Raw genomic sequence first — 69,039 nt, 5'->3', positions numbered from 1 at the left:
AAAAGAAGAGTGCCCCAGCACGCAGGGGAGAAAGAGAGCTAGTTTTGGCTCCTCTTTTTATATTTTTTTCTCTCCCTGGGCCTGTCCTACGTAAATTGGGCCAGCCAGGAGTGCGGTTTGTTTCACGTGAGGTTCTCACTCCGGTCCTTGGACCTTCCTTTGTTCTATTTTCGTGGGCTTTTCCCTTCCAGGTCTTGTAGCCACCGCCATTCTGGACTCCTTTTCCCTGTTCTAACTACCTATCAGAAGGATGTGCCTGACCTTGGAAACAGCTTGATCAAAGGCATGACATTTCCAGAGAAATGCTAGCAACATAATGGACCTGGGAAAAGGTGCAGATGAGTGATCCAGGGGAGATTATGGGTGGAGTAGGGAATGAGATCAGTCTTCAGGGCCTCAAAGCCTGGACTTTCTGTGGTTCTGGAGCGCCCTCTTTTGCCCCAGGCCAGAAGGTGGAAGACCTGAAAAAGACGGAAGACTTTCCAGTTCCTGATAGACCTGCTCTGAGCCAGAGCATCTAGGCACTTCCCCACAATGGTGACCTTGGGCAAGTTATTAACTTCCTTGGCCTCAGTTTTGGGCTCTATAAAATGGGGTTAAAGAGAGGACGTGCATCAGAGGGCTGTTGGTGAATGGAATTAATTTAGCAAAGCACTCAGGTGGCGCCAGTGGTATACAGAACCCACCTGCAAATGCAGGAGACTTGAACCTTGGGTTGAGAAGATCCCTTGGAGGAGGAAATGGCACCTCACTCCAGTATTCTTGCACGGAGGATCCCATGGACAGAGGAGCCTGGCGGGCTACAATCCATGAGGTCACAAAGAGTCAGACATGACAGCATCACACACAGCACAGCAGCTGGTACTGTGTGTGCTGTGTGCTAAGACGCTTCAATTGTGTCTGACTCTGTGACCCCATGGACTGTAGCCCACCAGGCTCCTCTGTCCATGGGATTTTCCCTGCAAGAATACTGGAGTGAGCTGCCATTTCCTTCTCTAGGGGATCTTCCTGACCCAGGGATCAAACCCACATCTCTTATGTCTGTTTCGTTGGCTGGTGGGTTCTTTACCACTAGCACCACCTAGGAAGCCCATATGACCTGGCACTAGTGAATCTTTTTAAAAAATTTATTTATTTATTTGGCTACTTCGGGTCTTAATTGCAGCATGCGGGCTCAGTAGTTGCCGAGTGCGGGCTGAGTTGCTCTGCAGCACGTGGGATCTTAGTTCCTCAACCAGGGATTGAACCCAGTCCCCTTCATTGGAAGGTGAATTCTTTACCACTGAGCCACCAGGGAAGTCCCTCATGAGTCTTTTTGACCAGCTAAATATTATTACTAATTGGAAAAAAGAGAAAGTCGGTTTTCCCCCAAGGACGTGACGACAGGTGGGTGGCAGGTGTTTTACCAGAAGAATCTACAGAAAAAGACATGGTACTCAGCCCCTGGGATTCCCAGGCTTGCGTGATCCAAGCAGGCCCCAGGGGCTCTTATTAAAAACATCTGCTTCCCACGCCTAGTCTCTGACCTGCCAGGTCTGGGGTGAGACAAGCTGTGGGGTTTGTAAGGAGGCCCCAGGCCTGGACCTTCTATCAGGCAGGTATGGGGAACATTCCTCTCTGATGACAAGAATTCACTCCAAATGTTTCCTCCTCGGGGAGACAATTCCTTCAAAACATGCTTTTTAAAAATTGTGCTGTTTATTGAGTATGCCTCACCTATTCTACAGAGAAGGAAATGCAACCCACTCCAGTATTCTTGCCTAAAGAATCCGGTGGACAGAGGAGCCTGGTGGGCTGCTGACTATGGGGTCATGCAGGGTCAGACACGACTGACGCGACTTAGCAGCAGCAGCAGCAGGAGCACCCATTCTAATCCCTTTCTGCGTTAACTCAGACAATCCTCACAGCAATCCTGTGATGTGTAGGTACTCAGGATTGCTCCCATGTTACTGATGGGGAAACTTGAGGCCCAAGAAAGCTAGGAAACTTGTCCAAGGTTGCAGGAACTCTGTGATTTGTTAGGAGTCAGACTGGGACTTGAACCTGAACATAAGCCCTTAACCATTGGGTTGTAGTTTCCCCACCTGCTTCCAGTTCCTGGGCTGTTTGATAAGATTCCCCCAGGTGTCTCGGGTCAGAGCTGAGGGGTTCATATTTTTTGCTCCTTTGTCCTTTAAGATAGCAGTCCCTAACTTTTTTGGCACTAGGGACTGGTTTTGTGGAAGATAGTTTTTCCACAGATGGGGTAAGAATGGGGATGGTTTGGGGATGATTCAAGCACATTACATTTATTGTACACTTTATTTCTATGATTATTACATCAGTTTCACCTCAGATCATCAGGCATTAGATCCCTGAAGTTGGAAACCCCTGCTCTAAGGGTGTGACCTTTGAATCAAAATATGGCCAGTCCTGCTTCAAACCACCTTGGGAAACAGAAAAATGGGATTCAACTTACTGTGCCGTGCTTACTTCCTCTCGGTAGTTCTCCCTCCCAGAACTGATTTCCCTACCTCTAAATGGGGGTGCAGCACCTCCCTAGGTATCATCAGCAAGTTAGAAGATCAAGGATGGAGAGGGGAGTTGTGAACTGTTAGGCTGTGGGCTCTTTTGGACCTGGGACTGGCTAAGGTGGGGTGTGGGAGGATTGGGGACAGTCTAGGAGTTGTTCAAGTCACCTACCTCCAAGGCTAGTCCTTTTCTTTCTTCTTTTTTTATCTTTTGGCAGCATCACATGGCATGTGGGATCTTAGTTCCCTGACCAGGGATTGAACCCACGCCCCCTGCATTGGCAGAGCAGAGTCTTAACCACTGGGTCACCAGGGAAGTCCCCAGGGGTAGTCCTTTTCCAGCTAGTGTCGCCAGGACTCCAGAGGCTGGGGGAGGCCACACAGTGGTGGGAAGAGGTTGGTGGGGAGCCTGGCTTCCCCCTTCCCCCTTGGCACTCCAGCATGCCCTGGCTGGCAGTGGCTCATGATTCACCAGCTTTAAGCCCTGGTTTCATCAGTAATCAGGAAACACACGACTAGAGAGCCTGGGGCATTTTCTGAAGGGCCCAGTGCCCTCCCAGAAACCGGGAGCGGGGCAGGAGGAGGGAGCAGGGGAGAGGAGAAGGAAGAGGTCTGGCCTCAGAAAATTTGCATCAAGTATTCTTTTCTTTGAGGAAGCTGAGAAAGCTTCAGGACCTGACATCCCTGGAAACCATTCACTCATTCATTCTAGTTTACTGAACCCCTTACACTGCGCCAGTTACCACAGACCCAGAGAAATAAAGTGAAGTTATCTAGAAGCTTCCTGATACAGAGATTACTGTACGCTGTATGATCGACTGATTCCTGCACGGTGCAGTGAGGTGCGGGTTTACCAAATTCAGAATCCACAGAGGAGAGAGCCATTAATCTGGGGGTGGGTGGCTGTGGCGTCAATAGGGGAGCAGGGTGAGATATTGGCAGTTCTGAGGCCCACACCAGGGAAATGACAGTGTGGGCTGCAATCAGATCCTTCTGCCACTTCTGAATGGTTCTTCTCCCATCTGGGCCTCAGTTTTCCCAGCTATGAACTGGACACAATGATGAAGTCTTTCTCCTTGGGCTGTTATTAGAGTTAAAGGATTTCACTCATGTAAAGCACTTAGAACAGCCCCTGGTGTGTGGTCAGCACATGGGTCACAACGTGCCTGGCAGACAGGGAGCGGGCTTTCCGGTGAAGGACCCTGTCTATGCAAAGGCCCAGGAGCGTGCTGCACATGGGCGTGCTGGACATCGGTTGGGTGGAGTGAGAGGTAGGAAGGATCATTGGAAGTACTGTCCTTTCCTGGGGACACCTTCCTTAGGGCAGTGGGGAGCTCCAGACGGTTTTTGAGCAGAGGAGTGACGTGGCAGACCTGAGCACCAAGGCTACAGAGCAGTGATGGGCTGGAAGGCCAGACTGGGGCAGGGAGACCAGTGAGGACGTGGTACCAGGGTCTTGGTGAGACATGTGGAGGCCTGAATGAGTAGCTGTGGGGATGGAAAAACCTGGAGATGAGGACCAGTGTCAGGGGGACATATAGCTGAACTGACGCGATGACATTGGGTTGGCCAGAAAGTTCATTTAGTTTTTCCATGACATCTAACATCATCAATCTTCCCTGGTGGCTCAGAAGATAAGGAATCTGCCTGCAATGCGGGAGACCCGGGTTCGATCCCTGGGTTGGGAAGATCCCCAGGAGAAGGAAATGACAACCCACCCCAGTATTCCTGCCTGGGAAATCCCAAGGACAGAGGAGCCTGGTGGGCTACAGTCTACAGGGTCGCAAAGAGTCAGACACGGCTGAGTGAGTAACATGCACAACATCAATAATACAATGAGTGAATAGACAGCACACCGTGGGCTGGGGGGAATGGAGGAGTCCAGGCGTGTTGGGAAACACGATTCAGAATATACTAATATACTTAGGAGAGGGTACTTAGGAAAGGCCTTGAAGGGTGTATAGGAGTTGTCCAGGGGACCCACGAGGGAAGGGCTGCCTAGACAGACGGAACCAAAAGCAGAAGGTGTGAAAGCAGTGGGTTTGGGGAGGAAGGAGTGGGGTTCAGGAGTTTGGGGGCCTTGAGTGTCATCTGTAGGCCACTGAGGTTGGGGGAAGGGCAGCAGACAAAGCAGTGGGAAGAGAATTTCAACATCTCTGTTGGCTTCTCGTGGCTGTTAAAACAAATGGCCACAGCCTGGGTTCCTTAAGGCATTCTGCTTTAAAACAGTGGTGATTTATTCTTTCACCGCAGTGTGGGCAGAGCTGTGCTCCCTCACAAGGCTTCCAGCTTCTGGTGCCTCCGGGTGTTCCCTACTTGTGGCTGCAAGAGTTTAAACTCTGCATCTGTTTCCACATGGCCTTCTCTGTCAGCATCTTTTCTTATGAGGACGCTTGTGATTGGATTCAGGGCCCACCTGGATAATCCAGGATAATCTCACCTCAAGACCCTTACGTGAATTACATCTGCAAAGACTCCTTTTCCAAATAAAGTCACCCACAGGTTCCCGGTGAACCTATCTTTTGGGGAGTGGGGGTTACCATTCAACACACCACAAGGTCCTAAACTCTAATCCCAGTGCTTCCTCCCAGATGGAGAGTCTTTCCTCTTTCCCCTCCTCGGGGCTCCCGGTCCCTCCAGTCGTGCCTCCTGGATCAGGCAGGACGTCTCACTTCTCACCCTTTCATCCCCAGGGCCCAGAAGTGTACGGACACGTGTGCAGAAGTAGCCTTCGGCCCGCCTCCCTTCTTCCAGCGGCCAACGCCCTCAGAGGCGGGTACCTGGCTAAACCTGTGGGGGGTGAGCGCCACCTTGTGTTCATTTGGAGCGCTGCAGTCCGAGGCTCCAGCCCGGTCCTTGCCTTGCGGACAGGTGGAGTGGCGCGGCCGGCCGTTGCCGGCTCCTCACACATGGGTTCTGCTGGCCTCAGTGTGAAGTGGGGGACATAGCCCCCAGCCCCGGAGACCCCGGCTCAGAGAGGCTGTGACTTGCTGAGGTCTCACAACTTCCACTCCCGTCTGACTCCAAAGCCGCACCGCACAAGCTAGACTAGTGCACCGGGCTGGGGGCGGGACCCGTCCATCCTGGCGGCTGAGAGGCTTTTCAGGGTCTACGTTTGCCCACATGAAAGACAGGCAGGGATGCACATGAGCCCCCCAGGCAGCCCCTTGCAGAGAAACCCGAAGAACCCAGAACTCAGTCTTGGACTGAAATGGTCTGTGCACCTCATTGCTTCTCCATACTTTGCAAACATTGGTCTTAAAAAACAAAACAAAGCAATTAGGTGTTCATTGTTTTTTTCTAAACATTTTCATGTGTGTAAACTATTTAATAACTTTAAAAACATACTTACTGGATTAGAAACTCTATGTAGGCTTTCAGTTCTCTGAAAGGCAATAAGCGGAGCTGTTTCTTCCACATTCTTCCAGGAATGATCCCTGCATATGATTATATATAGGTATGTATATATACACATATACACACCCTTGCATGTATATTCACACACTCCCATTTTAAAAAAAAGTGACAATCAACATTCTACATTTGTTTTTGTCACTTAATGACACTTTTACATTTGTTATGATTGTGTGTGTGTGTCTGAGTGAGTCATTCAGTCATGTCTGACTCTTTGCCACCCCATGGACTGTAATTCACCAGGTAAGAATACTGGAATGGGTATCCATTCCCTTCTCCAGGGGATCTTCCTGACTCAGGGATCAAACCAGGATCTCCCGAGTTGCAGGGAGATTCTTTACCATCTGAACCACCAGATATCTATATCTATACCATAAGTGTATACAGGGTGAACACAACAGGCAGCCAGCACACACACACACACAAAACACATGAACACAACCAGCTCCCCATGAGTCTCCTCAGTGCCCCTTCCAGCTCCCCGCAAATGGTACTAACTGTCCTGACCTCTGAGATTTTGATGCCTTTGTTCTCCATGTAAATGGAATCATGTCCTCTTTTGTCCTCTTTTGTAGGCAGCTCCTTTCACCCAACATTTTGTTTGTGGGACCCAGTCACGTTGTTGCCTGTGGTTGTACATTATTTATCCTCATGACTTGTAATGCCCCACTGTGTGACTACACCACACTTTATTTCATCCGTTTTACTATTAATGGACATTTGGATAGCTTCCAGGTGTTGCCCATTACAAATAGTGTGCTATGAATACTCTAGCTTAGTATGTGTCTTTTGGTGAACGTGTTGGATCTACACCTAGAGGCAGAATTTCTAGGTCAAAGGTCTACATAAGTTCTGTTTTGGCTTCCCAGGTGGCTCAGTGGTAAAAGAATCCACCTGCACATGCAGGAGACCCTGCACATGCAGGGTCAGGAAGATCCCCTGGAGAAGGGAATGGATACCCATTCCAGAGACTTAAACCCGAGTTTGGTCCCTGGGTCAGGAAGATCCCCTGGAGGAGGAAATGGCAACCCACTCCAATATTCTTGCTTGGAAAAAATCCCATGAACAGAGGAGCCTGGTGAACTACACTCCATGGGATTGCAAAGAGTTGGATATGACTGAGCGACTGAAGCACGCATCCACGCATGTTCTGTTTTAGCAGAAGGTGCCAAAAGGTTTTCCAAAGTGATGGTAACAGTTGAAGTTCCCACCAGTTCTGATTACTCCATATCTTCACTAACCCTTGATATTTTTGCCTTTTTCATTTTAGCCTATGTATAGTGATATGACATTGTGGTTTTAATTTGTATTTCTCTGATTACTAATGAAGTTGAACACCTTTTCATGTATTTACTGGCCATTTGGGTATCCACTTCGATCTGTTCAAGTCTTTTGCCTATTTTTCTTTTTAAAACGTTTTGTTGGTGTATAGTTGATTTATTTTGCTATTAGGATGTCTTTTCATGTTGGGTGTTTTTGTATTGATTTGTAGGAGTTCTATGTATATTTCAAGCAGAAGTTTTTTTGCTGTATATGTTCATTACAAACATCCTCTCCCATTTTGTGGGTCATGTTTTAACTCTTCAAAATGTATTTTTTGTTAAAGGAGAGTTCTTAATTCTGATATAGTCCACTAAAAAATTATTAGTGCCTTTATTTATTGTTTAAGAAAACCCTGCCTCTTTCAAGGTCATGAAGATGTTCTCTTACTGCTTTCTTCTAAGTCTTTATTATTTTGCTCTTTCACATTTAGGTATGGAATTTATATCTGTTTATGGTGTGAGGTAGGGGTTACATTAGGCTGAAAAAACAGTCTCCCAATGATGCATACCTCCTAATTCCTGGAACTGTTACCTTCTATAACAAAAGTTGCTCGCCTTATGACTAGATTGATGTAGCCATGAACCAAGCAGTGCCCGCAGCTCCAGAGATGGGAAGAGGCAAATAACATTCTCTCTGACAGCCTCCAAGGTGTTGGCTCTGCTAACACCTTGATTTTGGCCCGGTGATACTGATTCTGAACTTCTGACCTCTAGGACTGTGAAGGTATAAAGTTCTATGGGTTTAAGCCACAAGTTTCTGGTAATTTTTTTACAGCAGCTACAGGAAGCCGTTAGATGGATCAAGATGCATTTCCCCCACAGTATTCTATCTGGTTGACCCAGCACCATTTCCTGAAAAGACTGTCCGTCTCCTACTGCACTGCTGGGTCCTATGTGCTGTACGTGTGGGTTTGTCTCTAGAGCGTTAGTCTGTCTGTCTGCCCTTGTACCAATGCCACACTGTTTAAATTCTTGTTCCTACAGTAGTTCTTGATGTCTGGTACAGTAAGTTCTGTGGTTTTGTTCTTTTTTATTTTTTTTTTTTTATGTCAACGGCTTTTCCTGTGCATCTCCATATACATTTTAGAGTCAACTTGCTAATTTCAGGGGAAAAATTCAGGGATTTTTGAATTGGGATTGTGTTGAATCTTGCAATTAATTTGAGAAGAATTGATATTTTTATAATATTGAGGCTTCTGGTCCTTGAAAATGATATAGCTCTTGGTTTATTTAGATCATATTTAATTTCAAATAATGATGCTATTAAAAAATAAAAAATTGAGATATAATTCACATACCATACAATTCATTCATTTAAAGTAGACAGGGTGGGATTTCCCTGTGTGGCTAAGAATCTGCCTTCTGATGCAAAGGACGCGGGTTCAACCCCTGGTCAGAGAATAAAGATCCCACAGGCAACGAAGAGCCCACAGACTGTAACAAAGACCTAGCGCTGCCAAAAATAAAGTGTACAAGGAATTCCCTGTTGGTCCAGTGGTTGGGATCCTGCATTTTAACTGCTGGGGACTCGGGTTCAAGTCCCTGGTTGGGGAACTAGGATCCCATGAGTCACGTGGTGTGGCAAATGAAAAATGTGTACAATTCAGTGGGTTTTTTTTAAAGTATATTTACAAAACTGTACAATCATCACCACTATCTAATTCCAGAATATTTTTTATCACTCCCCAAAAAACTCTATCCCCATTGGCAGTCATTCTCTACACTCCCCTTTCCCCAACTAGGCAACCACTAATTTCTTTTTGTCTCTATGGATGTGCCTATTCTGGACTTTAAATATATAGAAGTGGAATAATAAAAAATGTGGCCTTTTGTGTTTAGCTTCTTTCACTTAGCATCATGTTTTTCAGGTTCATTCATGTTGAAGCATGTATCAGCACTTTCTCTCTTTTATGACCGAATAATATTCCATTATTCAGGCAATACCAAAGGCAGTGCCAAAGAAGATTCAAACTACTGCACAATTGCACTCATCTCACATGCTAGCAAAGTAATGCTCAAAATTCTCCAAGCCAGGCTTCAATAGTACGTGAACTGTGAACTTCCAGATGTTCAAGCTGGATTTAGAAAAGGCAGAGGAACCAGAGATCACAGTGCCAACCTCCACTGGATTTATGGAAAAAGCAAGAGAGTTCCAGAAGAAATATCTATTTCTGCTTTATTGACTATACCAAGGCCTTTGGCTGTGTGGATCACAATAAACTGTGGAAAATTCTTAAAGAGATGGGAAAACCAGACGGCCTTACCTGCCTCCTGAGAAATCTGTATGCAGGTAAAGAAGAAACAGTTAGAACCAGACATGGAACAACAAACTGACTCCAAATTGGGAAAGGAGTACATCAAGGCTGTATATTGTCACCCTGCTTATTTAACTTACATGCAGAGTACATCATACGAAATGCTGGGCTGGATGAAGCACAAGCTAGAATCAAGATTGCTGGGAGAAATATCAATAACCTCAGATATGCAGATGGCACCACTCTTATGGCAGAAAGCAAAGAAGAACTAAAGAGCCTCTTGATGAAAGTGAAAGAGGAGAGTGAAAAAGTTGGCTTAAAATTCAACATTCAGAAAACTAAGATCATGGCATCCGGTTCCATCACTTTATGGCAAATAAATGGGGAAACAACGGAAAGAGTGACAGACTTTATTATTTGGGGCTCCAAAATCACGGCAGATGGTGATTGCAGCCATGAAATTAAACAACGCTTGCTCCTTGGAAGAAAAGCTATGCCCAACCTAGATGGCATATTAAAAACAAGAGACATTACTTTGCCAACAAAGGTCTGTCTAGTCAAAGCTATGGTTTTTCCGGTAGTCATGTATGGATGTGAGAGTTGGACTATAAAGAAAGTTGAGCACCGAAGAATTGATGCTTTTAAACTGTGGTATTGGAGGAGACTCCTGAGAATCCCTTGGACTGCAAGGAGATCAAACCAGTCAATTCTAAAGGAATTCAGTCCTGAATATTCATTGGAAGGACTGGCGCTGAAGCCGAAATTCCAATACTTTGGCTACCTGATGCAAAGAACTGACTCACTGGAAAAGACTCTGATGGTGGGAAAGATTGAAGGTATGAGAAGGGGATGACAGAGGATGAGCTGGTTGGATTGCATCACGGACTCGATGGGCATGAATTGAGCAAGCTCCGGGAGTTGGCGATGGACAGGGAAGCCTGGTGTGCTGCAGCCCATGGGATCTCAAAGACAGAACTGAGCAACTGAACTGAATATTCCATTGTCTAGATATACATTGTTTGTTCATCCATCCGTTGATGGATATTTGGGTTATTTCCACTTTGGGGCTATTATTAATATGAGTAAAACTGCTGTGAACATCATGTATACGTTTATGTGCAGGCATATATTTTCAACTCTCTTGGGTATTGTATATCTAGGAGTGAAACTGTTGAGTCATAGGGCACCTCTATATTTAACTTTTTGAGGAGCTGCTAAACTGTTTTCCAAAGCAGCTGCAGCATTTTACAATCCTACCAGCAATGTGACGGGGTTCTAATCTCTCCACATCCTGGCCAACACTTGTTACTGTTTGTCATTTTGATTATAGTCATCCTACTAGGTGTGAAATAGGACCTCACTGTGGTCTTTATTTCATTTTCCTAGTGACTAATACATAATAATATTTTGTCTTTTTCAGTGTAGCCGCCTTGCACACCTTTTGTTTGATTTCTTCCTAGGAAGTTGATATTTTTGATGCTCTTATAGATGGCTTCATTTTTTAAAAATAGAATTTTATTATTTTCCAGCAATTTTAGATTCACAGAAAAATTGAGAGAAAAGTACTGAAAATTCTCATCTATTCCTTGCCTTCACATGCATAGCTTCCCCCACTATCAATATCTCATTGTTTTAATCAATGAAACTATGATACATCATCACCCAAAGTCTATAGTTTACATAAGGGTTCAATCTTGGTGTTGTGCATTCTATGTGTTTTGACAAATGCAAAATGACATCCATCCATCATTATAGTGCTATATAGAATAATCTCACTGCCCTAGAAATCCTCTGTGCTCCATCGACCATCCTTCCTTCCCCCATCCACTAACCATTTTGCTATTGCCATAGTCTTGCCCTTTCTAAAATTCATATAGTTGGAATCCCACAGTATGTAGCCTTTCCAGTTTGGTTTCTTTCACTTAGTAATATGCATTTAACTTTTCTCTGTTCCTTTTCATGGCTTGAGAGCTCATTTCTTTTTGGCACCAAATAATATTCCCTTGTCTGGATGTACCACAATTATCTAACTGTTCACCTACTAAAGGACTTCTTGGTTGCTTCTAAATTTTGCCAGCCATGAATAAGGCTGCCATAAACATCCAGGTGCAAATATTTGTGTGCACTTAAGTTTTCAACACTTTTGAGTAAATATTAAGAAGTAAAGGATTGCTGAATCATATGGTATAAGAGTATGTTTAATTTATAAGAAACTGTCTTATAAAAAAACCACCTCCCAAAGTGACTGTGCCCTTTTGCATTCCCACCAGCCAAGAGAGAACGTTCTTCTTGCTCCAGCATTTGGTGTTTTCAGTGTTTTGGATTTTGGCCATTTTAGTAGGTGCATAGTAGTGTTTCACTGTTGTTTCCATTTGCAAACCCCTACTAACACATGATATTGAGTGCATTTTCATATGCTTGTTTGCCATCTGTACATCTTTCCTGGAGGTGTCTGTTCAGATATTTTGCTATTTTTTTTTTCAGTTATGTTGTTCATCTTCTTATTTTTTGTATTTTAAGAGTTTTGTATATTTTGGGTAAGAGTCCTTTATCAAATATGTCTTTTAGCCTATTTTCTCCCAGCCCTTGGCTTGTCTTCTCATTCTCTTAACAGTGTCTTTTATAAGTTTTCAATTTTAATAAAGTCCAGCTTATCAATTATTTCATCACTTACAATTTTATCAAAAAAGTCATCACTGAACTCAAGGTCATCTAAATTTTCTCTTACATTATCTTTTAGGACTTCAATAGTTTCAGTTTTAAAAATGTTTTATTTTTGTGGTCAGTGGAGAGAAATATAGTTGATTTTGACTCTATTTCTAGTTTTGCTAAATTCACACAAATTGTTGAAAGGTGTGTGTTAAAGTCTCCTACCATGATTATTAGTTCCCTCAAGTTTTGCTTGCTTTTTTTTTTAAATCATGTACTCTTTTTCTTTTTTTTTAATTAATTATTTGGCTGCACTGCGTCTTTGTTGCAGCATATGGGACCTTTAGTTGTGGCATACAAACTCTTAGTTGTGATATGTGGGATCTAGTTCCCTAACCAGGGATCAAACCCCTGACCCCCTGCATTGGGAGCACAGAGTCTTAGCCACTGGATCACCAGAGAATTCCTCTTCACTTGGTTAATTATAATCCACTACCGAAATGGATTCCATGCTCACCTCAGCTACTCCATTTCTGAGTTCCTTTATTTACTTTTTAAAATTTATTTCTTTGGCTGCACTGTGCAGCATGTGGGATCTCAGTTTCCCCATCAGGAATTGAACCCTGGTCCCTGGCATTTAGAGCACGAAGTCTTAACCCCTGGGCCACCAGGTAAATCCCAAGTTCCTTTATTTAGCGTTGCCTCTTAGCTGCTTGCACTCTAGCAGGAAGGGGTTTGTAGTTTTTTTTTTTCAAGGGCATCATATATGCTTTAAGTTTAAATTTAACAATATGTAATTACCTCTAAAATATAAACATATAAAATAAAGCAAAACCAACTAAAACAATAGCAAGATATTCCAGTAAACTCCCCCTTGTACATAGTATTGGCTTTCACTACATCTCACCTTTGATTTGTCTTAGAAACGATGACTTGTATTGAGATTTCATTCAGAAAACTGGTTTCCACTTCACCTCCAATAGACTGAGTAAAACAAGATTGTCTGCATCAAGTGTTGGGAAGCATGTGGGCCTCTCACAAACCACCAGATGGAGTGGAAAACGGTCAAGCACGTGGCAGGACTGCTTGGCAGATCTACTGAGATCGTACCTATGCCAACCCCACGACCAAGCAAGCTGACTCTTGGCTGTGAATCCAACAGAGGTGCATAAACATGTTTATTAGAAGGGCATATGAATATTTATAGCAGCGGTATCTGTAATAGCTTCCAAACAGGAACTACCCAGCTGCCCATTACACAGTACATTTACAAAACAGAATGCTATTCAGAGACAAGACTGGATAATCTACAAATACACGACAGTCTACAAATATAAGTACCTACTACAAATATGGTGTTGTACCTATCACCTACTGCAACTCTATCTACTTACTACAACTACTCCAACTGTGGTGGTGAAGAAGACTCTTGAGAGTCCCTTGGACAGCAAGGAGTCAATCCTAAAGGAAATCAGTCCTGAATATTCATTGAAAGGACTGATGCTGAAGTTGAAGCTCCAATACTTTGGCCACCTGATGCAAAGAACTGGCTCATTGGAAATGACCGTGATGCTGGGAAAGGTTGAAGGCAGGAGGAGAAGGGGATGACAGAGGATGAGATGGTTGGATGGCATCACCAACTCGATGGACATGAGTTTGAGCAAGATCTGGGAGTTGGTGATGGACAGGGAAGCCTGGCGTGCTGCAGTCCACAGGGTTGCAAAGAGTCGGACATGCCTGAGCGACTGAACTGAACTGAACTACACATATATGTACCTACAGGGAAGAACCTCACTTCCATGTGGTGAATGTGGCGAATGAAAGACTCCAGACACAGAGAAGCACAAGCTGGACGATTCCATTTCTATGAAGCACAAAAATAGATGAAACTAATCTGTGGTGACAGAAGACAGAAGAGTAGCTGCCTCTTTATGTTATTTTTTTATTTCTAATTAGAGGATAATTGTTTTACAATGTTGTGCTGTTTTCTGCCATACAACAACATGAATCAGTCATAGGTACACCTATGTCCCCTCCCTCTCGAACCTTCCTCCCACCCCATCCCACCCCTACAGAGCATTGGGTTGAGCTCCCTGTGTCATAGAGCAAATTCCCACTGGTTATCTATCTTACGTATGGTAATCTATTTTACCTACAGCGATGTATATGTTTCAGTGCTACTCTCTCATTCATCCCACCTTTTCCTTCCCCAGCTGTGCCCACAAGTCTGTTATCTATATCTGAATCTCTATTCCTATGCTGCAAATAGATTAATCAGTATCAGTTTTCTAGACTTCATATATATACCTTGTTGTTATTGTTTAGTCGCTAAGTATTGTCTGACTCTTTTGCGACCCCATGGACTGCAGCCCGCCAAGCTCCTCTGTCCCTGGGATTCTCCAGGCAAGAATACTAGAGTGGGTTGCTATTTCCTCCTCCAGGGGATCTTCCCGACCCAGGGATCAAACCTACATCTGTTATGTCTCCTGAATCAGCAGGTGGGTTCTTTACCACTAGCACCACCTAGGAAGCTATATATACATTAATATACTCTATTCTTCTCTTTTCCAAAAGTATGGAATACTTCACGAATTTGCATTGTCATCCTTGCGGAGGGGCCACGTTAATTTTCTTTATATTTTTCCAGTTTTTTAGTATATGTGCCGCTGAAGCAAGCACGAGTAATCACCTCTTGATTGGGCAATGGAAATAGTCAGTGTCTTGATCTGAGTGGTGATCAACCGAGTGGAGACATAGGTCAAAGTCTTTTAAGCGCCCACTTAAGATCTGTGCACCTTATTGTGTTTCATACCTAAGTAAACATTTTTTAAAAGCTTTGAAAACGTTTTGAGGCATATAGTCACTTGACCCAGGACTTGGAGACTGAGTCTGCCATGCACAGGCAGAGCAGGCTCCATGGCTGACACCTTGCTCCAGCCCCAGTCACCTTCTGTGACAATACATTCTTAAAAATGCCTAGCATGGTATTTGTCACCCCACACAGGCTTTGCCAGAAATCTGCCACTCCTACATCAAAGGGTACCGTCCAGGCCCCGCCCCGCCTCTGGCACCCTCAATCTGGGTGAGCCTGTGACTGTTTTGACCAATAGAGTGTGACAGCAGCGACACTGGCTGACTTCCAAGGCCAGGTCAGAAAGGGCGATGGGTTCCTCAGGCTCTCTTTGGACATGCCATGTTGGAAGCTGGCCTCCCCGAGGCCGTGATGCTTAGAGACCGTGCTTAGAGCCTGCTGAGAGATAGAGTGAGGTGCCTGAGGACCCCCAGCTGTCCAGCCTCTAGTTGCTTTTTGATCCCTGCTAATGTCACATGAGCAAAGACGAGAAGTCTGAGTCATGAGTAACTCATGAGCTACAAAAATGTTGGTTGTCTTTTGTTGTAGGCTGTCTTTTGGGGTGTACTGACATGCACCAATAGGTAACTGGAACATCTGGTAACTTTATTCCCCAGGGCTTTTCCAGGCCCTCTCTCTGCCGCTCATCCAGGCACATCTGGGTACACTCAGTTCCTTACTGCACAAAGGTGTTCTCCTGCCTGTGGGCCAGGAATCTTCTCCCCCGTTCCAGACCCAGCTTCTGCCCTGCCTCCTCCAGGAAGCCTTCCTATTTGTTTATAAGCAAGCTGATGGCGGGCTTCCCAGGTGGCTCTTGCGGTAAAGAATCCGCCTACCAATGCAGAAGACAGACATAAGAGATGCAGGTTCGATCCCTGGGTCAGGAAGATCCCCTGGAGGTGGAAATGGCAACCCACTCTATTATTCTTGCCTGGAGGATCCCATGGACAGAGGAGCCTGGCGGTCTATAGTCCATGGGGACACAAAGAGTCCAACATGAGAGAAGTGACTTAGGACACTGCAAGCTGATGGTGGGGGGTGGTGATCATGTGGGCGGCTACGTCAGTACAGAAGCAGAGGGTATATGGGAACTGTCTGTGCACCAGACTGTGTCTGAGTTCAAATTCCAGAGCTCCCACTTCCCAGCTGGGTGCCCTTGGGCGAGGTACTTAACTGGAGCCTCAGGGTTCTCATCCGTAAAATGGGAGTAATAATCGTGGCTACTTCCCAGGTCTGTCCTGAGGATTCAAGGGATTAATCTATGGAAAGCACTCATTATGGCCTGGCAAACAACAAGCATGCTGAAACGTTCATCCTCAAAACAGCCCTATCTGATAGGTTCTATTGTCCCCATTTTACAGATAAGGAGACTGAGGCACTGAGAGGGGTTTAAATGCAAGCTCCAGAGCCTGTGCCATGCTGCAGGTTCATTTCATCAGGCTACATTTACAGCAGGGGAGTTGGAAAATGAGACCAAGAAAGGAGGTTCCAGCTCCCCAAAGTACAGTAACAAATGAGAGGCCGAGTAAGAGTTAAACCTGGTTTTCTCGCCCACGCTGAGGTTGCTCACTCTCCCCAAAGCATGTAGAAGTCAACAGGTTCCTGGCTGGGGCGGGAAGCTCAGCCTTTGGCCTTACCTGAGCCTGGGTTTCCTCGCCTGCTCTGGAGGGTAAGAGGCCCCGCCCCCTGGGTTGGGTCTTGGAGAGTAAGAGGCCCCGCCCCCCGGACAGGGTCTTGGAGGAGTAAGAGGCCCCGCCCCCTAGGCTGGGTCTTGGAGAGAAAGGCCCCGCCCACTGGGTTGGGTCTTGGAGAGTAAGAGGCCCCGCCCCCTGGGCTGGGTCTTGGAGGAGTAAGAGGCCCCGCCCACTGGGCTTAAGTGAGATGGCCGAGTTCAGCATGGGTCTGAGCTCTCTCTGTGAGCACTGAAAGCCAGTGGATTATTCACCAGTCTTCCTGCTAGGACCGCCCCCACACCTCACCTCCTCCTCTGGGGTGGGGTCTGAGTCATGGGGACCACGGTGAGCAGGACTGATGGCTCTAAATGGTGCAAGTCCCAGCAAGTGAGGGGAATGAAGTCCCTGTGGGAACAGAACGTGAGATTTCCTGCCCCTGAGTCTTTGCACTGGCTGTTCCTTCTGCCTGGACGGCCCTGCCCTCTCTTGTCTCTTCCCCAGCTTTAGGTTTTGATGCCCCCAGGGCAGAAGACTTGTTCTACTTAACCTTTGGGAGCAACTTAAAAAGTGCTTGGCCCAGGGCACAAAACAGAGACTGCAGACAGAGGCTGGGCCGGGAAAAGTGTGTGCAGGTGGGCCTGGGGGCGTGGGATGGAGGAGAGAAGGAGCGACTCTCGGCGGGCAGCCCCACACTTAGCGCAGCACCGACAGCATTGTCTATGTGACTCCACATGTCTAGCTGTTTGTTAATTAGGAGCTAATTCTGGAAAATGTTTAATACATAGATGTCCTGTATATAATAAGTGCTCAAAACTATTTGGTATTGTTGCTATTGAGTGCCAGCTTTGTGTCAAGCCTGTTACATACTCATTCATTTAATGACACACAACCCTTATTGTCTCCACTGTCCCGGGTCACGACCTCACTGGAGTGGCCGGGCTAGAATTTGAACCCCGTTCTGCAGGATCCTTCATTTGGCCCCAGCAGCCTGCAGAGGAAGGCACGCAAGTCAGTGGGGCCCCAGTGACTCAGAGCTGGCGGGTCCCCTGGCCCGCCCTTTCCTCCTGACTCAGCCCAGGCGGTTCAGCGGGCCTTTCTCTGGAATTTAGGGCCCCCAGGCAACGTTCCTGAGTGGCTGTCTCCTCTGCGATACACTCCCGGGAGAGCTGGCAGATGGTTGTGTTCCTATCGCAGCCTCGTCTGTATCCTGTATCCCCCTTGGGGTCTCCATCTTCTCTCAGGAGGGTGGTCAGTGACTTGCTGGGGTGGACATCTCCCTCCCAATTTCCCTGTGATGCAGAGGGGCAAACAGAGGCAGAGGGGACCCGTGGTGTGGCTGGGTGATACAGCCATGGTTGAGGGTAGGGATGGGAGTAGGAGAAGCTCATATTCAATTTCTGGCTGCTTTTTTTTCTGTCTTTGCCCAGCCCTGGACCCCTGAATGGGACCCTTCAGCCCAGCCCAGCTCCCAGCCCTGGACAGGTGAAGGTCAGGCACGCACAGACCTCTGTAACTGACCTGAACGGGGACAAGTGTGAGTTGCCTTTCTACTCTGCTGCTGCCAAGAGAAGGTAGGGACGTGGTTACCTCTTCTCCGTCTGGTCCCCCTGGAGTCTCCAGCTCAATAATGTGATGCCGGAGCATGGCTCCTGCCAGCCATTCCCTGCTGCCATTCTGCCTCAGGGTGCCCTGCTGCCCCTGTCTTCTGGAACCCAGGCTCACCCAGGCTACCAAAGCCTTGGCCCCCCGTTCCCCCAATTTCTATAAAATGGTAGTTTTATTTCCCCAGTTTCATTTGGATATAATTTGGGGGGAGAGGGGAGGAATCAAGTCGTTTTATTGCGGGAGAGGTGAAAGGCTGGGAGGACAGTGAGATCTGATGTCCTTCTGGGCGGGATCTCCCCCAGCCTCAGTATCTGAAAGTTCCTTCAGATATAATTGATACACAACACTACATTAGTTGAAGGCGTGCAACACAATGATTTGATACATATTTAAATTGTGAAACGATTGCCACAATAAGTTTAGTTCACATCCATTGCCTCCCATTGCTACAAATTGTTTTTTCTTCCAAAGAGGACTTCAAAGATCTACTCTGGTAGCAACTTTCAAATATACAAAAGAGTATTGTTAGCTATAATCACCCTGTGGTATATTTCATCCCCAGCGCTTATTTATCTTTCTAACTGGAAGTTGTACTTTTTTGACTCCCTTCACCCGTTTTTCCCTGCCCCCACCCCCCACCCTTGGCAACCACCAGTCTGTTCTGTTTCCATGAGTTCGGTTATTTTGGTTTCCACATGCAAGCGAAATCACACAGTACTTGTCTTTGTCTGACTTATTTCACTTGATGTAATGCCCCCAGGTCCATCCATGTTGTTGCAAATGGTAGGATTTCCTTCTTTTTTTTTTTACAGCTAATGAAAGGTGATAGTTTTAAATACCCTTCTAGCCCAGATTCCTGTGATTGGTCACAAAAGACTCCCCAGCATCCTCCTTCCTTCCCCACCTCCACAAAATAGGTCTCAGGGAAGCAGGGCCCCTCTGGCCTTCTGCACAGAGTGACCCTATGGGGCTCCTGGGCAGTGGGAGAGGAAGAGACATTGTTAGATGAATTCAATTGAGCAGGTGCATTAAGGCCCCTCAGATGAAGGGTAGACAAAAGTTAGATTGTGACTTGCCTAGAATCACAAGCAGGTGCTATACTGGGATTGAACCCCGGGGCAGGGGTTCTTGTCTTGTGTCTTGTGTCTTGTGTCTTGAAGCCCATCAAAGTGAATTCTCCCCGTTGCCAGGTCCATTCATCAGTCTCCTACTGAACACTTACCATGTGCCAGGTCCCCTGCTGAGGGCTGCCATGTATGTGTCTTGAAGCCCATCAAAGTGAATTCTCCCCGTTGCCAGGTCCATTCATCAGTCTCCTACTGAACACTTACCGTGTGCCAGGTCCCCTGCTGAGGGCTGCCATGTATGCATTGATGTGACTCAGGCCCTGCACTTGGTGAAGAGATGGCCAGACAAGGTGAGATCAGTCTGGGGGCTGAGGTGGGGAACCCGGGTCCACCACACATGCACATTTCCCATCTAGCAGGCGAGAGAAATCAAGGCTCCAGTTCCTGGAGTGCAATCAGAGGCTGCCTAAGAGGAATGAAGAAGGTGAGAGGCTGGGGGCCTTCCTGAAGGAGTGAACGAAAAAGTACATGCTCGCTTCTGTGGGCTTTGAGGCTGATTTGAAGGAGACAATAATAATCTAGTACAACTGATCTTTGAACAACGTGGGAGTTAGGGGCACCCACCCGTTTGCAGTTGAAAATCCGCTTAGAACTTTATAGCCAGCCCTCCATATCCTAGGTTCTGCATTCTTGGATTCAACCAAAGGATGATATACTACTGTAATACCTACTTACTGAAGAAAATCTCCATATACGGGGACCTGTGCCAGTTCAAACCCATGTTGTTCAAAGGCCCACTGAATTATTGCTGATAAAAGGGAACGTCTTGACAGTCACCTGAGCGGCCTTCTGCGCTATATCTTTCCCCCACTCTCTGCCTTCTCTGATCTCCTCTCCTGTCCTTCTCCACTTCTCATCCTCACTGTTCGTGGAACTTTCCAGTACACTCCTGCTGACCAAGACATTTCTGTTCTTGGAGCAGAAGTAGGCAACAAACAGGTAAAGTCACCCAGGAGTGGAGAGATGTCCGATGGAGAAAACAATCAGAGTGGCTTGAGGGGGTACATAGGAGCCATGCAGGAGGAGCTCTGCCAGTGTGAGCTCCTGTGCCAAGGGAGGTGACCTTTGATCCCAGACTTGAATAACTAGAAGGAGCCCTCTGCACGAGGAGCTGAGGGGTGAGCATTTCAGGCAGTGGGAACAGGCTGAAGCCCTGAGGTGAGAAGAGCTTACCAGTTCCAGGAACGGAATGAGGCTAGTGAGGGAGGGAGGCAGATGGAAGAGATGGGGCGGGGCAGCTGGCAGGGTCTAGGAGCAAGTTACATTATATTCCAGTTTGGTGGGAAAACCTCTGGAGGGTATCAACTGTTTTTAAAGTGATCGCTCTGGCTGCAGGGTAGACTATAGTCCAGCGCCCCATGGGTGGGCAGGTTAGCGGCTTGGACTACCAACAGGGTCAGAGGTGGTGGTGGGACAATGGATTGGTTTGCAACATGGGGACACACTTGGCTAGGAAGCAGGAAGAGGACCGATTGCCCAGTGCCCATTTCACAAATGAAGGAACTGTAGCTTAGAGACAGTCCTTGCATAGGGGGAACCATTGTGCCCACTGTACAGATGTAGAAATTGAGAGGGAAAGGAATTTGCTCAAGGAGACATAATTAAAGTCAAATGTAGGCCCCTAGGGCACTGTCTCTGCTGCTAAACAGTCTTGCTCTCTAGGTGTGGCTGGAATTACTCACCACCTGCCTTCTGCAGACAAGTAAATTGAGGCTCAGAAGAACAGCACTCAGGACAGTGAGCCTGGGTTAAAACCCAGGGCCCCTAATGTGAGATCTAGACCCTCTGTCTCCATACCGCAGTTCCTGCCTTCCTGGTATGACTGTAGTGAAATGAATGTAGCAAACCCATCGAGGACCTAAGAGAAGGTGATGTTGAATTGCACACTTCCACTCCCAGTGCTGGGGATGCCCAGGGACTGATGAATGAGGGGGCTTTATCTTGTGGGGAGGGCAGCTGTGTGCCTTCTTGTCTCCCACTAGGCCGGAGGCCCACTGTGGGCACGTGTATGTGCGTGTGTGTGTGTCGATGAGTGTGTGTAACTGTATGTGAGTATGACTGTGGTGCCCACAGCAACAACAGCCTCTCTGGGACTGCTGGACATCCAGCGACCTCCTGCTGGTCACTTCTTTGTCCACTTACCTGCAGGTCCCTTGGTTTCTATGTCTTATCTCCAGGCCCTGCTTAGGCTCCTTAATGAGGAAATAATTAACCACAGAAGCATTTTCTAAGACTTTCATCCCATTCTCCTGGTCAAGTTAAAAAGTATTCACAATGAACAGGGTTGCTAGTGGGAGGATGACAGGAAGCCAAGGGCACCTGGGGCCACTGGGAGGAAGGCCTGGTGTGTGCCTGGGCTCAGAGCCTGGGCCCGGGCCCTGGCCTGGTCCCATTGCTTCCTCACTGTGTAAATTTGGTCAAGTTCCTTGCCTTGTTGGGCCTCTGCTTCCTCCTCTGTGAACTGAGGAATTTGCACTAGAATCCAGTACTTTCAAAGCATTTCCCCCCAATTAAACCTGGTGATCTCCAAAACAAACAAAAAAACGAACAAACAAAAAAAAATGGTTAATTACGTTTGGGAAACAACACTAGGGTATATAAAGGTGAGCCAGTTTCTTGACCACGTTTCTTGGCCTTCATTTGTTGAAAACTTTTATTTCTTTGGATACATAGCACAAATGCACATGGCGTTAAATTCAGATGGCATGGAAGGAGTTTGGGGAGCTCACAGCTCTTCCTAGCCCCTCTGCTCCTCACTTTCAGCAGGCCTCACTGGCAGTAACTAACCCATGGAGGGATGGTATGGCCATGCCAGCTGATGTGGGTGTTCACTTTATTGTGGGGGTTGGGGAGTGTAGATTCCTTGCTTGGACTACAGCACCACTCCCAAGTGTTTCTGGGTCTAGCATCTAGAGGAACACCCTTTGGGAAACGGGTCTCTCTCTGGTCTTACTGTTCTCCAGTGAGACTATGTAGGAGGGACCTGGCTGGTGCCCTGAGAGTTCCGACTCTGATCTCTGAGAAGGAAGCCATAATTCCTGTCTTTTGCTGCCCACCCAGGGGCGGCCCTTTAGCTTGAGAGGAGGTGCCAAAACTGGCAATTTATTTGGGGACACGGAGACAAGGGTAGGTCGGAGGCCGGACTGGGATCTGGATCTCCTGCTCCAGGAGGAGTGCTCTCCCAGCTGAGCCCAGCCACAGACGTGCTCAGGCCCTGGGAGAGACCCTGGGGACGGGGGTGGCCTGGCTCCATACTGCATGGTCATTTCCTGAGACGAGCAGATAGAATTGCACTGGCTGTGTGGCATCTGCACGGGGCTGGGGTGATGTGTAGGCTGTGTGGGACGTTTTAACTCCGAGCACACGGTTTGCTAATGTGCCGTGTGCCGGTGTGACCGGTATGCCCTGTGGCCGCCGTGTAGGCTGCGAGCCGAAGTCAGCGCCAGGTGCCAGGTGCGAGCGGCGGACTGGGCGCTGGGGACGCGCGCTGGGCCGGGGGAGCCGACGCCGTGTGCCCAGTGCCCCGTGCGGGCGGGAGAAGGTGTGTGGCGGCGCGCAGGAGGGTGTGAGCGTGCGTGTCCCGCCGGCGCCGCCCCGCCCCGAGGCCGGGCAGGTGTGGGCGGACCGCCCGGACCCTGCCGAGCCAGGGCCGGGAGAGCCGGCGGGAAACAGGAAGCGGGGGGAGGTGCGCAGCGGCCGGACGGCAGGGAGCCGGGCTTGCGGGCGGACGTGCGGGTGGCTGGCGGTCCGGACGCTTGGCCAGGACCGGGGCGGCGATGTGGGGAGGTCCGGGCAGCCCGGGCGGTGGCGGGGCCGGGGGCGGGGCCGGGGGCGCCGCCGACCCCGCCCCCCTGCGCCGGCGGAGCCGCCGCCCGAGCGCCGACCCGGGAGTGCGAGGCGGCTCCGGCGTGCGGGGTGAGTCCCGGGGGCTCGGGGGCCGGGCATCCTCGGGGAGGACCGGGCGCGGGAAGCCAGGGGAAAGCCGAGGGGATAGGAGGGGTCCTACGGACGACGCCCGGAGCTGGGATCGGTCGGCGCACCCCGCCCCCGGCGCCCGCGCTGACCCTCGCGCGCCTCTGGCTCGCAGACCCCGAGGACGCGGCCATGCCGGGCGGAGCCGAGGCTGGGGAGGCCGAGGAGGAGGCTGGGGCCGGCTCCGGGTCCGAGGCGGAGGAGGACGCGCTGTGGGAGCGGATCGAGGGCGTCCGGCACCGGCTGACCCGCACCCTCAACCCGGCCAAGCTCACGCCGTATCTGCGCCAATGCCGGGTCATCGACGAACAGGACGAGGAGGAGGTGCTGAGCACCTACCGCTTCCCGTGCCGTGTCAACCGCACCGGTGAGCCGTGGGGGGCGCGGGGTAGGGCCTGAGCGGGCGGGGCCGGCCTTCCCTGGGGCCTTCTTGGGGCCGACCGGCCAAGGGCTCTGATCCCCCGGACCTCGGTCTCCACGTCGGTAGGGTGGGATGGTTGGTGTGTCCGCCATCCTGCCTCCTTCAGCGTGTCCGCGTGTCCACACCGCGCCTGGATTTCTCTCCCGCCTCCTCGGTCCACCTTAGAGTAAGGGGTTGGCTGTAGTTGCGGTTCAGGCCGGGCTTGGGACCTCCCGGTCACAGCTGGTGGACTTGGCCTCGTTCCTGTGTCCTTTGCTTTCATAGGTTCTCCCTGTCCCCTGCCATCTGTGTATCACATACTTCTCGGAGAGTTATTTTTCTTTATTTTCCCATCCCAGTTTTTTGAGGGTGCCTTCTCCCGTAGGTTGTGCCTGAGCGGAGCTGGTGAAGTGATGAGGGTCTGATGGTGGAATTTCAGGCACTGGTCAACGAGATAGCTATTTTGGTTTGCCTTGATGATGGAGGGGGCTTTTTTGTGCCGTTGTAAAGGCAGGCTGCATTTGCTGCCCTGTATCCTTGTGGAGGGCAGGCAGGGGCTTGGGGAGCTGTTGAAACACAGTTGCCACTGGTGGTGGTAGGGGAGCGGGTCCTGATTCTCCTGGCAGGAGCAGACAGGCTATCTCCTCTGATGTGTTGAGTTAGGCCCCTGTGTGTGTCACTGGTTCAGAGATCTGGGGAATGTGGGCCCTGGAGTAGTCGGGGTAGGGGGGCGGGGAGCAGACAGGAGAAAGCAGCTAGGCACTGGGGGCAGCCCTTACCTTGACCCTTGGACACCTACCCCCCTTTCTGCAGGGCGCCTGATGGACATCTTGCGCTGCCGGGGGAAGAGGGGCTATGAGGCCTTCCTGGAAGCCCTGGAGTTCTACTACCCCGAGCACTTCACACTGCTCACTGGCCGAGAGCCTGCCCAGCGCTGCTCCATGATCCTCGGTGAGTGGGTCTGCAGTGGGTGCCAGCGCAGGTTCCTTACCTCCTCCCTGTGAGGGGGGCACTCCTATTGTGGCCATTGAACAGGCAGGGAAACTGAGGCACAGAGACAGCTGAAGCTGTCTGCTCAAGGCCTCCCCAGAAGGCTGAACGTGGAGCTGGGTTTGTAATGCAGTTAGAGTCTAAATTCAGAGCCCACACCCTTAACGTGGCTCTTTCCCCCTGAAATTGTTCTCAGACCTGTATGTGGCCGACGTGTACAAGTTTGCAGTTTCTTCTGTAAAAAACTCAAACATGCCATGAGACGAGAATAAACAGCAAAGATCTTTACTTCTTCCTTCAACTCTGCTCTGCTGGTAACAACTTGGCAATTATACACACACACACACACACACACACACACACACACAGAGGATCATCTTACATGTCTTGTTCTGTATTTCATTTTTCCTTGGAACAACTGATTTTTGTGATTCACGCCCCCACCACCACCAGTGTGATTCTGTTATGCTTGTTTTTAATTACTGCATCGCATTTGTTAGTGATGTGCCATAGTCATTTAACACAGCCTCTATTGATGTGTTATTTGCAAATATTACAGTGCTGGGAACATCCGCATCTTTGTGCACATGTGTGTCTCAGGAGTTCTGAGAAGTCATATTTCTTAGAGGATGTGTAGCTTCCCTGGTGACTCAGTCTGTAAAGAATCTGCCTGCAGTGCAGGAGACCTGTGTTCAGTCCGTGTGTTGGGAAGATCCCCTGGAGATGGGAATGGCAACCCACCTTCAGTATTCTTGCCTGGAGAATCCCATGGACAGAGGAACCTGGTGGGCTACAGTTCATGGGCTCGCCAAGAGTCGGACATGACTGAGTGACTAACACACGCACAACATGGGTCCCTCCAGCAGTGTAAGAGCACCCTTTTTTGTTGTCCCCTTATTCATCTTAGGGGTCATTTAAAAATGTTTTTTTTGTGTGGTTAGATAAGTGAAAAATAATATGTTGTTTTAAGTTTGCACTTTGTTGAGAGATGTACTCAGCTTACTCAACAGCTTAGTTAGCCCGGGGCAAATGGCTTGACATTTCTGTGCCTGGGTTTTTCTGTCTTTAAAATGGGTGCAATAAATAGTACCTACCTTGAGTGTTGTGAAGATTACATAAATTAATATATGTATGTAGACCAAAGAATAAAGTCAAATGTTAGTGGTACTATTATTATTGTTATTATTATTGCTAATGAGTTGGAGGGGGCTCCCAGGTGGCACAGTGGTAAGGAATCCACCTGCCAATGGAGGAGATGCAAGAGACACAGGTTCGATCCGTGGGTTGGGAAGATCCCCTGGAGTAGGGAGTGACAACCCACTCTAGTATTCTTGCCTGGAAAATTCCATGGACAGAGGAACCTGGTGGACTGCAGTCCATGGGTCACAAAGAGTGGGACACAACTGAGTGACTAAGCACAGCTCAGCACATACATAGGAAAATACGTTCCTCATTGCATATCTGCATGCATACATGCTCAGCTGTGTCCAGCTCTTTGTGACCCCATGGACTGTAGCCCGCCAGGCTCCTCTGTCCATGGGATTCTCCAGGCAAGAATACTAGAGTGGATTGCCATTCCCTTCTCCAGGGGATCTTCCCAACCCAGGGATCAAACCCAGGTCTCCCGCATTGCAGGTGAATTCTTTACTGTCTGAGCCACTAGGGAAGCCCATGAATACTGCAATGGGTAGCCTATCCTTTTTCCAGGGGATCTTCCCAACCCAGGAATTGAATCAGGGTCTCCTGCATTGAGGTGTATTCTTTACCAGCTGACCTATCAGGGAAGCCCTTTCCTATGTTTACCAGTCATTTTTTGTTTGGTAATTTGCAATTTGATAGTTTCTGGCCATATTTTTATTTTGTTGTTTGCTTACTGATTTGTAGGAGCTCTTTATATAATGTGGCTCTGTGTCATTTTTTGTATTTTCTTCCATTCTGTCATTTTTTGTATTTTCTTCCACTCTGTTACTTGTCTTTTAACTTTGCTTCTGACATCTGTCATCATTCAGAAATCTCTTACAGTTTTTTGATTTTTGCCTGGTTTAGGAAGCCTTTCCCTGTCCCCACATTGTAAAAATGTGTTCCAATATTTCCTTCTAGTGTTTTTCCGGTTTGGGTTTTTCTGTGTGGTCTGCCATCTTGCTGGATTTTAATTCCCTGACTTGACTTTTCTCTGCCCTGTCCTTGGCAGATGAGGAGGGGCCTGAGGGCCTGACCCAGTTCCTGATGACAGAGGTGCGGCGGCTGCGGGAGGCTCGAAAGAGTCAGCTGCAGCGGGAGCAGCAGCTGCAGGCCCGGGGCCGGGTGCTGGAGGAGGAGCGGGCCGGGCTAGAGCAGCGGCTTCGGGAGCAACAGCAGGCTCAGGAGCGCTGCCAGCGGCTGCGGGAGGACTGGGAGGCGGGGAGCCTGGAGCTTCTGCGGCTTAAGGATGAGAACTACATGATCGCCATGCGCCTGGCACAGCTCAGTGAGGAGAAGAACTCAGCCGTGCTGCGCAGCCGGGACTTGCAGCTGGCGGTAGGCCCTGGGGAGGTTGGGGTGGGGTGTGCCATGGGGAGGGGGCAGCTTTGCAAAAAAATGATGGTAATATGGTAGCCAGCTGGTGTCCCGGAGCCACCATCTGTTGGCTACTGGACCATGGGCAAGTCCCTTCTCCACCCTGTGCCTCAGTTTTCTCATCTGTAACGTGCGGATATTGATAGTGCTTATTTCATTGAGTTATGATTGTAGTTTTCAACTGGGGGTGATTTTGCTCCCCCTCCCCCTAGCAACTTTTGGCCATGTCTGGGAACACTTTTGATCATCACAACCAGGAGTGTGTTACTGGCATCTAGTGATTAGAGGCCGGGGTTCCTGCTAAACATCCTTGGAGCCCAGGACAGCTCCACAACCAAGAACTGTCCAGTCCTAAAGGTCCGCAAGTGCTGAGGCAGAGAGACCTTGAGGTAGAAGGATTCCTCGGATTTAAGACACAGAATTTAAGACATGTACGGTGCCTGGTGCAGGGTTATTGCTCATAACCTGGATTATGGTTAGCCATTGTTATTGATATTATTAAGTATGACTCTGTGCTGTGTAGGTTACACGTATCACATCATGTAATCTCACAAAGACACCATGCTCCACGTTCTCATTTTGGAGTACAGACACGGGTGTAGATTGTAAAGAGACCTCCTCGAGGTCACAGAGCGGCAAGTGGCGCAGCCTGGATGTGAACCAGGTCTGTCTGGTGCCCTGCTGGCCTCTGCCTCATGATGCTGTTCCTCTCGCGCCCGTCCAGATGAAATCTCACCCAGTTCTCTCTATAAGCGAACGAGGCCATGCCTCTTAGAGGCTGAGAAACTAAGCCTGTCTTTCTTGGTGTCTTATTGGGTCTTCACATGGGGATAAAGCTGGGATTATACTGCTGCAGAGAGTTGTCTCAAGGATTTGACAGTGCCTGCGGCCAAGGCAGGAGATGCAGGGTTTGATCCCTGGGTGGGGAAGATCCCCTGAAGCAGGAAATGACAACCCACTCCAGTCTTCTTGCCTGGAGAACCCCATGGACAGAGGAGCCTGGTGGGCTGTGAGTGAAGTGACTGAGCACACACGTGGCACACAGTAGGCTCTTCTTGGCGGTACTGCACAGGGTTCCACTGGGGGATTTTGATGGTGGGATCTGAAGCCCCCTGACCCCATGAGCCACAACTGTGGCTGGGGCACCCCAGGGGGTGAGAGGTGGCCGTGGACCATGGGTCGCATGTCCACAATGAGCCTGTAAGCGTGAGAGCACTGGTGTGCTGGAGCCTGCAACTGGGTGCCGTTGGGGGTGGGGTTGGACATCGGGGGAAAGGAGTCCCGACTGGGGGTTGTTGAGGCCATAGGTTCATGGGCCCAGGCTGCCAGGCCCTCTTGAGCTTCAGGTTCCTCATCCTTGAAGCGGGAGGTCACGATGCAGTGACATCATAGCAATATAGCACCTCCTGTGTAGTAGGCATGGTCCTCCGGGCTTGATGTCCATCAACTCCTGTAATTTCCTGGGAACTCCACTGGAATGGAGGTCAGGCAGAGCCCCTGTTATTACCCCCACTTATGAATGAAGAAACTGAGGCACAGACAGGTTGGTTGGAGTACTTTCCCAGGGTTCCAAGATGGAGAATTTCTGACTCTGGGCACTGCTGGGAGTGGGGTGAGTTGGGGGAGGAGCCTGGTGGGGAGAGCCTGCTCAGAGCGGATAGTGTGATGGCCACTGGTCCCTGGGTGTTGGGAGGGGCTGTGGCCAGCACAGGTGGTCTCACCTTTGGGTTGGATGTGATTGTGAGTTGGGTCTGCTGAAGTGGAGGATATGTGCCTGTGACTGGGTGGGGGGTGCCCTGTGTGTGCGTGCGTGCGCCTGTCTGGAGTCTCCTGGGGTTGGGTAGACGGATGAAGAAGAGGTGTTGGAGATTCCCTGTGTGTCAGCATTTCAGCTCTAGGTGCACATAGTGTGTGCTTAGTCACTCACTTGTGTCCAGCTCTTTTTTGACCCCATGGACTGTAGCCTGCCAGGCTCCTCTGTCCATGGAATTTTCCAGGCAAGAATACTGGAGTGGGTTGCCATTTCTCTTCTTAAGGGGACCTTCCTGACCCGGAGATCAAACCCATGTCTTCTGTATCTCCTGCACTGCAGGCGGATTCTTTACCACTGAGCCACTGAGGAAGGTCCAGGATGGCCCTAGGGGTAAAGAAATCTGCCAATGGGCAGAGAAGAGCTGCTTTTTCCCGGGTTAGCTGGTGGAGGTTAAGGGATGAAATTCAGTTAATAGATAAGCTTTTCTTTAAATGTAGCTACTGTACACTTGCCTTAATTTACTGGAGCTTTTCCGCAACCAATTAACAAAGGCTTTGCAGGTGGAGATGAACAGAGCAGCTGATCATGCTTTTTCCTGGCAGCTTGGCTTCCCTCCCTCCCCGGACAGGTGTGTGGTGACTGTGATTTAATACTGTATTTTATAAGGTGCAAATTTAATGAGCTGTTATTTCTAAGCAACATAAACCTTAAAGGAATGAACGCTATAATTTTGTGCTAAGTGAGTTTGTACAGCAGGATTAAATGCATCCGTTATTTCCTGGTGTTTGGCGGAGACTCCCAGGTGCCCTGTCCCCTGAGCTCATCCGGGAAGCCTGCCGGCCTTGGGTCAGGCAGGAGGCCGGGGTGTGTGGCTGTGGTTTGCTGGAGAGGGTGTGACCACATTTGCCCTTGTAACTAGCTGTCTTTCTCCAGCGGCTCACAAAGCGGGTTTTGTGAGGGGAAAGGAATGTGAGAGTCATGAATTTCTTTCTGAGTCCTCTGCGGAGGAGGAGTGGGCTGTTAATTCGTGGAACTGCCTGACCCAGTCTCCAGACCCTTGTGTGTGTGGGGTGGTGGTGTGGGGAATGTCATGCCAGGCTCTGGAGTCTGGGAGGCTGGGAGTCCTTTCCAAGCAGGGCCAGGGTGCTCCTAGGGCACCACACATCAGCATGCCTGAGTGTGGCCCCAGAGGTCACTGTGTCTTTTTCCAACAATGACTTCATTTTGTGGCCTGCCACCTGCTGCTCATGTCGCTGTCTCGCCACCTCAGACCCCACATGAATTTGGAAAATCGCTTGGGCTGAGTACACTCATAATCCAGCCAGCTGGTCGTACATCTCTGCCATGGCCACTACTCAGCCGCCCACACAGCCCCCTTGGTCAGTTTCTGGCTGCCCACACTGAACTGGTGACTGGAGGGGGGCGGTCCTAGGATTTTATTCAAAGCTGTAAAAATAGCCACTGTTACACCCCCAGCAGTTTTGTAGTTGAAAGGCCTCTGTCCACCTGCTGTCTTGTTTGATGCCTGCAATGACTTTGGGAGGCAGGTGGTGGAGCAGGAGCAGGGGGGTTGCACAGGCCCATTTTACTGATGGGGAAACTGAGGCCCAGAGGAGGTGCTTGCTCAGGATGCTTGCTCAAATGACTTGCTCAGGATGATGGAGGGTAAAATGGTACAATTGAAACCTGGACCCCAGATTTGGAATTTGTGTTGAGAGTGAACCAATAGCAGAACCATCCCTCATGGAGGCTCTGGTAAGAATTATCTCTAAGGGAGGATCAGACTCATGGCTGTTCTGTGCATGTATGTTGAGCGGGGAGGCTTTCTGAGGGGGATCATCCTGGCTCTTGGGCTGGGTGAGACCCTCAAAACTATCCTCCTCCTTATTCCCCTGGGCGATGAGGAGACTGAGGCACAGAGAGGGGCCATGACTTGCCCAAGGCCATACGGAGTTAGAGGCCAAGCTGGGCCTAGCCCCTGGGTCCTCCTGTTATTGGAGCCCTCCTTCCCGTCCATTATGCTGGTGCTGGGCTTAGTTGCCTGTGCTCAATGTCAGAACTGCGGGATAGACAAGTGTGTTGTGATCTGGCCCATCCACCGACAAGTCCTTGAGTCAGATTCCCCTGGGAGGGTGGCTTGGCCTTGTCATATTGGTCCAGCCTGTCGCTTCTTTGTAGACATGTCCAGGGAGGATGCCTGCTTGGGCCCCTCTGGGAATTGGGGAGGCACCCCGGACTGCAGGAGCGGGACCTCTGTCTCCCCTCTGGACTGGCCAGTGCTCCCTCCCTGAGCTGACCCGTGTCCTGGGCCCCAGGTGGATCAGCTCAAGCTCAAGGTGAGCCGGCTGGAGGAAGAGTGCACGCAGCTGCGAAGGGCCAGGGGGCCACTCCCTGGGGCCGAGGAGAAAGAGAAAGAGAAAGAGCCCGACAGTGCGGACCTGGTCTTGGAGCTCCGCGCTGAGAACCAGCGGCTGGTGGCCTCACTGCAGGAGCTGCAGGAAGGCCTGCAGCAGGTATGGGGGGAGGCCCAGGGGGAGGCCAGACCCTCCTGCTCATTTGTCCCCCTGAGGCCTGGAAAATGAGGATTCTAGATCCAGGGATCTGAGATCTGGCTGGCTTCTTGAGCTCTGAGTGGAGGCCCTCAGCTCACCCTGGGTGTTGAGTCTGGGGTCTGGGGCTGGGGGAGGGGGGACTCAGGAAGCCTCTGAACTCCTTGAAACAGTGCATCTGATTTTGTGTGTGAGCGTTTTTCTGGGGAGTGGGCCCCCAGTTTTCCTTGGATTTGTAAAGGAGTCTGATCATGGAAAGGTTGAGACCTCTGAGGTCTGGGTGGCCCCAGGGCTTGCTCAGTGTCCTGTGGCAGGTAAGGGACACCATGGGCCTGCCACCTGGCCATTACTCCTCACAGGAAGTGGGGGAGGAAGCTAGGATTCTGGTGTATTTTATAGGGTTGGGGGTGCCTGGCTAGGGTGTGGGTCTGGGGACTGGATCTTCAGCTCATGGTCTGCCTGCCTGGGCCAGGCTCAGACCCTATGAAAACCCCTTGTCAGGCCAGAGGAGGGGGGTAGAAATAGGCCTTGGAAATATTACCCATCTTCTATCCTGGCTAGCGGGTGGGGGCCAGAGCAAGAGAGAATAGGCCTGGTTCTTGTTGAGGAATAAGATCCTGGTCCAACTTGTCCGAGCACGCCCTCATCCACTTACCTCATTTGTACAGCAGATGCTCCCTGGAGGGTGGGCAGAACTGCTGGGGCCACACCCACTCAGCCGAAGGGGAAGCCAGGGTTCAGAGAGGCCAAGGCTCTTGGCCAAGGGGGCAGAGCTAGTGAGCTGGGGCTGAGAGCCATGTGTCCCCCCTCACCCCACACTCAGGAGGCAAGCCGGCCAGGGGCCCCAGGCTCCGAGCGCATCCTCCTGGACATCCTGGAACATGACTGGCGTGAGGCGCAGGACAGCCGGCAGGAGCTGTGCCAGAAACTGCATGATGTGCAGGGGGAGCTGCAGTGGGCCGAGGAGCTGCGGGATAAGGTGATGTCCGCGTTCCCCATGTACCCCCTGCCTTGCCCCCACTTGCCTTTTTGCTCACAGCCTGGGGAAGCTCCTGGGGAGGTGGGAAATGGACATCACCCGTTTACTTCAGCCAACTTTCCCTGAGCATCTGCTGTGTGCCAGGTCCCATGCCAAGAGCTGTGCATTCATTTGTTCTCAAATATGTGTTGAGGTCCATCCGTGAATATAACAGAGGTCCCTTCTCCTGGGGAGGACAGATTCTAGCAGGGGAGACAAACAGGACACCTTATGCATAGTCCACAGTTCCTCACTGCATGTCACGGAGGGTGATAAATGCTATGGAGGAAGCAGAGTGGGTTAAGCGGGCAGACTGCAGTTGAAATGAGGAGGCCCAGGTAGGTTGGGATGGGTTGTTGTCCCCATTTTACAGATCAGGCAGCTGAGGCCCAGTGAGGGGATGTCAGTAAGCAGCCCAGGCCACCCAACTGGGGAGGTGGGCGCTCATTACTGGGGTTCAGGCCTTTCCCTGGACCTGCTAGCCTCCTGTCCATGGTCCCCGGCCCTGGAGTCTGACTGGGGTGTGTCCCATCCCGCTCCACCCTGCCGCACCCACAGTACCTGCAGGAGATGGAGGACCTGCGGCTGAAGCATCGTACGCTACAGAAGGACTGTGACCTGTACAAGCACCGCATGGCCACTGTCCTGGCCCAGCTGGAGGAGATCGAGAAGGAGCGGGACCAGGTGAGCCCCGCCTGCAGGGGAAGATGGGGAGAGGCAGGTGGGACTGGAATCGCAGACAAACAGTATACTCGTCAGTTTAGGATGGGGCAAGTAGGCCAGGAGAAACAGACAGGGGACCTGAGCACTGAGGTATGCCAGCCCTGCCCTCTCAACACACCTGCCTCACTGGGCTCCTGGGACAGGTATGAAAGCTGGCGTGGGCGGCCTTTGTATCTGAATCCCTGTTCTGCTCACATCAAGGGCGAGGCTTTCAAATATTTGTTGGTGAAGAGATTCTCAAAAGTTCTGGCTCCCAAGTCCTAGGTACCATTCCTTCACCTCCTGAGGGGTGGGCTGAGGCCCCCAGCCCTCCTGTCTGAGCTCCCCATGCAGCGGGGAGGGCAGCAGGTTTTATCCTTGGGCCACGTTTGAATCCCTGGAATCCCTGGAGCAGTTGACGTCTACACGTGAGCGTGGGCCTTGGGGCCGGGTGAAAATGCAGATTTGGGATTTCGACCCCAGACATATTGGTTCAGGTGGTCTGGGGTGGGCCCAGGAATCTGCACTTTACCTGGTTGCTCCTAGCCCCTGACACTCTCACCCCTGCTCCCTCTGAGACAATGGTGGCAGGTCCCCATGGCCATGGATCCAGCTCTTGGGCACCCTGGTCTACATTGTATGGAAAAATTCTTTGGGTGCACTGGGCTGGGTTTTGAACCCTGGAGGCCGGGAATAAAGTCCCCCACACACAGTGTGTCCCAGAGAAGAGTTTTGAGTTGTTTCCGGGAAATGGTACAAGCCTGGACTCTGAAGCTATGTCCCTGCTGGCTTGGTGTCCCTGTCTGTAAAATGAGAATAAAGAGACTTTCTAACTCTAGGAGTTAGTGTGTAGATTAAATGAGCCAATATTTAGCACAGGGTACAAGCATGCAGGAAGTCCTTAATAAACATTAGCTGCCGGTCCTGTTGCTATCCATCCCTCCACCCCCTGGCCTGATCTGAAAGGTCAGAGGCCAGGACAGCTGAGCCAGCATGTCACCTCCAGCTCCTGGCCCCAGTCCCCTCCCTGCTCACTCTTGCCAGGCCATCCAGAGCCGAGACCGTATTCAGCTGCAGTACTCGCAGAGCCTCATTGAGAAGGACCAGTACCGGAAGCAGGTCCGAGGCCTGGAGGTGGAGCGGGATGAGCTGCTGACAGCGCTCACCAGCCTGGAGGGTGCCAAGGCCCTGCTGGAGGTGCAGCTACAGCGGGTCCAGGGGGGGCCCCATCTCAAGGTGAGCAGGGTCAGGAGTCCAAGCTGGAACTCTCGGCCAGAGGGAGACCTGGTGAGAGACCTCAGCTGGGGGTGGGGACGTGGGGGGCTCATCGGGAGTCCTCACCTGGGCCTGGGAAGATGCAGGCTCTGGGAGGAAACGTGGGTCCTGGTTGGAGTCATCATTCAAGAACATGCCAGTCTTGGAGGGGGCTGTTGGCCAGGGTGGACAAAATGCAGCTCAGATGGGTGGGGGTTGGTGTATCAGGGAACAGGACAGGCGTGTAGGGGCCTTTGGGTTTCTGAGGTTATACCTGGGGCGCGAAAAACAGTTTGAAGCTTGTCTTATCATACACTTGGAGAACCCCAACTGCCTGAGGGCTGGCGAGCATCTTAGAATGCAAAATGTGTGCCCTCGAAGTTCCTCAGAAACCGACTAGTACAGTTGCCTCATTGCACAGAGCCCAGAGAGGGTCATAAGCTTGCCCAGGATCACATAGCCATCCAGCAGTGGGGCCGAGCCCCCAGATCCCTTATAAATCAGACACTGGCTCTCAGATCTCTGCCAAGGGAGGAAAAGAAAGGCTTTTCCTATTTTGTATGCGTGGTTAGTTGCTCAGTCATATCTGACTCTTAGCGACCCTTTGGATGTAGCCCACCAGGCCCCTCTCTTCATGGGATTTTTCAAGCAAGAATGCTGGAGTTGGTTGCCATTTTCCTCCTCCAGGGGATCTTCCTGACCCAGCGATTGAACCCACATCTCCTGTGTCTCCTGCGTTGCAGGCGAATTCTTTACCCACTGAGCCATCGGGGAAGCCCCTTTCCTATTTTGGGTTTGCTTAAAGACAATCAGTCTGCCAGGAGTGTAGTACCTGAAGAAACAGGACAAAAGAAGCATAAATCTGTGGTTTTTGACTTTTAAATATCCTCAGTGGCTTACTTTGCCCTAGAAGTCCTACAGGGTGGGACCTGCCCACCTCGAGCCTGGTTCTCAGTCTCAACTTTTTTTTTTTTATTAAACTTTTTGTTTTGTATTGGCATGTAGTCAATTAATAATATTGTGGTAGTTTCAGGTGGACAGCAAAGGGTCTCAGCTATACATACACGTTTATCTGTTCTCCCCCATACTTCCCTCCCATCCAAGATGCTACAGAACATTGAGCAGAGTTCCATATACCATATAGGAGGACCTTGTTGGTTATCCATTTAAATATAGCAGTGTGTACGTTGTTGATCCCACACTATCCCTTGCCCCCAGTCTCAGCTTTTTAATTCCTAGAATGTGTCAGTCCTGCCTCAGGGCCTTTGCTCTTAGGGTTCCATCTGCCTCGCCCATCCTCCCCAACTTTAACACCTACATATCCTTGAGTTCTCAGTTCCAGCCACACTTTCCCCGGAAAACACTCTGATGGCCCCCTGGCCGGGTGGGGCCTTTGAGTGCCTTCCCCACCCGAGGTACCTTCCTTCCCAGCTCTTTTGACAGCTGAGCCTTAATTCCTTCATGTGTCTGCTTGTTTGCAGTTTTTCTCTTCCACTAGGCTGTGAGCTCCATGAGGGCAGGAATCCAGCTCCCTCCTTCCCCACCTCATCCCTGTTTCCAGCGTTGAGAAAATGGCGGTGGCTGGCCCTGGCCCAGCGCTGCTGACCGCTCCCTCTCCCCTTCCTCTCCAGGCCTGCGCCTCTTCCCATTCCCTGTGCTCCAACCTCAGCAGCACCTGGAGCCTCAGCGAGTTCCCGTCCCCTCTGGGAGCCCCAGAAGCAGCGGGGGAGGCGGCTGTCGTGGGAGGGCCCGAGCCCCACACCTCGGTAAGACGCCTGCCCTAGCGCAGATGTGGGGGGTACGCAAGGCCATCATATTATTACTGACACACAGGGGGCTCTCCAGTTTGCTGACCATTCCATTTCCCATGAGAGCAAATCGAGGCCCAGGAAAGCCAAGTGCCTTGTTGAAACTCCCAAAGAAGCTGGCTCGGTGCTGGGCCTGGGCTCGGGTGCCAGGAGACCTGGGGAGCCATTCACATACAGAAACTTCGCAGAGCCCGCCCCTCCACTCTGGGCTCTAGTTCCCATCTGTGAAATGAGCACAAACTTGGCACGATGAGTTGTGGGCGGGTGCCGTGGGGGTGACCAGGCCCTGCTGTGACTTTGCAGGAGGAGGCCACGGACAATGAGAAGGAGATCAATCGCCTCTCCATCCTGCCCTTCCCGCCCAGCGCTGGCTCCATCCTCCGCCGGCAGCGAGAGGAGGACCCCGCGCCCCCTAAGAGGTAAAGAGAGAGGCCAGGGTGGGGGATGCTACTGTTGCCTCCTAGACTCCCTGATGCCAGGGTCAGGTCCAGGCTGTCACCTCCCTTTGCTGCCCTTAAATAACTGGAGCTATGGAAACCCAGGTTCCAAAAGTCGTATGTGTAACCAAGGGGTTAAGACAAGGTCAAAGGGCAGAGTGGGCTCAGTCCCTGCTGAGCACCCTGACATGAGAGTCACTGGAGGTTAAGCCTCAAAGAGCCTTAATCCAGGGGGAAGCCTGGGTGTTCAGGACTAGGAGACACGGAGGAGGTTCTCAGGGGTCAAGGATCTCAGGCAAGAACGGCTGCAGGTTCAGGCAGCAGCAGAAAATGGGGCCAGATAAACTGAGCCATATGATTGGTGCCAGGACCGAGGGCGGGAGATCTCCTGTCTCCTGGCATGTGTCCCCCGTCATCGGCTTGATGTAATGAGTGAACCTGCTATGATGAGTGTGCAATGGGAAAGTCATGTTCTAGTGTGGGAGGCCGACCCTGGAGCTACAAATGACAGTAGAAAGTAGGGTTGGGATGAGGCATGAGAGGCAGGGTAGGCTTCCTGGAGGGAGTGGCATTACAGACCAGAAGGGTGGCCTTCTAGGTGGAGGGACATGGGCACAGTTGCACGGTCAGAATATTAGCTTCTTGCCCTGTGACTTTAGGAGTCTAGCCTGCCTGTGCTTGGGGGTTGCCAGACATTGGGCAGCACGGGGACAGGAGCAGGGGGTGGGGCTGAGTGCCCACTGCACTCAGTGCTGGCCCCTCCCGCCCTCTCTCTGCCCAGGTCCTTCAGCAGCATGTCAGACATCACAGGTAAAGGCCCCGGGACTCTGGGGAGGGCTCGTCTGGGGACCCACCTGAGGCCTGTGCTCCCTATGCTGCCCTTGGCCTGCGTCCCCTCCCTGAGGCTCTGCTGTCCCCTGGCCAGGCAGGGAGGCTCTGCTCAGGAGGGCCCGGGGGAGCTGATTCCCGCCTCTAACCCGGAGCCCATCGTGGTCCTCTCTCCTGGTCCCAGCTGCGCTCTATGGAGCTACTCAGTTCCAGCCCACCCTCCACCTTCTTCCAGGAAACTGAAGGGTCACCCTGGTCGACCCAGGCCCAGCCCTGAGCCCTGTGAGTGCAGTGTGTTCCCAGGGCCTCCAACCTGCCAAGGCTTCTGGGCCCTGAGCCATCCCTGGGCTCGAGGGGCTCAACCCCTTCTCATGGACCCAGCCCTCCCTCATGGCTCTGCTGGCGCCCCTGAACCTCACCCCTCCTCCCCAGGGAGTGTGACGCTCAAACCCTGGTCCCCGGGCCTCTCCTCGTCCTCGTCCTCCGACAGCGTGTGGCCTTTGGGAAAGCCAGACGGCCTTCTGGCCAGAGGCTGCGGCCTGGATCCCTTCAGCAGGTACCACAGTCGCCTGGGGCGGGGTGGAGCTGGGGGGCTGGTCCAGATCCCCGGAGAAGGGTGAGCTGGGGTGAGGTGGGAGGGAGCAGCCACGAAGCCCTTGCCTCATGCCGCTGTCAGACTGTTGGGTTGTTGCGCAGAGGCAGACGTTGAATTCATATGCTGTCACCATTGTCTGGGAGGCTTGGGCTGGTTATTTCACCTCTCTGAACCTCAGTTTCCTCATCAGGGAATAGGGCACAGCAATGTCTTCTGCAGGTGGTGTTTGAAGGCTTAGGAGTTGTGGCAGCCAAGCACCCCGCTCTGCCAGGCGTGCGGTGGGTGCTCGGTAGGTGGCAGCTGTTACTTGTACTGCTTGCCTGTCCCTGCTCAGATCTCCCAGCAGGACTGAGCCTCCTAGCAGACTTTGTGCTGAGCGTAGGGTGGGGTGGTGGTAGTTTGTCATTTGTAGCTCCCTGCAGCTGAGCTGGCCCGCCTATGACTGGAGACACGAACCTCGGTGGCTCCCAGCATGCTGCAGGCCATGTGCTCTGTCCATTTTGGTGGACACATGGCTTTCCTGGCCAGTGATGTCAGAAGGACAGGCGATGGAAGAGGCTGATCTGAGAATGTGGCCTTTGAACGCAGCCAGGAGAGAGCAGGTCAGGAGGACAGCTGGGTGATATGGAAGAGGAGAGAACAGAGGCTGTCCAGGGACAGGCCTGGCGTTTGGTGGTGACTGGAGCGTGAGGGCAGGAGAGGGGGAGAGGTGAAAGTCGAGGCTAGGGCAGGCTTTGTGAGTCAGGCTGGGGAAGTGTGGTGCTGTGTGCCCTGGGAAACCTGGGTGGTGGGGGAGGAGGGGATGGTGCTTAGCTATTACTAAATGCAAGGCCAGCTCCAGGCTGCTTTACAGCATTCCCTCTGTCCTGGGAGGCAGTCTCTATTATGATCACCCCTTTTTATAGAGGAGGAAACCGAGGCTCAGAGAGGTTAAGCGACTTGCCCGAGATCACACAGCTGGGACGTGCCAGGGCCAAGGTCCAGGGTGGCCTGACCAGATTTGGGTTTTGGGGAGGGCAGAGGAAGCACTGAATATCAGAGCTGGAATGTGGGGATGCTGGTTACAGAGGACAGGTCACACAAGAAATCAGGGCAGAGCAGCACCGGGAGACTCCTGCCTCCTGGAAGCAGCTTGGCCAGGCCCCTGCCCCCACTCTCAGGCAAGGGGCCCAGTGTGACATTGTTTCTAACTGTGCAGGACGTGCTTCTGGGGGAAGGGGCGGAGGCGCCTCCCTTCCTGCCTGCCTGGCCCTTCCTCTCTTCCTCTGCTCAGGCCTGCAGCAGGGGTCCTGGCTGCTGTCCAAGGGCCCCCGGGATGCCGCAGAGGGAGCTGGAGGTTCTGGCCCATGTAATCATGGGACCACCTCTGGTGCCCACACAGTTCCTGGGGAGGAGGGAGATGGGGGAGGAACACAGATTAAGGGGTTGGGGCAGGGTTGGTGGACTAAGAGAGAAGGGGGTGGGCCGATGGGAGTTCAGGGATGTGAGAGCCCTAATGGCCTGGGGAGTGCTGTTTGCACAAGTCCTGGGCTGGAAGCAGGGTTACAGGTCAGAGCACAGGCGGGATCCAAACAGACTTGTGAGCCAGCTGAAATCCTGGCTCTGTCACTTGCTACTGTGGGGCCTTGAGCAACTCATTTAATTTCTCAGTACTTCAGTTTTCTGCTCTGTAAAATGGGCTCACAGTAGTACCTGTCCCTTAGGGTCATTGTGGAGGTTCTAATATTCTGACTAGAGTGCTAAATGCAGTGCCTGGCTCGTAGTGAGTGGGAAGTTAGCTCTTAGCTATTATTGGTGCTGTTGTGGCTTAATCCTCAGAGTAGCCCTGCAAGCCCCATATACAGATGAGAATGAGGCTCATAGTCAGGAATGTGTCCCACGGCCACTTGGTGGGAGAGCTGGGGATTCCAGAGTCCCTTCCTCTCATCACAGCTACTTGAGTGTTTTTTGTTTTAAACTTTTGTTTTTGACTGTGCTGGGTATTTATTGCCGCACACAGGCTTTCTCTAGTTGCAGCAAGAGGGGGCTGCCCTCCAGTTTTGGTGTGCAGGCTTCTCATTGTGGTGGCCCCCCTTGTGGAGCTCAGGCTTAGCTGCCTCATGGCATGTGGCTTCTTCCCAGAACAGGGATCAAATCCGTGTCCCCCGCCTTATCAGGCCGATTCTTAACCACTATCCTCCCAGGAAGTCCCCACTGAAGCTGCTTTAGCCTCCACCTGTGTTGAGTGCTCCCGTGTGTTGGGCGTTGCAGCTCTTTGCTCTCCCCTGCCCCTCTTGGCTCCCAGAGTCTTGGGCCAGGGCAGAGGATGGTCAGGCAGGTGGAAAAGAGTGAAAGTGAGATGCTGGGTGGGAAGGACACTGGGAGAGTATTGGGGTGCTGTCTCCTGGGCAGGGCCATACCTGCCCGCTCTTGTCACAAAGACAGGATCTCTGGCATGGGCCGACCTCACACAGGGAAGGTTTGGGTAGGTCACTGTCTAACTCCACCACCCACCAGCTGTGTAACCCTTGGCAATTGTAACTTCCCCTGGCTTCCGTTTGCTTCTTCTCTTATGTTGGGGGAATAACAGATGGCTTCCGTAGGGTGGTTGGGAGGATTCAGTGAGGTAATCTGTGTGACATGCTTACATCTCAGCTTCATAGGTCCCTGACCTTTGAACCTAGGGATCTTCCCACAGTGCCCCAGGGCGTAGGGCAGCACTTATCCAGGCCACCTGACTCATGATGCTCAGGTTTGGCAGAGTGAAGGACTTGGCCCAGTCCCTGATGTTCCCCTGTGACCTGACTCCTGACCTGACACTGGGGGATAGGATTGGGAGCCCTCTCCCGGTGGATGGGGACCCCCATCCTTCCCACAGGCAGGACTGGGATCAATCAGATCTTGTTGCCAGAAACCTAGGAGTTTCTGAGAGGTTGGAGCAGGCAACCCCTGCCCTCCACCATGTTCCTTTTTCTTCCGCACACACTTGTCTGCTGAGGTCTGAGCCTGAGAGACCTGGCCTGGATCTTGCCCCTGTGAGCTCCCAGGTAGTAGCCTGGGGCTCTCGAGGCTCAGAGAAGTCACTTGATCCCTCAGGAAGGTGGGTGAGGGCATCCTCAAGGAGAAGATGCCCAGGCTGGGTCTCTGAACCTGAAAAGGTGGAATGACTGAGGAATGGCCCTGATGCTGGAGTTGCAGGGAGGGGGCATGGCATGCAGGCAAGGGTAGGGAGTGAGCAGATGGACTGGGAGGGCCTGAATGCAGTCTCATCGCTGGGCCCTCAACTAGGGAAGACACCAGTGGTCAGCTGTCTGTGGGTTTGAAATTAGGTAGGGGGAAGCTGGACCACAGAGAGGTGACTTGTCCTGAGTCACACCTGGTGATAGTGAATGTCTAGTTTTTATCAGGCACTGTTCCAGCAACATCCAGTGTTTAAACTTACTGAGTTGTACAATGAGGTAGATAGACACAGATGGGACTGCTGAGAACCAGAGGCGTGCAGCCAGGCCTCCTGGCCCCAGAGTTCCTGCTGGTGCCCTCCACACCACTTTTCTCAAACTCTTCTGATAGTATCCCGCCGCAGGAGAAACCCAGTACAAGTGCTTGGAACAAAAGGGTCACGGGAAGATAGTTGGATTTACTTGAAGGGAGTCAGGCTTATATTTTCTGTTCCATTCCATTCAAAAACAGTGCTGGTCATGACCCAGTGAATTTCATAACCCATTTAGTTGGAAGGCCCTGGAGCCCTCTGGTTTCCACCTCTACCTGCATTATCTCTATATTTGTCTAAGCCTCACACCCACGGTGGGAAACGAGTGTCATCATTGTCCTTGCTTTATGGATGTGGGGATAGAATCAAGTGGCCAGCTGGCTTTCAAAGGCTAGAGCACAGTTAGTACTGGGGTTGGAGCTGATAGCTGTGGCTTCAGCCATCCAGCCGTTGGGCAGCATAGCCAGGCCCAGCCTCAGGCCTCCCATCTCTGTCCAGGCCTTTCTGTCCCTAATCGATGTAGCCAGGACAGTCCCGGGGCTGAAGGAGCCTGTAAAGGCAGCCCAGATGTCCCCAGCACCCATGTCTATCCCCAGCCCCTGGGTCCTGGTCCTCTGTTTTCACTGAGGGGGCAGGAGCCAGGCTGGACTCCTGAGGGCCAGGGTCTTCCCCTGCATGGGTACTGATTGGGTTAAGGTCTTTGCAGCCTTGCCCACCCTGAGCAGGCAGCAGGGGGCAGTGTGGCTGTGTGACTGAAGCTGCCAGTGTAGATGGGGAGGTGAGTGAATGCCCAGGCTTTTCCTGGGCTTCCTTTCCATTTGGGGCACACCTACAGAGCCTGACCTCTCCCCTTCCCCAGAACCATGGAGGAGGGGTCATGGGGAGACTTATGGTCATTTCTCTCTGAGTCTGGCCAAAGGGCTTCACCACTTCTCACCCAGGGATAGGCAGAATCCTCCTATGAGAGGGATTTGGTGGCTCTTTGTCCTGACTGTCAGTGGTACCCACTGACCACCAGAGGAAGGTCAGATACCTTCATTCCTTACCCTCCATGGGCTGGCTCCAGCTTGCCTTTCCTAGGAGCTGTTTCCCAGGATGTTAAATTAGTTAATTAGGGCAAGGAGTTTAGCATGGTGTCTAGCACATGGGAAGCACCCAGTAAGTGTTTGATGCTACTGTTATTATTGTTGTTATTAAATTCTTCTGCACTGTATCCTATTCTCCACACTTCTGCCTGTACCAGCTCTTCGGTCTGGAACCACAGAGTTCTGTCTGTTCCAGAAGTACTTCTATTCTTCACCCTCATGTAGCCTAGCTGCTGCTTCCTCTGGGAAACCCCTCCCCTTTATGCTCCTACTGCCAGCAGTAACCATCCCTGATCTGTTATGATTTAAGGGTGACCTCCTGCCCTAGACTATGAGCATAACAAGCTTTTATTAGTCATCTGCCAGATGTGCCAGACACTTGTGATTGGTGGTCAGGATCCAGAGCCAAACATGATAGAGGGCTGATTCTCAAGGCATTTTATTGAGGGAGGAAACCAAGGGGAAAATAGAAAAACGGGGTGCTCCAGCAAGAACCTCCACCTCACTGTGTACAGGGGTTTGGGAAGGAGAGGTTGCTTTTGATCTGAGCTATGAAGGATAAGCAGAATTTGCCAGGCAAAAAAAGAAGGGAAAGAGCATTCCAGCAGGTGCAGTGGCCTGGGGTGGCAGTCTTGGCATCTTTGGGGCATCACTATAGTTCTCCAAGAATATTGAACTGAATCAACATACTGACTAAACGCTAATTCCATCTCCTTTTTCTCTGCTCAGGTCTCTGGCCATCCGAGTGTCTGGGTGGAGTCCCCCGGGGGGACCTGAGTCCCAGGACAAGGGCCCAGATAGCCTGTCGTTCCTTGGGGACAGCTGGTCTGGCGCTGTTGTGCGGAGAGTGCTCTCTGGGCCAGGGTCGGCCAGGGTAGAACCCAGAGAGGTGAGGCCCTGCCCCTCTGAGCTGGGGGCGGAATCGGTACATTAGCTGGGGCTGGGCACCCTCTGATTGGTGGATCTAGATCATTGGGCGGAGTTTCTGGTCGAAGCAGAGGTGGGCTCATCAACTAGCGGCTGGTTGCCCCACCTCAGCCAGCATTAAGTGAAATCTGATTGGGCAGGGGCTGGAAGGTGGGGCAGACTGATATCACTGGACAGATCCCCACCGTTACACGTGGAAAAGACCAGACTGAGCCACGCTGGGTGGGGAGGCCAGTTGCAGGGAGCAGGGTCTGACTGGGCACGCACCCTGTGAGGTGGGAGCATCAAAATTCTGAGACATGGTCACCCCCACACGCGGTGTTCTTCAGCCCCAGGGCTGCCCTGGGAAGCTAGCTCGGTTCCCTCCCTGTTTGGGTTTTCTCCCAGCCAAGGACAGAGGCTGCTGGTTTGGAGGGGGCAGGCCTGGAAGGCGAGGCCCAGCAGAGAACCTTGCCCCGGAAACAGACGTCCACACTCCCACTGATGGACTTCAAGGGTAAACCTGGCCTGGGGCGGGCAGGGACTGAGGACGCAGGAGTCCTGGAAGGTCAGAACTGAGGGCCCACGAGAAGGCTCCTTCAGTCCATAGTGTGGGTGGGACAGCCACGACCTGGGAGGGGGATGCCTCACGTCCTGACTCCTGTCAGCGCTCTTCCCTCCTACACCGCTGGCCGCTTGCTAGTTGTCTCTTCTTATGCCCTTCCTCTGTCTTGTCCTCAGTAAGCAACTTACAGTGAAAGGAGCAGTGGATAGGAGTCCAGGAACCTGGGTTTGGGTCCTGGTTCTGTCCCCAGAGGGCTTGGTGGCTTTGGGTCCATCCCCTCCCTCCCTGGGCCTTGGACTCTCATTTTAAGAAGGGGAAGGTGTGACCTTTCTGAGATTAATGCTTGACTTTCTCCTTCCCTTGTCCTCGCTGCTGCCCCCTGCTTCGTCCACACTCAGCCTGCCAGTCCTTCCACGATGCCCTGGACGCCTGGGTGAAGGAGCCGGGAGCTGAGCCCTTCTACATTCGAGCCAACCTCACCCTGCCTGAGCGGGCTGACCCCCATGCCCTGTGTGTGAAAGCTCAGGAGATCCTGCGGCTGGTGGACCCGGCATACAAGCGGCGGCAGGAGTGGTTCTGCACGCGGGTCGACCCCCTCACCCTGCGAGACCTGGACCGGGGCACCGTGCCCAATTATCAGAGGTGACACAGCCCGCAGCCCTGGGAGCCAGGCCTGGGATGGGGGACTCTCTCTCTCTTCTTGCAGTACCTCGCCATCCTCTGGGACAAGATTGGGGGAGGGGGCTGGAGGAGAGAAGGTGAGGAACTCCCCATCTCCCTACAAACTCATGACATGACCTCCCTTCTTCCACCACCCCCTCCCGCCAGAGCCCAGCAGCTCCTGGAAGTTCAGGAGAAGTGCCTGCCATCCAGCCGACACCGGGGCCCCCGCAGTAATGTAAGCTGGGCTGCGGAGGACAGGGTGAGGGCTTGGGGAGGGGGTGCCAAGTGGGGGGGCCAAAAGGGAGAGAACAGGCTCCATTCTCTGGAAACTGGGGGAGGAGACCCCACCCACTTGATTGCTCATCTTCTTGGTGAGCATTTTGGTTGCGTCTTCACCCAGACTTGGTTGATCCTGTCCCCAGTGTGTCTGTCAAAGAGAATAGCTACAGGGCTCCAGTCTGGGTGGTTGAGAGGGGGACGTGAGGCAGTGTGCCCGGTGCTCAGGAGCATGGTGGCATGTGGTGAGCACTTAACAGAACGGTAGTCACACTCCCTTCTCTGATCCGTGGACCACGCGCCTGGGCAGAGCAAGGCTCAGAGAGGTTAAGTATTTCAAGAGACCATGGTACTGGAGAGAAGGTGGAGAACCTGGCTTTGGAGCCAGGCCTCCGGAGTTTGCATCCCAGCTCCGTTCCGTCTTTGCTGTGTGACCTTGGACGACCACTTGACCCTCTCTTGAGGCTCTGTTTCCTCATCTGTAAAATGGGGAACCCAGCCTGCCTCCTGGGTTCATGCATGTGGGATCTAGTTAGCGTTCGTCACATTGTCACATTATTTGACGCCTGTCAACTATTGATATCCATGGGGTCGCAAAGAGTCGGACATGACTGAGCAACTGAACAGCAGCCACTATTGTTAGAATTAGTGCTGTCGATTTTGGTTTTTCTATACTTTTCCTACACTGCTGATTAATTGGAAGAGACCCCAGAGTTTGTCTCTTGCATCTTATTAGGTCCTTCTGGGCCTCCATTTCTGATCTGTAATGTGGGGGCAGACCTAAGGCTCCTCTAGCTCTAACTAGCTCTAGCAGTCTTGCTTCCCTGGGTTCCTATTGATGGTCACCTTCCTCTGTCTCGGGGGCTGTGCTGGGCCAGGTGGGGGCCGGGGACAGCCAGATAGAGAGGGGGTTCCTGTGCTGACCCATGAGACTGGACAGCAGGGCCCTTTCTCCCTGAGGATGGGATGGAGCTGAGCTCTCAGGTGCCCCTCTTTTCCTACTCCCTCACCAGCTAAAGAAGCGCGCCCTGGACCAGCTGCGACTGGTGAAGCCCAAGCATGTGGGGAGTCCTCCTGGGGACTCCCCAGAGCAGCTGCTGCTGGAGCCCTGCTCAGGTGTGTGCCCAGGTGCGAAGGTGCAGCCACTGCCTACGGGCTCCAGGAATGTGCCCATCTGGGTGTCCTTTGGCCTTGGTGTTCCCTTTGGCCTTGAAGGGCTTGTGGGAGGGTTCCAGTTGGGGGCAGGGTGCAGGCCAGGGACCTGATGGGAGATGGGCCACCAGGATGGAGGGAGCTGGTCTGTGTCCAGGTGTGACAGGGGTCTGTGTGAGGCACGGACAAGCATGGGCCTATTCTTGTCTGGCAAAGCATGCACAGCTGTGCCTTTTGCCTGTGTATGGTGGCAGGTGCCATGATGACCCCAGAGGGAGTTCCTGGAGGAAGGAGGATGAGGGGTTAGGGGAGCCCAGAGGAACAAATAGCAATTCTGAGCATAAGGCTGGTTAGGAGAGGCTTCCTGGAAGGGAGATTGTTTGAACTGGGGCCTTCAAGGATGAAGAGACGTTCGTTGCAGAAGGCAAAGACTCAGAGGCATGGCTATGTGTCTTACGCTTGGAGGACACTGAATACAGCAAATGCAAATCTCTTGTCACACATTGTGGCAGAGGGGACGGGGGAGGGGAGAGAGGGGAGGGGCGAGGTAGGAGGGGTCCCTGCCCACCTGGGAGCTTGGGAAGGCCTGACCTGGGCTCTGACAGGAGAGTTAACTGGGCCACCAGGGCATGCAGAGGTCCCGCGATTAGAGCTGCTGATCTGTGAGGTCGGAATAGAGCCTGTAGTGAGGGGATCTGTGGCTTGCTGCCTCCCCAGCTCCGGCAGGGCTGGGTCACCCACGTGGAGGATGTGACCTTCTTCCTGAGAGTTGTGGGAAGTCACTGGTGCATTGAACACAGGGGAGTTACAGGATCTGACTTCAGCGTTGAAGCCTGCCTCAGCTGCCGAGAGGAGAATGGCCTGTAGGGGGCACGGATGAGGCCCGGGATGGGGAGGAGGACAGTCCCAGTGAAGTCCCGCAGCGGGTGTTAGGAAGGGAAAGAAGATAGGGGCCTTGAGAGGAGGCACTGGGGTTCTGAGTATTGAGGGCCATCCCAGCAGCAAAGAGCTGGGGCCCTGCCTGCACCCTCATCTCGTCTACATCCTGTCCCCTCCCGCGCCCAGAGCCAGAGCAGAGCCTCAAACCCTACAGCCTGGTGCGGCCCCTGCTGGTGTCTGCCCTGCGGCCCGTGGTGCTCTTGCCTGAGTGCCTGGCGCCCCGGCTCATCCGCAACCTCCTAGACCTGCCCAGCTCCCGGCTGGACTTCCAAGTGTGCCCAGCGGGTGAGCCTGAACACTTGAAGATGGGAGGGCGGGGTGGCACCCTGGGGCAATCAGGCCCACTGGCCCTTCATTTATGCCTTCCTGTGCTTTGCAGAAAGCCTCTCTGGAGAGGAACAGTGCACATTGTCAGCACCTGGAGCCCCCAAGGCCCGGCCTGCCGCCCCCGGTCTGGGCAGCAGGATCCGTGCCATCCAGGAGTCTGTCGGGAAGGTAGGTGCTTGGGGTGGGGCATGGGGGGTGGTGCCTTCTGGGCCCAGGAGCAGAGGGTGACCCTGGGCAAGCCCCTTCCCTTCCATGGGTGTCTTCTCACCTGTGAAATGGGTGACCTGGGGCACTCTGCCTCAAGTGGCTCACCCTGGAGAGTTTGGCTGATACATCTGATCTGTTCATCCTTGGCTCAGACTTGCCGCTCCCCTGGGAGCCACCTGGGGCTGCCATGGGTGGGGTCAGAGCCCTCTGCAGATCAGGGTCTAGGGAAAGTGACTTATTTCCCTGGGTCTTGGGCTTTCCCTTCCAGTTCTTTCCTTATTGCCAAGGTGGATGGGGAAGCTGGACCCTGTAGGGGGCTGTGTTATGGGGACCTAGTCCGGGGGCAGGGAGGCTAGGGTCTCTGGCCTGGGAGTAAAATGTAGCCTTGACCACCCCTACCCTGAGAAGAAGCACTGCCTGTTGGAGCTGGGTGCTCGGGGTGTGCGGGAGCTGGTCCAGAACGAGATCTACCCCATCGTCATCCACGTGGAGGTGACCGAGAAGAATGTCCGGGAAGTCAGGTGAGTTGGGCCGGGAGGAGGGGTAAAGACCTTGCGCTTCCTCCTGTTTGGGTGCCTTGCTCTCTCTCTCTCCATCTCTTCGTTTGCCTTCTGTCTGTCTCTCTGACTCCCTCTGTCCATCCTCCCTCTCTGACTCTCCATGTCTTAGCCCATTCCTTTCTCTCTGTCTCACTGTCCGTCTTCATCCCCCGCTCTGACCACTGCCTACCGTGCTCTCTCGGCAGGGGTCTGCTGGGCCGGCCGGGCTGGCGGGACTCCGAGCTGCTGCGGCAGTGCCGGGGCTCAGAGCATGTGCTCTGGGGGCTGCCCTGCTCCTGGGTGCAGGTGCCCGCCCACGAGTGGGGCCACTCGGAGGAGCTGGCCAAGGTGGTGCGGGGCCGCATTCTGCAGGAGCAGGCCCGCCTTGTGTGGGTAGAGCGCGGCAGCACCAGAGGCGGCAGCAGCAGCAGCAGCAGCGAGGCCTGAGGGCCCCCCTGGAATGCCTGTGCCTTCCTCACGCACTCCAGAAGCCACCACCGGGGACTCTGGTGTCTGCAGTGGACCCGGGTCCTCCCCATCCTGAGCCTTCCTCAACCCTGGGACTCTTGACGTGGGGCCTCGGCTCTGGACTCTGGGCTCTGGGCTCTGGGCTCTCTCACCCAGGGGAGCCCCTGACCAGAGCTCCCTCCCACCCCTGGACTTGCTGCTCTGGGCCTTCCCCTGGCCCTGTGTCTCCATGGACCCTTCTCGTGGGTCTCACACACACATCTGTGTCCTGTCCCTCATTGCTCTCCTCAGAGCATCTGCGTTCTCAGTCCTGTGCGTTGGTTTGCACACCCAAGATCCCACAGGGTGGGCTCGAGTCTGCCCCTCCCCTCGGCTCACGAGGTCTCCTGCCTCTTATTTCTTTTTTTTTGGCCTCACTGTGTGCGGCATGCAGGATCTTAGTTCCCTGACCAGGGACTGAACCTGTGCCCTGTGCAGTGGAAGCACAGAGTCTTCATCGCTGGACCACTGGGGAAGTCCTCCACAGCCTCTTCTGTTCACGGGCGCCCCCGAGCCTGTCGTGTGTGACAGCCACCCGTCCAGCTGACATTTCTTGTGTTTACCTCCACGGGGGCATTGTGGCTTCCCCAGTCTACCGTCACATGTGTGTCCGTGGTTCTCCCCTGTGTAAATGTCATGTCCCCACCCCCGTTACTTAGGCACTAACCCGCATGTGTTCCTGGTGAGCACACCCCAGGACCATGTTCTCACGGCACCTGCGCCCCTCCCTGCCCTGCCTCTTGGAGGGATGGGTGGGGAGCGGGCCAGCCACTCCGTTACCAGAATGTACAGCTTGTGGATTTTTAATGGGCTTTTTTTCCCTTAGAATCTGCACATTAGGGAACATTAAACAGTTTGTCATAGAAGCTGGTGGCCTTTTGCTTGCTTGCCTCCCTGGCCTGGGCCCCCTTCCCCTCGTCCCACTTGTTGCCACCCCCAGCTCAGGTTGATGCCACCTTTCAGGTTCCTGCTCGCCCATGGGGAGGGTCAGATTTCTTCCTGACTCATCCTGGAGCTGCCTGCCATCTGTGCTGGCATCACCTTACCTGCCCCCAAATGACCGGAGGAGGGCCCCACAGATGGGCCACCCTGCGCCCAGCCCTGCCTGTGTCTGATCATCAAAGAGATGTCTCCTGGAGCGGGGATACCTAGCCAGCAGGGTGTGGTCTTAGGCTAAGGGGCTCAGCCACTGAATCCAGGAGACTAAGAGCAAACCCTCAGTGTACTACCGAGTCCATGAGACTGCTTCACTGGAGAGGATGAGCACTTCCAATGGGAGAGATCTAGCAGGCTTACTGGAGGAGGTGCTGCTTGAGCTTGGGGTGTGGGATTCCTTTCTTTAGGAAGCACTTAAGGGACTCACATGTTTATGTTGTTCCTGGTCCTCCTAGGACTCTCCTCAGTCACAGTGATGAACTTGGGGAGGCTCCTGGGAGTTGGGGGGAGTGGGTAGACTAGGTGGAGGGAACCTCAAGAGCAACAGCTCAGTGGCACAAAATGGGTTGAGATTGGCCACTAGGGAGTGGCAGGAAATGAAGCTGAGAGGTCCAAGTCCAGGGATTGGGGGCTGCTTAACATTTGAGGTCTGGCTCAGATATCATTTCCACAAAGCCGCCTGATTTTCCCAGGCCTTGGGAATTCTGGGCCATGCCATGCTCTGCTTTGTGGCCAGATGGTGGGTCTCTATGGGTGGCTATTGGCTCCCTGGCCATGGAGACTGGGTTACGCTCATTGGGGTAAGCAAACCATCCCCGCTTCTTGGCCCAGTGCTTAGTCTATGGAGATACGAGCCTGGGTGAAGTTGCAGGAGCCCAGTGGCTGGTCCCATGTTAGGTGCCCTTTCCATGGGTGTAGAGAAGCCCACCAACCTCAAGTCATTTTTGTCCCCATCTTACAAATGAAAGTGAAGTTCAGAGAGGTGAAGTAACTTGTTCAGAGTCACACAGCTAGGGAGTGGCCCAATCAGGATTTGAACCCTGGTCTGTATGGCATGAAGCATAGGTTCATCCCTTGAAGATGCCATTCTGAAAAGATGGGCTGTGAAGGGGCCTGGCACAGGGCTGGGCCATAGAAAGGTGATTCAGAAGGGTTGGTGTTCCTTTTCTCTCCCTTTATAGTGCTAATGCAATTCTCTACGCATCTGGTATTTCCTGTGTTTAACAAGAAAAATTTGAGTGCCTACCATGTGCCAGGCCCTGTTCTAGGTACTAGGAATTCAGTGAATAAAAAGAAATCCCTGTCCTGATATTCTCATGAGGAAGACAGACAATAAATATATAGGATGTTGAAGGCTGAGAAGTACTTTTTGAGAGAACACTGCAGAAAAGGGGCCCTGGGAAAGAGCCTGGAAAGCTGGGAAGGAGGTGGGGAGGAGTTGCAATTTAAATAAAATGTTCTGGGAAGGCTTCATGTAGAAGATATTTGTGTAGACTTGAAGGAGGCAGGGTGATGAGGGAGTTAGATCTCTGGATCTCTAGACCTGGCAGCCTGGGTAGAACTAATTATTTGGAGAGTCCATAGATTTGGGTCACTGTTTCATTTTACTAACTTCGAGTGAATCTCATTTTTCATTTTTAAAAATCCTAATTATTATTTTGATCCCTTCTTTACAAAGAGGTAAAAATCACTTTAAAATACCTAGTATAGTATGAATTTATTGTCTGAAGGTCAGTGATTTTCTATATAATCATGAAACTAGCTTAAAGAGTATTGTCTCTTTGATCTAGTCTGAGATGTGAGTGCTAAGGCGTTCAGGTTTTTTGGTAGCATTATGTTGGTAGAACCAGTTGACTTGATAGGCCAGTTGAATTGTTTCTCAGGACCAATATCACAGGTGGCTCAGTGGTAAAGACTCTGCCTGCAGTGCAGAAGACTCAGGAGACTTGGGTTTGATCCCTGGGTTGGGAAGACTGGAGAAGAAAACGGCAACCCACCCCAGTATTCTTGCCTGGACAATCATCCATGGACAGAGGAGGCTGGCGGGTTACATTCCACGGTGTCGCAGAGTTGGGACACAACTTGGCGACTAAACAGAGAGAGGCCCAGGCAGGAACCGTGGGCAAAGGTCCTGAGGTGGACGTGTCCCTGAAATGGTCAGAAGCCCACTGGGTCTGCAGTGAGGAAGCAAGAGGAGAAGGGTAGGAACTGGGACTGGAGGTAACAGGGGCCACCCTTCCAGGGTCTGCAGGCTGGTGTTGATCCTTGGCGTTTGTGAAGCCATCAGGGTTCTAGCAGAGGGAGGACAAGACATGAGTGACCTTGTACCAACAAGATGGAGGGAGTTCTTTGGTGGTCCAGTGGTTAAGAATTCACCTTGCAACACAGAGGACATGGACTCGATCCCTGACCTAGGAAGATCCCACATGCCAAGGAGCAACTAAGCCCATGAGCCACAACTATAGAGCCTGCGCTCTAGAGCCCACTAGCCGAAAGAAGAGAAGCCCCTGCTCACTGCAACTAGAGAAAGCCTGAGTGCCACAATGAACACCCAGCACAGTAAAAATAATTAATAAATTAATTAACTAAAAAAAAACAAGACAGAGGTGGCAGCTGCAGAAAGCCCTCTGTCCGCTGGGCTGGCTGGGAGAGAGGAAGCAGTAATGACTGCCGAGCAAGATGCACTACGGTGGGTCACAGCAGGACAGGGACCTTCAGGGGCCTTCTGTGGGCCGGACGAGGGCCAGAGACCTGGGTTCACCGGCTCTGTGGCTGAGCTGCTGGATCAGCTCGGATCATTCTGAGCTTTATGTGCTCAGCTACGAACTGGAAATAATTCTAGCACTGTTGTGAAGACCAAAGAAACTGGGCTAGCCGCTGTGGGGGCCCCAGAGGCTGGGAGACTTCCTGGAGGAGGGCCACTTGAGCCTAAGCCTTAAATGGATAAAGATCTAATGTAGAGCACAGGGAACTCTGTTATGTGGCAGCCCAGATGGGAGGGGAGTTTGGGGGAGACTGGGTACACATGTATACCTATGGCTGAGTCCCTTTGCTATCCACCTGAATCTATAAGATCTTGTTAATTGGCTATGTGCTTAGTTGCTCAGCCATGTCTGACTCTTTGTGATCCCATGGACTGTAGCCCGCCAGGCTCCTCTGTCCATGGGATTTTCCAGGAGAGAATACTGGAGTGGGTTGTCATTTCCTCCTCCAGGAGATCTTCCTGACCCAGGAATCAAACCTGCATCTCCTGTGTCTCCTGCATTGCAGGCGGATTCTTTACCCACTGAGCCGTTGGGGAAGCCCTTAAAAGGCAAATAAGATTCAGCCTGGTAGAGGAAACGTGGGTGAGGATGGCCAGGGCTAGCAGAGAAAAGGGTGCACCCAGGAGGAGGAACTATGTGAAGCCAAACCTGGGAGGCTGGCCACCGAAGATACTGGGTGTTGAATGAGCTAAGCCCACGGTCTCTGGGGAGTGGGAAGGCTGGAGGGCCCCTCCCTTCCATCTGGCACGGAGGGGTTGCTGTTGCCCCCACCCCCACCGCAGCAGCTGGCAGAGCCCGGGCTGTGCCTTCTGCCCGTGCCTTTTCCAGCCACCTCTGGGCTCTCCTGGGCCGGCCCCGCCCCTGGGCTGCGCTGGAGGCAGGGGCGGGGTCAGGCGCCCCAGAGCCGCGGGCGGGAGGGCCAGGGAGAAAGCAGGTGGAGGGCTGGCGGCGGCGGGGCTGCGGTGGCTCGGCCTGCGGGCCCGGAGCTCCGACTCCCACCTCTCCCCTCCCAGCCCGCCCGCCATGCCTGCCAGCCCTTTGCCTTTGCCGGGGCTCCCGCCTGACCAGCCTCCCCTCCCCGTCTGGTTGGGAATTGGGAGCTGAGCCGTCTGGGGCCCTAGGGCCAATGCACTGCCGGCTCCTCCGGGGCCTGGCCGGAGTCCTCCTCACCCTTCTATGCATGGGGCTCCTCTCCCTACGGTACCGCTCAAGCCCGTCCCCGCAGCGTGTGCCCGACACCCCCGAGCTGAGCCCGCCAAGCCCTCGGCCCTCCGAGCTGCAGCTGCACGATGTCTTCATCGCAGTCAAGACGACCCAGGCCTTCCACCACTCCCGCGTGGAGCTGCTGCTCAACACGTGGGTCTCCAGGACCAGGGAACAGGTGACAAGCGGGCGACTGCGGGTCCCAGGAGTGGCCCCTGGTCTGAGGGCTCACAGAGGCCTTTCTACCTCCGACCTGGGGGTTCTCTGGCGGCCCCACGGGACAAGCTGCTCTCCCACCTGCCCTGCCTAGACTGTGTTCCCCTTCCTCCTTCCTCCCAGGATGGGGGTCTCCTGCGGCTGTGAGTCCCTCACTGGCCCAGGAGCCAGGCACTCCTCAGGCCCACTGCTTGGTCTTTTGGGGGCCAGGCTACCCTGGGCTCCTACGTCCCTTCTGGGGGTCCCTTCATTCCCTGGTTGTTCTGGAGCAGGCTTCGTGCGTGCCCACCCTGGCCTTGGGGGCAATGGTGGGTGTTGGGCAGCTGGACAGAGGCCTCTGCGAGGTCCTGATTTTTGACAAGAGCCCTGGCCAGGCTGCCCCCAGGCCCTGGGTGCTGTCCTTTGCCCTGGCTGAGGGTGGAGCACAAGGGGTAAGCCTCTGAGGATGGGACGGTCTGGGTGGGGCCTGTCTGGCGAGAGGGGTGGGGGGCATCCTTTCAGAATTCCTGACAACCCTGCCCCCACCCTCTGCTGCCAAGGGTGTGCCCCAGGGCAAGGGCATCTCACCTCCTTGTCTCACCCCCTGTGGGGCAGTTTCTGATGGATGGACGGAGTGGCTGTGTGCTGTGGTGAAAGCAGTGATGAGCGGGAGGCCTGCCTGGCATGTATGGTGGGGATGTGTATGTGTGTTCACATGCGTGTATGCTCACACACATGGAGCCAGTGTCAGTGTCAGACGTGCCATGACAAGAGGTGTGTGTGTGATGGGGGTGTGGTTTTCTGGGGAGGCAGCTCTGAGTCCCCTCTGGCTCTTCCAGCCCCATACCCAGTGCCCTCCTCAGGCAGAGTCAGTGATCTGGGGGTGTTGAGAGTCATCTCTAGGAGGGTAGAGGGGCAGATTCGTGTGCGTGCATGCGCGGACACACACACACACACACACACACACGCACACACGCTGTCCCTACTTTGGCGGCTGGCTCAGTGGGAGGAAGTGACGAGCCTTGGGGGAAGGGGGGTTGGTTGGAGGCTCCTGGAGACCAAGGATGAGGAGGTGGTGCCTGGAAGAGGCCAGAGCCCACTGGGGGTGGGGGGCACCTTTACCCTGATTTCCTGGTCCTGATATCCCGGCACCCTGGATTAATCCTTTCTTTGCTGGAACCCCCAACACGCCCCAGACTCTTCCCTGGGACGCTACGCGGCTTCTCATCTTAGGGAGATTCTAGTTCCGCTTGCGGAAGCCACCAAGCCTGGCCCTCCCTGCAGACCTTCCTGTTTATGGTGCTGTGTCTGTGTGTACCCGGGAGCTTGGCCTCACGTGGTCGGAGGCCCTTTCCTGTTTCATCTTGATCGCTACGATGGTGCCTTGCTCCGGATGAGGATACTGAGGCCAGAGAGGAGGAAGTGCTTGCCTGCATCACCCCAAAGGCCCAAGGTGGCAGAGCCCAGTGGGCCCACCTCTAGGCTGAGACTGGGGACCCCAGGGCTGCCTGGTCACTTGGGCTTTTAGCCTGGGTGTCCAGGCCTGGCAGGACCAGGTTCGCAGAGGAGAGGCATGCAGACACCCTCTCTGCTCTGAGCTCAATCCCAGATGCCAACCAGGCCGCCAGAGGGAGTGCCTGCCAACTGCTCGGCATCTAAGGGACAGCATATTAGCGCATCACTCTACTGAACCCTCACAGTAACCCGAGTGGTAGGTATTGATATTTCCATTTTTCAGAGGGGGAGACTTAAAAATTCCCAATTTGTAAGCAGAGGAGATGTATTCACTCAGCTGGACATTCCCATTTCCCCCTCCCCTGTCCCTAGCACAAGAGGCACTCTAGAAATCTTGTCCTTTAAGGCAGATCTGAAAAAAAATGGAAAGACACTCAAACTGAGGAAGAAGAGAGGAGACAGGAAGACCCACTCTCATCACTACATCTGGGCCCCCTTCATTTCCACCCTTTGGCTCATCTCTCCCTGTTACCTGGGCCAAGGCCGTCCCACTTTCAACCCTTGGTTTCCCCAGCCACACAGCGCAGGAGGGTATTAGAGCCGGTCTCAGCTCTGCCATCAGGAGCAGGCCTGAGCTGGTTAACTCCAGGGCTGGGCACCCGCTCCAGCTGGTTAAGGGCAGCCGGGTGGCAGGTGGGCCTTTGTGGCAGCGGGCTGGGGCTCGTGTGTGGCCTTTGTCCCAGGCACAGGGGGCGGGCTTGGGGGAAGCACGTTTTGAGATGCAGAGGAGCCTTTCTCTTCCTCACATTCCTCGAGGGCAGGGGTGGGGGGAGCAATGAGAGCCCCACATCTCCCCTCCTCTGTAGCAGATGGCCCCCGGCACCCCCTCCCCCGACCCCAGTAGACTGTCTGTCCTTTTGTTTTCCTACAAAGTTTTAACCATTGTCAGGATCCCTTCTTGAAACAATCAAATGCAACCCTCTGCTCAGAGAAAACTCTGCCCACTGCTCTGTGCCAACCTCAAGAATTCCCAGGGACTGAAACACCAGCCTCATGAGCCCTGCTCAGCCCCCAGACTGTGTTGCGGGGACCCCTCCTTCCCCCTCTCCCCACTAATTCATTCCCAGACATTCCCTGGCCCATTTGGCCCACACTCCAGACTGGAGAGTTCCACTATCTGGTGACTGTTTGGTGGCACACATTTGCCGGAGAGCAGGGCAAGAAAAGTCTGACTTACTTTACAGGCTCCCCCGGGGGCTGTGTTGAAAACAGACTGGAGCAGAGCAGGACAGAGCAGAGAGAACAGGGAAAAGGTGACTGCAGCAAAGCAGGCAGGAGGTGACGAGGAGGGATGGACCGTGTGCTGACCGTGGAGGCTGTAGAAGAGGGTATACCCCAAGCAGTTCGAAAGTTCAGTCAGTTCAGTTCAGTCACTCAGTCGTGTCTATTTGCGACCCCATGGACTGCAGCATGCCAGGCTTCCCGATCCATTACCAACTCCCAGAGTTTACTCAAGCTCATATCCACTGAGTCGGTGATGCCATACAACCATCTCATCCTCTGTCATTGTCTTCTCTTCCTGCCTTCAATCTCTCCCACCATCAGGGTCTTTTCCAATGAGTCACTTCTCTACATCAGGTGGCCGAAGTACTGGAGTTTCAGCTTCAGCTTCAGTCCTTCCAATGAATATTCAGGACTGATTTTCTTTAGGATGGACTGGTTGGATCTCCTTGATGTTCAAGGGAATCTCAAGAGTCGTCTCCAACATCACGGTTCAAAAGCATCAATTCTTCGGTACTTGGTTTTCTTTATGGCCCAACTCTCACATCCATACATGACTACTGGAAAAATCATAGCTTTGACTAGACAGACCTTTGTTGGCAAAGCAATGTCTCTGCTTTTTAATATGCTATCTAGGTTGGTCATAACTTTTCTTCCAAGGAGCAAGCGTCTTTTAATTTCATGGCTGCAGTCACCATCTGCAGTGATTTTGGAGCCCCCCAAAATAAAGTCTGTCACTGTTTCCACTGTTTCCCCATCTATTTGCCATGAAGTGATGGGACCAGATGCCATGACCTTAGTTTTTCTGAATGTTGAGTTTTAAGCCAACTTTTTCACTCTCCTCTTTCACTTTCATCAAGAGGCTCTTAAGTTCTTTAGTTTGAAAGTGGGGTGGATAGAATTTGCTGACAGACTGGATGTGGGTGTGAGAGAAAGAGAGGAGGCATGGTGACCCCCAGATTTTGGGTCCCAGTAAGATAGGGAAGAGTGAGAGAAGCCCAGGTCTGGGGGTGCTCAGGTGTTCAGTGTCCTCAGGCTGGGTCTGAGTGCCTGCTGGGTGGGGCTCCTGGGGGGAAGTCTAGCTGTGCTGGGAGCTGAGAGTGGGGAGAGGTCCTTACCTCTTGCCAACCACACAGCCTCGCTTCATGACTTAGCCTTCATTTTGCCATCTGCAAATCACAACACCTGTCTGGAGGGTCAGTGAAGTCCTGAGGGACCAGACGTGTGAAAGCTGTGGGTGGGGCGCCTCTTCAGTCCGGGAGGTATGTGAGGGCCCTGACACTTGCACAGGGAGTTTGGGTGACTATGAAAGCTGTGACTGTCTCCCTAAGTGGTTCGCTGCGCCAGCATGTGCCGCTGTCTACTGACACACACGTGTGTATGTGATTGTGGAGTGGCCAAGTGGGACTGTGATGTGTGTGTGGTTGAAGAAGGTGTGATTCTACCAAGGGCGTGTGACCCTGGCCTGGTGGGTGTTGGTCTGTAAGGGGGCTGAACGTGAGACTGATGACTGATGTACAACTTGAAGTTGTGTGTCTACAAAAGCGGGGTTGTGTGTGTTGTATGGGGGAGGGCGTTGGGTAGCTGAGAAAGCCCCGTTGTCCTAAAGGAGTGTGTGACCGTGACAGGAGTGTATTTCCATCACTGAAGGAGGACAGAGGTCTGATATGTGTGTATCCACCTGGACTTGGCTGTGGGCTGACCCGGGACTCTGCTTCGCTGACCCCTGCCCTGACTCTTTTCTCATTCCTAGACGTTCATCTTCACTGACAGCCTGGATGAAGGCCTCCAGGAGAGACTGGGTAACTCTGGGTGGGATGGGGACCCCTCCGTTGTTGTCAGGGAAAGCTGGGGTGGCTGCCTGGGGGTCCCCAGGAAACACGACTGTCTACCCTTGGTATACAGGGATTCCCCCTTTGCCCATGAGGGGAGCAGGAGTCTCCCCTGGAAACAGCAAGGCCGTGAACACCTGGGTCCCAGCTCAGCGTACTGTCCATTAGTTTCAGGATTCTGGGCAGGTCAGCCCTCCCTGACTTCAGTTTCCCCTGTGTAAAATGGGAGTGGGTGGACTGCCCCAGGCTCTGTGAGGCCCTGCCTCGCTCTGCTTCTCACAGAGAGAGGAGCTGGGCTGACTTGTCCGTCCTTCTCCAGGGTCCCACCTTGTAGTCACCAACTGCTCCGCGGAACACAGCCACCCTGCCCTGTCCTGCAAGATGGCCGCTGAATTTGATGCCTTCTTGGCCAGTGGGCTGAGGTGAGTCTACCTTGGTCTTCACCTTGGTCCTAGGGGGCAAGCGTGACCTTTGCCTCAGGCAAAAGTAAAGTTCTGGATCGGGTGAATTGAATCACATGCAGGGCCTTCTGGGATCTGTCTCTGGTCAGACCAACTGGGTTCAAATTCTGCTATTCTGGCTGTGTGACCTAGGGCTAGTGTCTTAGCCTTCCTGAGTCTTGGCTCCCAGCTGAGAAGTGAGCACAACTTCTTCATTAGCTTACAGGAGATGCTGCCTGGCACAGGGCTAGGCCTTAAATGTTAACCCCCCTCCAGCCCCTATCTGTTTGTTGATTGACTGTGAGGGTGCAGGGGGAGTCTGGCTGACAGGAAGCTCTTGGGAACCCCTTCCGAGTTCAAGGCCCCCCATTCCATCCCTACAGATGGTTCTGCCATGTGGATGACGACAACTATCTGAACCCGAGGGCGCTGCTAAAGTTGCTGAAAACCTTCCCCCAGACCCGTGACGTCTATGTAGGCCGGCCTAGCCTGAATCGGCCAATTCACGCTTCGGAGCCGCAACCTCACAACCGCACAGTGGGTCCCTCGCTGCCTCCTCCTTTGTGAACCGGCCGCTGGGTGGCGGGGCAAGGCCCTTAGGGGGGTGGGGGACGGGGTCAGGGGCAGGGCCCTTTGGGGGGTGGGGTCAGGGGCGGGGCCCTTCAGGGGGCGGGGTCAGGGGCGGGGACCTACAGGGGGCTGGTGCCTTTTCTGGGTTTCAGAATTGGCAGCATCGCTTTATCTGGGCTGGTGGCTTCTCCTCTGATCCTGTCTCCTCCTTTATGTCTCTCCTCTCTAGGAGAGACAGGAGATTGAGATAATTCAAGGAAAGCAAAGACTGGCACTCAATTACTGAGGAGCAGTGGCTTGTCCTGGTCATACCGTGAGCACGGCGGGGTGAGCTGAGGTCTCCAGGCTCCACCGTCAGGCTTCTAGCCACCTGGTATCACCATGTAGTTGGACGGATTGTTAAAATGCTGAATCTGTTGGGCCAGGTGGCAAATTGCGGCTGCCGGGAGCCCCTGAACCCTCCCTTCCCCTAGACAGCTTTCCCCTCTTCAGATTTCACTAATCACCCACAGAGGTATTGACACCTGGCACAAGAGGGTCCCCAGCACCCGCTTCAGCTCCAGACCTGAATGGACAGATTTAGGTTGCCAGATTTAGGAAACAAATAAACAAAAGCCCAGGATACTCATTAAATATGACTTTTGGAGAAATAAGATTTTTTTAGTACACGTATATTGCATGCTTTTCCCCCTGTCCCCAGAACCCACCTGGATTCCAGTGTTGGGGTGAGCCAGGCCCCTAGGGCACCCTTGGCCCCCATGAATAGGAAGGCCATGGGTCCCCCTGTCTAGAGGCAATGTCTGGAGCGGGAGCTGGGCCCACTATGGGGCTCTCTCCCTCTCAGGGTCACCATCTGCTTCTCGAGGGAAACCAAGAGCAGGAAACACAAAACCTTAATTATCTGCCGCTCATCAGCCTCTGAGCCCTAATTAAATCCTCCTGGGCCCTGAGGGGTGGTGTGCATGAGCAAGCTGATGCCAGGTGAGCCGGGGGGTCCCCCAGGTTCCCATACCACCTCTCCCTGACCTAAAGAGTTGAGAACTTTGCTCTGAAACCTGACTCCCAGAGCTCATTCCCTAGCCCTGCTCCCTCCTGGCTTTGTGACTTTGACTGAAGTCACCTCGCCTCTCTGTGCCTCAGTTTCCTCACCTGTAGAATCAGTGAAAACAGTCGCTACCTCATAGAGCAGTTGTGGGCAAAAGAAGAATTGAGGTCACCTATTCAAGGGCCAGGATCTCCTGGAGAAGGAAATGGCAACCCATTCCAGTATTCTTGCCTGGAGAGTCCCATGGACAGAGGAGCTTGGTGGGCTACCGTCCATGGGGTTGCAAAGAGTCAGACATGACTGAGCAGCTAAGCACACACAAACATTCAAGGGCTTGGAATGGGATCTGGCACATGGCAGATACTAGTGAGTGTTTTCCACCAGCTCCATGGGATTCTGAAGAGTCAGACATGACTCGGCGGCTGAGCACGAGCACCTGACTCAGCCCAGCCTCACCTCTGAGCAGTGTTTTTCCCGTGCTGGGCACACCCTCTCCTCAAGCCCACAATGTGCACCAATGCCCTCCTTGTCAGACACCCCATCAGCAGGATACCAGGACTGCTCCAGAGTGTCCTGGCCAGTTCGGACTGTGGGTGTCCCCCCAGGGTAGGATGGCAAAGGGGACAGGAGGTTTGGCTTGGGGTCAGTCCCAGCTCTGGGACCTCGGAAGTTGACCTCAGTTCTGTGTACCTCGGCCACCTGATCTGTAGCACAGGGCTTGACATGGTCAGTGCTTGGGGCTAGGCACTCACATGGTCACTGCTGATGTTACTGTGGTTCTCTGGGAGTGGAAGCCCTGCTCTCATTAATTCATTAACCAAGCATTTATTGGGCACCTCCTGTGTGTTAGGTCCCAAAGAACCCATTCATTCTGCCTAGTTGAGGCCTGACTTCTCTCTAAGAGGGCAGCATTTCCAGAAGTAAGCTCATAGAGATCTCGGAGGAGGAGAACACCTCTGGGCCTGGAGAACCATGGGATTTCAGAACTGGAACCAGTGTTGTGCTCACAGGTGACATATCTGAGGTCCAGAGAGAGGCAGGGACTCTTTCAAGGTTATACAGCTGTATAGTGGAGGGGGAAGCCCAGTGTCAGACTTTCCAACTTCCTGTCCAGTACTCTTCTCACTGCTGAATCATGGGAGATAACCAACCCAATGCAACATACATCAATGAAGCGCCAACTGTGGACTAGGGAGAAGGTAACCTTAGGGCACTTTGACTAAGAGATGGTACAGTTGAAAAGGTACCGTGTTTCTCAAAAGCCTTGAAGAAATTCATGGGTGAATTCACAGGTCCTCACAGAGGAGATAGAAGATATCTTGGGCCACGGTGATGCTAGACAAGGGCAGAAAACAGTTTACACCCTAAAAGGGTGATATTGGTTCAGAGATTGAAATGTCAAGGGCTTTACAAGCTGATCCATAAACCCACTAGTGTTTACCATGTGCCGGATCCCTTTCCAAGCCCTTGAATGTTGCCTGCCCTTCTCTTTTTCCTCCATGGACATAATTTCAGGTTATAACAAGACTCTGCATGCGTGCTAAATCGTTTCAGTCATGTCCGACTCTTTGTGACCCTATGGACTTTAGTGCGCCAGTCTCCTCAGTTCATGGGATTCTCCAGGCAAGAATACTGGAGTGGCTTGCCATGTCCTCCTAGGGGATTTTCGCATCCCAGGAATCGAATCTGTGTCTCTTATGTGTCCTGCATTGGCAGGCGGATTCTTTACCACTAGGGCAATCTGAGAAGCCTCATAGCAAGACTCTAGTGAGATGTGAAATATAAAGCTTTCTAGCCATGTTGGTTGTGAGTAAGGGGAGGCCTGGCTGTTGCCCCCACCCCTAGGCTCACCCTACACTTTGGCTTTCCCCGTCTTCCCCCACAGAGGCTGGTACAGTTCTGGTTTGCCACCGGGGGTGCTGGCTTCTGCATCAACCGCAAACTGGCTTTGAAGATGGCCCCCTGGGCCAGGTAAGCAAAGACCTACAGGCAGGTGGGGGAGGTAGAGGTGTGCAGAGAGGAGGAATCAGCTGGTGTGTGGGTGGGGTGTTTGTAGCAGAAAGTGCTTGAAAGTGAGCTAAGAAGACACTACCTCTCATTCCTACTGCATCAGAGTTACACAGTTAGTGGTGAGCAAGCCACCTGTCACCATCCCTTGGGGGCACACTGCCTAGTGCACACTGCTACACACAGGCAAGCCGTGTAATCTCTAGGAGCCTCAGTTCCCCATCTGTAAAATGGACCAGATAATACAGTGGCCAGTGGTCACTGTAAAGGTTAAATGAGAAAGTACCTGGGCTGGCACCTGGTAGGAGCCCAGTCAGTATTAGGTTCTGTTTTCAGCCCTCTTCTGACCAATCACTGTCACAAGGGAGGTGAAGAACAAGTGGAGGAACACTCAGAGGAGGGAGTTGGGCCTTCTACCTGGGGAGAGGAGGGAAGGCTTCCTGGAAGAGGTGGCATTTGAGCTGGAATGGTCCTAGAAGAGTGGTGTCAGACTGAGGGCGATTGTGAGTGTAGGGGAAGCCCTCAGTACTGGGTGGGAGCACTGGTACTCTAGAGAGGACATGACAAAGGTCTCTTGAGGTCTGCTGGGCAGGATTTACTGTTATTAACAGCCACATCAGTGTCACCACCTTGAGGTTGAGGGTTGACTCTGAGCCAGGCCTGTACTTCACTAAGATTATCACAGCCCCCAGGGAGGAAGGGGCGTTGGCCTTATTTCTACTTGACTGAGAAAACTGAGTTGCTGAGCGGTTAAGTAAGTGATTGGTTCAAGGTCACCCAGGCCCAAGGTCTCTCAGCTGCTGGGTTTGGCTCAAGGGCCTACGTGATTTGCCTCTGCAGCAACCTGCCCTGCCCTGCCCTGGATGGGGGTGCCCTCTGGAGGTAGTTTGTGTCCTGACGGGGAGCAGGAATGCTGTCCTAAGGTCTGTTGATAACAGGTATATACACATGACTAGGGGTCTCCCTGTGACCCAGATACCCCATCTAGTCTTCGGTCCCCCTCTATGGCACATTTGTGTGAATTAGAAAAAAGTACCCCTCTGGGCAGTGCGGCCCCCAGGCACAGCCTGGGGAAGGTGACAGAGGATGGATTTCTGTACCCGCTCGACCCCTCTCTCAGGCATCTTGTGCAGCGGGGCAAGCTGCCCAGCCTGGTCTCTGGGGCGTTCGTGGGGTGCACAGTCAGGTGATGCCCTTGCCAGGAACACTGCTCCTCCCCCGCTTGGCACCTGGCTGACTGCAGATCATCCTGTAAGACTCTGTTTAGAATCTGCTACTGCCATGATTAAATAAAGAGCAAAACAAAAGACTGCCACCTCCTCTGGGAGTCTGCTTTGCCCTCCCGGTGTCCCCAGGCCTCGTGCTTTCCTCTGACTTAGCACCAGTCCTCCTCTGAAATGACCTGCTCATCTGTCTGTCTCCCTCCAGCACGGAGGCTGCTGTGGAGGGCAGGAAGCGTTTCTTTCCCATCTCTGTGTCCTCAGCTTCTGTGTCATCAGTTTCTGGCACCAGGTAGATACTCAAACTCAAGAATGAATGAATGAGTGAATGAAAAGAAAGAAAAGGAAAGGATACATTTATAAAAGGCTTCATCTCACCATTTTGCCACTTAATCCTCGCAACAACTCTGGCTATTATGCCCGTTTTACAGAAGAGAAAACTGAGGCTCTCTGGGGCTTATAACGTGCACGAGGCCACACAGTATGCAGGGGGCAGATGCCAGAGCTGCACTCTTCTTTCCCAGCTGGCTGTGGTGGAGGGAGGGTCTTCTGGGAGATAGGAAGGGCTCTAGGTATCAAGGGCCTTTGGCCAGTGGCCGCAGCATGGCTCTGTCCTTCAGTGGCTCCCACTTCATGGACACCTCTGCCCTCATCCGGCTGCCTGACGACTGCACCGTGGGCTACATCGTGGAGTGCAAGCTGGGCGGCCGCCTGCAGCCCTGCCCCCTCTTCCACTCCCACCTGGAGACCCTGCAGCTGCTGGAGGCTGCCCAGCTTCCAGAGCAGGTGAGCCAGCCATGGGGCAGGTGGCAAAGAGGGAGGTGTGTGTGTGTGGGGGGGCTCTCTCCTTTAATGGGGAAACTCAGTCCCAGCATGGCAAAGGTCCCCCCAAAGGCATGCAGTGACTCAGTGCTCTCCACCTCTGACCCTTAAGGATTGCCATTTGTGATGCTAATATTCTTTGATCTGGTTCCCAAATGCCAGCTGGAGGGACCTGCACAGATGAGAGGAAGCTCATCTTGAGATTCAGACCACTCAGGTCCCTGAACGCTGCATCCTTCCTTCTCATCTCTCTTCAACCTCCCATCCTTACCACACCCTCCTTTTCAATGGCCTCCTCCTTCATCAGATCTTACCTGGCCACTGCTTACTGCTTTTCCTTCTCATGCAGGTGTTACTGGGAAAGACCAGGTCTTCAGTAGGTATGACCCATGTGTAATGTCAGGCTGGGGAAGGGGTAGGTACCCCTCCCATCACCTGGCAGGTAGTGACTGCTGAACTCTGCCTTGCAGATACTGCCCTCCAACTCATGGGTGTCCAGCCCCATAGGGGGTCCTGGCTGGGAAGGTCTCCAGGAGGCCTTCATGGTATGAGTCAGAGCCCTTTTAGCTGCAAGTGGCAGAAAGGCAATAGACTAATTAAACAGAAAAGGACCTTTATGGGACCATGTACCTGAGAAGGTGAGGGTGTGGCTGACTTGCTCGATCTGGTGAGATCTGGGTGCTCATACCCTGTCCCCTCTCTCGGGTGTCCTCCCCTATGCTGGCCCCATTCTCACACAGGCTCGCTACTTGTGCTGGCAAGATGGCAGCCCCAGGTTTCCACTCCACCAGAGAGAAGAGAGCTCCTCCTTCTGTCAGACCGCAGGGCTGATGTTCACTGGTCACGTGGCTCACTTGGGTCACATGACCTGTTTCCTACCAGAGCCTAGAGCTAATGTTGATTGACCAGACCTAGAACTGGGGCGCAGGCTGGTCCCATTAGGACCACAGCCAGGAAAGAGGGGCAGATTTTGGACCAAAACCTGATTTTGGCCATAACCAGGGTGTTCCCTAAAGTCCCTGCTGTGCCAGACACCACACTGGGGGCCTTATCTTTTTTAACTCTCAGGTTCCTCATAACATTCATAGGGAATGGATCTTAACATTTTTCCCATTCTACAGACGGAGAAACTGAGGCCCAGAGAGTGGAACTAACTGTGGCTAGTTCAGGACAGAGAGGGACTTGAACCTTGGTGGGTGGTCCCCAAATCCACAATCTTTAACCTTTGTGCTTGACTGCCTTTTGACTGGAGTCATCATCCGCAGCCTCATTGCTTGTGGAATGACCTGAGGGATTGCTAAGTCCCTAGAGTAGGTCTCAGGAAACCTCATTCCAGGAGCGCAACTTCCTGGAAAGGCACCTTCACCTCTTGAGCCTCAGTTTCCCAATCTGTAGATGAGGGGATCATTCCAGCCTCTTTAGTAAATGGGGCTGTTGAGGGCATCAATGGGATTATGGGAGAATGGGAAGGGATGGGCCCCCCAGTGAAACACCCATTACTGATGGTGGAATTTCAGGTGCAGAGACAGGCTTTCTGTGCTGCTCAAAATGTCTTAGGCAACCTTCTCTGTTTCTACCAAAATGCTGCCCCCTTGTGGGGTCCCTGATGGGACAACCACCATCCCTCCCCTGACCCCCCCCCCCAGCTTCATTGCCTTCTCTGCTTCTCTCTGCACAGGTTACCCTTAGCTACGGCGTCTTTGAGGGGAAACTCAACGTCATTAAGCTCCAAGGCCCCTTCTCCCCTGAGGAGGACCCCTCCAGGTGGGTCTGCGGGCTGAAACTGTAGGATGGGAGGACTGGGGCCTGAGGCCAGGGATAGGAAGAAAAGGGAACCAGGAGGGAGGGAAGTGAGAGAGGCTAGTAGCTGATAGCACAGAGCTGGGAGTGGGTCTCAGTCGCTGCCCTGGCCTGGGCTTACTGTGTGACCTTGGGCAGGGGCCTGCCCGGCCCTCTCTGTATCTTAGTCGCCCCATTGGTAGCACAAGGAGGCTGGGCGTCAGGGATCTGAAGGGGATCTCCCAGGCCTGATCCTCTGGGATTCTTCAGGAACCTCTAGAAGACTGAACTGTGTTCACTGAGCAAAGGAGATGCTCTCATGGAGAAACTCCAGGCACTCATGGGGAAATTAAACATTTTTTTTCCTTAGGCTCTTCGTTTCTTGGATGATACTTTTCCATGGACAGAGGGTTGGAATGAGGGCTAAAATGCCACCTAGGCACCTCCAGTTCTCCCCCCAAACACACCCCAGGGGGATTAGGGCTGCTCAGCTCAGCCCCCTGCATCCCACTCGCAGCCCCGGCAGAGGGCTCACCACTATCCCAAGGCTGCCAGGCCCAGGACTGTGTTGAACAAGTTGGACGTTACAAGGAGACAGAATCTGGCTCAATACAGGGGAAAAAAAGTTTCAAGTTTCAAGAGGAAAGCAGCTTCTTTATAATGGAGTGAGCTTCTTATCAGTAGAGGTGTGCAAGGTGTGGCTGTATGTCAAGAGATTTAAAAATTGGTGTTAAATTCTCTCAGAGCCTAAATATTCTAGAATCCATAGGTTGCTGCTTGATGGGGACTCAGGTCACTCAGAGGCTGTGGCCTCAGCAGTTCATGGTTTCTCTGGCTTTTGAAGTCTTTACCCATCAGTGGTTCTCAACCAGGCACCATTTTGCACCCCTGCCAAAGGACACTTGGTGGTGTGGGGGGACATTTTTGATTGTTAAGACTCAGCAGGGACTGCCCTGTGGATCCAGTGGCTAAGATTCCGCGCTCTCAGCGCAGGGGGCCCGAGTTTGATCCCTGGTCGGGGATCTAGGTCTCACACGCTGCTACTAAAGATCCTGCATGTTGAATGAAGATAGAAGGTCTTGCGTGCCACAGCTGAGACCCAGCACAGCCAAATAAGTAAATTAGATAAATAAATATTAAAAAAAAATCTCATGTGGCATCTGGCGAGTGGAGTACAGGGCTGCTTCTAAGCACCCACAATGCCCAGGACAGTCCCCACAACAGAATTGTCTGGCTCCTAATATCATAACGTGCCAAGGTGGAAAAACCCCGCTCCAAACCACCTCTGTGACATGCTCCCCCAAGAGCCCGTGAGGGTGACTGTCTTGTGCATTTCTGGTCTCTCCACAGGTTTCACTCTCTCCACTGTCTCCTCTACCCGGATACCCCCTGGTGCCCGCAGCTGGTGGCCTGATGAACCCTGAACCTCTGGGCAAAGACGGCTGAGGCTCCCTGGTTGTCCTTAGCTTCCCATGCAGCCTGGAGGGCCTGTGGCAGGTCTTGTGTGTGTGGGGGGAGGGAGGGCAGTCCCTGGCAGGGCCTCTGAGAGATGAACAAGCCGAGGATTGGATGATGACTGGTGCTGAATGCATCTCAAGCCCTGGGCGGGGGGGTGTTGCACAGCCCAGGATTGGGAGCACCAAGTAAGCGCCAGAGAGGCCTCAATGGCTGGGCCTCCATGGGCCCTGGGTGGCTGAACTGAATGAGGATGGAGGGTCCTTAAGCTACTTGGGCTCAGGAATCCTAACCCTCCAGAGAATTACCTGGGCCCCTGGGTGTGCAGAGCCCCCAGCTCTGGTCTCTCAGTTCCTCTCCTGGGATCAAGCACTGGGCTACTCACTCCTGGCTTCCTTGGCTAGATCCTCAAGCACTGAGGGGACCCAAGTGGAAGAAGGGCAGAATCCAGAATCTGTGGCAGATAACGTTGTTGCTGACCAGTCTCCAGCTCCTGCTCCCCACCTGATGTTGTTTGGAGCATCAGCATGGCCAGACCCAGATGATGAATCAGAATGGGTCCCAGCCCATCATGATGTTCCTTTTGCTCTCTTTCCCAGCTTCCCTTGCTATTAGGAGCTACTACATGGCCCAGCTGTGACCAGAGCCAGATCTCTGTCTGTTAGTGCGAATTAAGCAAAGCCAATAGAGAGGCTTCTAGGGAAGGCTTTGTAGCCCTGTACCCCATCTTTCTAATGCAAATGTGGGTGTGATGTCTGGATCTAGGGCAGCCACCTTGCTGCCATGAAGGGAATGCCAAGACAATCATTTCCACAGCTGTCCCTTTCAGTATCTGGTTCTGTAAGAAGATTAAACCCTTATTTGTTTAAGCCTTGCTTGGTTCAGTTTTCTGTTACATGCAGTCAAAGTCATTCCTGAGCAGTATGGGCGGATCTTTCATCTGTCTATCTCAGTGATGTTGATTTTGGGTCCCTGAGCTGGATAGCACTGCCCTGCTCTTGCTGGCTATGTGACCTGGGGAAATCTGCTTGGCCTCTGTGGCTTGTTTGCTCATTTTACAGATGAGAAAAGGAGTACTTACTTCATGGGTTGTGGGTGAAATGATGCAGGGTTTGTAAAGGGCAGAGCACA

At 52.7% G+C, this 69,039-nt stretch overlaps 2 protein-coding genes and 1 non-coding gene across 8 annotated transcripts; 2 read left to right on the top strand and 1 right to left on the bottom strand.

Annotated features, from left to right (window-relative positions):
• Positions 1-14,719: 14,719 nt before the first annotated feature.
• Positions 14,720-14,829, bottom strand: LOC136156777 (U6 spliceosomal RNA). The gene has a single exon (XR_010661256.1). It is a non-coding gene; the product is annotated as a U6 spliceosomal RNA (small nuclear RNA).
• An 8,098-nt stretch (positions 14,830-22,927) lies between these two features.
• On the top strand, positions 22,928-49,761 carry CARD10 (caspase recruitment domain family member 10). 6 transcript variants are annotated; one of them, XM_065939292.1, is made up of 21 exons: positions 22,928-22,947; positions 23,494-23,745; positions 24,592-24,729; positions 26,960-27,285; positions 31,393-31,590; positions 32,450-32,605; positions 33,203-33,328; positions 34,391-34,582; positions 36,232-36,366; positions 36,712-36,827; positions 37,627-37,655; positions 38,106-38,229; positions 43,552-43,711; positions 44,137-44,245; positions 44,692-44,935; positions 45,122-45,191; positions 46,246-46,360; positions 47,450-47,608; positions 47,703-47,818; positions 48,263-48,378; positions 48,603-49,761. In XM_065939292.1, the coding sequence occupies exons 2-21, from the start codon at positions 23,511-23,513 to the stop codon at positions 48,841-48,843; spliced, it is 3,105 nt and encodes a 1,034-aa protein (XP_065795364.1). In that variant the 5' UTR covers positions 22,928-22,947; positions 23,494-23,510; the 3' UTR covers positions 48,844-49,761. The 6 variants fall into 6 exon arrangements, with proteins under 6 accessions (XP_065795364.1, XP_065795397.1, XP_065795389.1 ...); XM_065939325.1 differs by having other exon boundaries at positions 22,930-22,947; positions 46,246-46,348; positions 48,266-48,378; XM_065939317.1 differs by lacking the exon at positions 22,928-22,947 and adding an exon at positions 23,215-23,321 and having other exon boundaries at positions 46,246-46,348; positions 48,266-48,378.
• Positions 49,762-53,517: 3,756 nt separating this feature from the next.
• MFNG (MFNG O-fucosylpeptide 3-beta-N-acetylglucosaminyltransferase) lies at positions 53,518-68,777 on the top strand. The gene is made up of 8 exons (XM_065939336.1): positions 53,518-53,985; positions 58,492-58,540; positions 58,890-58,992; positions 59,394-59,547; positions 62,511-62,596; positions 64,473-64,638; positions 66,353-66,438; positions 67,804-68,777. Exons 1-8 carry the CDS (start codon positions 53,731-53,733, stop codon positions 67,865-67,867), a joined length of 963 nt encoding a protein of 320 aa, XP_065795408.1. The 5' UTR covers positions 53,518-53,730; the 3' UTR covers positions 67,868-68,777.
• The last annotated feature ends 262 nt before the right edge of the window (positions 68,778-69,039 follow it).

Source organism: Muntiacus reevesi, chromosome 1 (assembly GCF_963930625.1).
Source record: "Muntiacus reevesi chromosome 1, mMunRee1.1, whole genome shotgun sequence".
NCBI lineage: Eukaryota > Metazoa > Chordata > Mammalia > Artiodactyla > Cervidae > Muntiacus > Muntiacus reevesi.
This window is presented reverse-complemented; position numbering and strand designations above follow the sequence as displayed.

What these genes read in the sequence shown, in the direction of transcription:
- CARD10 (XM_065939292.1), top strand. Translation starts at nt 23,511, where the DNA reads ATGCCGGGCGGAGCCGAGGCTGGGGAGGCCGAGGAGGAGGCTGGGGCC. An exon ending in GTGCCGTGTCAACCGCACCG is followed by an intron (nt 23,746 to 24,591) that starts GTGAGCCGTGGG and finishes CCCTTTCTGCAG; the next exon opens with GGCGCCTGATGGACATCTTG. An exon ending in AAGAATGTCCGGGAAGTCAG is followed by an intron (nt 48,379 to 48,602) that starts GTGAGTTGGGCC and finishes CTCTCTCGGCAG; the next exon opens with GGGTCTGCTGGGCCGGCCGG.
- MFNG (XM_065939336.1), top strand. Translation starts at nt 53,731, where the DNA reads ATGCACTGCCGGCTCCTCCGGGGCCTGGCCGGAGTCCTCCTCACCCTT. An exon ending in TTCTTGGCCAGTGGGCTGAG is followed by an intron (nt 58,993 to 59,393) that starts GTGAGTCTACCT and finishes CCATCCCTACAG; the next exon opens with ATGGTTCTGCCATGTGGATG. An exon ending in CCTGAGGAGGACCCCTCCAG is followed by an intron (nt 66,439 to 67,803) that starts GTGGGTCTGCGG and finishes GTCTCTCCACAG; the next exon opens with GTTTCACTCTCTCCACTGTC.